Below are 72089 nucleotides of genomic sequence, written 5' to 3'. Positions count from 1 at the left end.
GATACCAGTGTCCCTTGCTATGACCTGGATCTCAGAAATGCCCAGGTTGCCTTTCCATAGAACCTTCCTGCTAGACATCTTTTGTTTTCCTCTATATAGTCAAGAACATCTAAAATTTTGGGGAAAGAAGCATAGCCCTTATTAATTAATATAAATATATATACATATATCTGCTGAGATTACTGAAGATGGGGATATATGCACTGATACTTATTTCATTTATGATGTGGCTTCTTACTCCCTGAAAGCTGGACCGTGTGGCCCATTTATCATCTGTCACAAACAAACAATGTATATTTTTAGCTTCTCCTTTCAGGGAAGATAAAAAATAGTTTGAGTTAGCATGACATGGCTTAGGTGGGGACTCTTTTATGTTTTTTTGTTTGTTTAGACAAATGGGTCACAGGAAAGCACTCCTGTGAGAACCACTCATTCCCAGAGATCCAGGGAGGTGAAGGGGAGGGAGAGACTTGAGATTAATGCTAAAATAATACATCCTGTGCAAAAAAACATTGTCTATCTAACACTAACTTTGAGGTAATTTAGAAAGATGATGGAAAAGTTCAGCCTTAACTCTGCCCCTTTTCATAATGTTTCTCTGCTTTAAAATACACTATCTGTAGAGCCTGACTTTGTCTTTCTCAGATAATAGAGCACATATCACAAAGTGTGGTGAGTCCCACGCTTGTTGCTTCCAGAGTTCATATAACTATTTCCCACTCATCCCTTTTGCACAATCCAAATGGTCAACATTGTACAACTAACTGCTCATTAGATTTTTTTTCTTGCATTAATTTTAACTTTTTCCAAATTTCAACTCATTTGGTTATCATAAACTTTTTGATAAAAGCCCTTTCAATCTGTAATCTAACTACATGTAATATGTTTTCATATACAGTTCAGTTTTTGAGATAGCAGTTTTCAATCCATGCAGCTCAGAATTTCATTATGGAAAAGTCACCAGCTGTCTTGTAATTACCATCTTCCCTAATTATACCTGATTTAATTAGGAATCAATTCACATATTGAAAAAAAAATCTCTTTTCTCTTATCTTTTGAACCCGATGGTTGGATCTCTCTGTGTGTGGCAGCAATATCAAATGATGAGCCTGGTGCCTGCCCCACTTCACATACGACAGTGTTAACGGATCAGGGTCATGATCCAGTTAGCAACTCTGTTTGCAGCAACATATGAGAACTTTTATGGACTTGTATTGTTCTTCTGCTTTGGAAGAATGCCAGTCAAGAAATGCCTCTCCTCGCTTCCCCCTCTTTTCAGACATATAATGCAATAGGTTGGAGTCAAGTGTCCGCTCGGCTCCTGGACAGCCATCACATCTACCCCAGCAGCACATGGAGGCCCTTCCTGGTATCAGAGCTCAGCTTCGTACAGTTCTCGTCCTTCTGCCTCCCGTGTCATGGGCATGGGACAAACAGCTCCTCCAGCATTCCTCTCTCCCAGCTGTTCAAGGTTATCCGTCCCAGCGCCTTTTCTCTCCGCCTCCTCATCCATGTTCTGTTGCCACACATCTGGCTTTGAGCATGGAGCCACTTCTTGGATCTGATCCCTAGCAGCTGTCTGCTGCCAGCGCTTTCCCACAGAGGATAGGGATGGGATCCAAAAGGCAAGGGGAAATGGAGGACAAGCTGGGAAAGTCCACAGCAGGTGGAGGTTAAGACAGAACCAAATCTCCACGGGAGCAATGTCCCTTTGCTTCCTCTCCACTCAGCTCCATGGGTGTCTGCCTTTTCTGAGAGTCTCCCCCACCTACTTTTTTATTATTCCTAAAACTGTAGATTGCCTCCCCCACCTCCTTTACCTCTAACAGGCTCTTTCTGAATGCAGACTTCTACAGAAGGTTGTGTTACTAACACGGTTCACCTTGAGCACATCCCAATGGACACAACAGATAAGGAGTATATGACATAGTGGACAGAGACATTTCTTTGATTTGCCCAGTGGCAGATGTTGACTAGATGCAGCTGGAGAATCTAATCCATGCAGCTACTCCTCCTTGTCTGAGCAGGAATATTTCAAGTGTTATGAAGTGCCAACAGCAGTAAGTGAGGGCTGAAGAAGGGATGACATGGAGCCTAGAAATGTACTAGCTGTGTCACATGGTAATAACAGCAGGCCATATTCAGTTTCCAGGGCTGTCAGATGAAACATCAGTGTCATTAAGGAACTGGGATTGCCTTCAAAATCATCCTGTACCCAAGGTTTGTCTTTTTGCTGGCTAAGAGTGAAAGACAAGAGAAAACTAGGTTTGATCAAAACCCATCTGAAACATTGGAAGTTTGTCTGCTGCCTTCCACAGCTTTAGATCTGGTCTTCTCTCTGCCCTTTAGTGGGTTTGGCCTCATGATAAATTCCAGAGCCAGAGAACTCTGAGCAGAGACAGATTAGCATCTTGTTTTCAGAAGCCTAAGACTGGGATATATGGATCTGTTTATTTTGCAGATGCCAATAGTTAACACATCCATTGTGTTCAACATACACAGTGCTCTGGAGCTGCTGCTAAAAGAGGACAGACATTTTAGCTGGCTTATTATCAGCCTACATGCACTGGAGATGGATCCCTGGCTTTTAGTTCACCCTTGCTCTCAGTTTTATTTCAGCACATTGTCCTATTAATGATCAAGCACTCTTTGAGCTGCATTTTATTAAGTTGCCTGGAGGCCCTCTGGCATCAGCAATGTAAATATACTTGTGGTGATATTATTATTATTAGATTCATGCTAATAAAAGGATAACAACCCAGCAAAAGGCCTTTAATCAGACTGTGCTGTGTAGGCAAAACCAAGGTTTTTTATTGGGATTTTTTCCTCTAGCCACGTAGGGTCCTGTCCATGTGAGAGGAGAAAAAAGAAAGAAAAAAAAATGAAAAAGAAAGAAAGAAAATAAAGAAAAGAAAAGAAAAAGAAAGAGAGAAAGAGAGAGAGAGAGAAAGAAAGAAAGAAAAAGAAAAGAAAGAAAGAAAGAGAAAGAAAGAAAGAAAGAAAGAAAGAAAGAAAGAAAGAAAGAAAGAAAGAAAGAAAGAAAGAAAGAAAGAAAGAAAGAAAGAAAGATCATCATCTGAGTGATTAACTTGCAACGTTTTGTGTTTTTTAATGAATTTTGCTCCTTTTTCTCTGCTACATAATTGGTTTGGAATTTCCTCCCCCTTACTCAGAATTTCACAGAATGAACCACGAACATCCAGTAATAAAACCTTTTCTGCATCAGTAACTTGCAGACCTGTCCACTAAGGAAAGCTCCCAGCTCTTGGTTAGTGCAGTCTGAAGGAGATAGCCTGGTGGATCAAAGTAAACCCATGGCCAGCCAGAAACCAACATCACGTTGAAAACACGTGTGGGTATTGACAAAGGAAATTCCCCAGGGTAATTACTGAATCTACTCAGTGCTTTGTTTGTCTGGAAAAAACACAGCAAATGCTTCCCTACTTCATTAGGGCATCATGAGGATAACTTCCAGTAAAAACTAGGAAGCCAAACACTCCTAGGAGGGTGACGACACATGAACTCCTTAGTAGACTAGACTGACTTCTCTCCCTATTTCCCACTACCTTGTCTGTGTCTAGGTGGATTCAGATGTACCTGTTTCCTCCACAAAAGGACTTCAATTGTGTAGTTCTGAAACACAGCCATAAAGTAAAACTTTTGCACCCATAGAATACACAATTGTGTTCCTCCTTTCAATTAAAAATACAGGTCTACAGTTCCTCTTCTGGTACAATCACAGTATCCTCCAGGGCTTGTGCATATTTGCCTACCTTTGGTATCTATCACACCTCAATTTTGCTGTGGCTCTGCTCAGGACCACTCCATACTGATATAAGAGATGTCCACTTAACCTCTTTTTTTTTTGCTCTGGGAAACACATTTTTGGCTGATTCTGGGCTTCAGATACACCTTCAGATACACACACATTATAAATCCATTCTGCTGAGTAGTTTCTTTTTCTCTCATATCATCTTAATATTCTATCTTTCTTTTCCTTCTTTCCTTCTTTCTTTCTTTCTTTCTTTCTTTCTTTCTTTCTTTCTTTCTTTCTTTCTTTCTTTCTTTCTTTCTTTCTTTCTTTCTTATTTGCATGGCTGTTTTCAGGGAAAACTGATAGCTTCTACTAACCACATGAAGAGAATTTATTTCAGTGCCACATTGATTTTCAGTCTCACATCTTGATTTTGTAACTCATTAAATATATATATATATCTGTGCTTTTGAACAACTCAGTACTGCTTACAACTCTCCTGAACTTGAAACAAAGCTTGAATAGCTTGAATATATTTCTCTATAAATTGCTGTCTGTCATAGCTACTAATCTGTTTTAAACCTTCAGGGCGTGCTAACGTGGAGATAATTGGATGGAGTTTCTCTATGGATTGTCTTGTTGCATTGCACAGCTGTGGAAAGGCATCTCCCTTTGCTCACCATGGGCTTTCTGCACTGTCACGTTTATATCCTCCTGTGTCTGTTCTCAAATACCTTCCCAGTGGCTTCTTGGCAAGACTAAGGAGGGATTGGTGTGTTCTTGTGTTGCACCTCTCACTGGTTCCTGGGTTCAATGAATGCTTTACAAGGAGACCTGAAACTTTCCAGAGTGTGAAGGTGACCGATTCACGCCTTTGGCTCAGAAATTAAAGCACTTGTGTGGGGTTTTCCTATGGAACGCAGCTTAGCCTAGAGGATGGTGTGTTTGCAACGGCATGAATGCAGAACAACATATAACTGCAGGTGAAACATGTTTCAGATCATGTCTGTCTAAGAGCCCTTCTGAAGGACATCTTCAAGGGCATGGTGATTGTGTTTATACTAACGTGTAGGAGAGATTCTGAGGTCAAATATGCAGTCTGTCCACATTACTTGTCTGCGGGAAAGCCTTGGAGCTAATCGTGGTGCAATCTAGCTGATACTCCCAGTATAGCAGTGTGAACACCCTCAACTTATCCTCTGAAGAAATCTAGAGGTACAACCAAATTATCTGACAAGAAACTAGACAGTAATAAAAGTCACTCCTGAAGACACCCAGTCATTGCTACCCAGAACCTAGGGGGAATCAAATTCTTAGTGTGCGGCTAATCTAATCCTTACCCGGGATGTGATCAACACAAAGTCATTCCTCTCCTGAGGTCAGACTGTGCCAGCTCTCATGCACCCTGACAGGCTGGAAAAATGCATCAGAATCCACATGTACAAAACCACAAAATTAGAGCAGGCATGCAGGAGCTGGAATAGCTGAATGGGCCCTAAGTCTGGTCTCTTCGGAAAGAAGTTTTGTTGGGAAATCCAAAGCTTAGTTAGCAATATATCAAACCAAACTGCAGAAAGAATGGCTCCTGGGGAATGGCAAAAGGAACATAATCTGAGTGCTGAAGAGAACAGAATTTATTTTACTTTGGTCGTATATGATGCATACCACTGAACTGAGAGAGGAGAGAGGGAGTAGAATAGAAGCCCACCCGATTTTCTGAAATGGATGCTAGTGAAAAGTTGATTCTGGTTGAACAATATATATGCATACTGAAGAAAAAGAGAAGTTTCCTATCCATTCTCATCCCTGCAGGCTCCATTTTAACCTTTTTTCATCCAGGAGTTTTCTAAACTGCCCTTCGATACCCTCTCCTTCACTCTTTCAGAAAGACATAGATACTCTACAATTGCTGTTTTAAAATGAATATTTAAAAATCCATTGTCTTTTTTTTTGTGTGTGTATGTGTTTTATTCCTATTTCATAAGAAGATTCATGCATTCTACAGCCAGGAAAAAAAAAAAAAAAAAAAAAAGTGATCTAATTGTTCTGTTCCCTCTCATGGGCCAGAAAGCCTCACTCTGTAATTCCCACTTTTATGCTTGTAATTTTGTGGTTGAACCAGCATGCAAATTTTAAGACAACTCCCTGCCTTGATTTCACCAAGTGTTTAGTGAATCTCTTGCAGCAGTTAATTATCCTCACACTGAAAGTCAGTCTTGCAGCTCATTTTCTAGTTTACCTTCTGACTTCACCTTGCAACCACTGGATCTCCTGTCTTTGCTGACTAGCTCAGAAAGCTCTCCTCTACCAAATATATTCTCCCACTGTGTGTTTTAAGGTTGCTGGAGGATCTGGAGCTTATTAGGCATGTTTCAAAGACACAAGGCTGTGCCTTGCATAATGTTTTTGCAACCTGGAAGGAAAGGAGAAAGAAACTGAGCAGAGGAAGTGGATAAAAAAGAGTGATGCCTACGATTTTTTCTTTACTGTGGATCTTGACTTCTCTTAGTTTTGCTCTGCCTTGCACAGGAGGGCTTAACATGAGAGAGAGGACATCCCAGGATCAAAATCTGAGCCTAAACCTATTAGCATTTTGCTTCATTTGCAGTGAGTGAGGAGTTAAGCTCAGCCCCGTGCCTCCGCTACATGTTAAAGACTCAATCTGTCTACCTAATTTAGCAGCTGGGATAGTTCCCACCAGCTGAATTTATTCCCCAGAGCTGAGGTAACTTGGAAGACCAAGTCAGGTCTCAAGGTAAGCCTGGAGTGCCTAAGCACTTTGCAACATAGGATCAGCAATCTTGAAGTAAGCAGTTGGTAAAAAACTGCTTGCTGAGTATTGTTGCCTCCCTCTGCAGCTCTGGCTAGATGTGATGAAGAGAAGAAAGGGGAGTATTTAAACAGGGATAGATAGGTAGGGTTATGTGCCCCTTGTCTGCTTTTCTTGCACCACAATTTTTAATGTAGACTGAGAAGCATTTTTTTAAAAATACTATTTATTTTTTTTAGTTTTTATTCCCAATATATAAGCTCCTTGTTACACTTTGACTTGGCTGCCATTGCTCCCTTCTAGCTAAACATCAGCAAAGTGTCCCTCTTTGGAGACTGTTAAACAGAGCCTTCTTAGCAGGTTGGTATGAGTCTCTTGGAAAAACAAAACAAAACAAAACAAAACAAACAAACAAACAAACAAAAATGTGGGGGGATCTGAGAGGGACATATGAACACTATGGCTGGAAGGACTTGGGGCAAGTCAGTTCACTTAAAATGTATATGTACATATACATATACATATACATATATCTCATTTCATGCCAAACAATATATCTTTTAGGTGACATCAATAAATCAGCGGGCTGGCTGTCAGATCTGGAAGAAAATTCAGGGAATGATAGCTGTGTGGAGGCTGAGCTATACAGAAGTGGGTCCGGTTAGCTGAGAGCAAGTGGAGTAACTCAGGTCACAGGACAGAAGATGGGCAAAGACCAAGGGATATTACAGATGAGGCAAGATATGCATTGGCAAAGCTACTTGGTTCCCTGCAATGACCATGGACATGGCAGTCAGCTGCAGGCAGGGAGACAAGAAAGTGGTCATTGCAGAGCTGGAAGAGAGCCTGCTACAACTGCTCCTGAGTGCCAGGCCTTCGTCCTGCTGTAAGGAGGTCCAGCTCCACACCCACACATACAGGGGCAAGAGCAGCTCAGAGAAATGATTTCTTCCCTGCCCACCCAAGTCCCTCCTGCATCGGGGCCACCCCACCTTGTTGTGGTGGGTTTAGGTTTGTTTTGACTCTAGGCTGTTGTTGCTAGTGATACCTGAAGCCCTAATGACCTTTTCTTATTGAACTCTCAGCTTCCCAATGAAGCTGGACAGCAGGTAAACAGGAGGAAGAAAGCTTTAACAGAGAGCTTTGCCAAAGCTCTGCTGGATCATCCAGTGAGTACTGGGGAACTTGGCAGGAGAAGAATCACAGAGTTGGATCAGGGCTATTCATTTTTTTGCTAACTACTCTTGACATTTCTCTTCTCACACAGATGTACAGCTTTCAAAGGTTTTGCCAGAAGTTCCTCTACACAGGTTCACATCTCACTCTTTGACTCTTCATTGACATAAACCTTAGGGGGGTGGGGGGGGGAGAAAAAAAAAAGTCTAATTGTTCTTGGAGGGAATAGAGAAAATAAAATAGTTATATATATTCATATATATTTATATAATCTACAACCCAAATGATCTATGGGGTCTGTGGAATAGGAGAGGGTGTGTTTGAGCAAATGCTAGGCTGTAATTTGGACAGACACTTCTACCTCCAAGGTCACTCATATTTTGACTGAATAATAAAATGTTGTATGTCTTATCCCAAAACTTGGGAGGATTGGGAAACAGCAGGGGTGGAGGAGTAAGAGAGAGGGAGGAAAAAGGGGGGTTGTGAGAGAGTAACATAGTCCTTATTGCTCTAAACCCCATGGAGCCTGATCACACAAATATTTGCAGATCCTAATAGTAGCATGTGTAACACAGAGTATACGATCATCTTAAGACCGATCCCATGTTTATTTTTCTTTTTTAGTTGCTGGATGTTGCAGCCTGTTCTCCCAGCCACTGCAGGGGAGAGAAGCAAGAAGCCAGAACTATGAGTGTTGAACACTATGTCCCCAGAATTTTGCTGCTGGTGTCTCAGCTTGGAAGAGAAGACAGCCCGGGGAAGGGGAAGGGATTGTAAGGGGAAAACTTCCCACTGAGGACATTGTTCTTGCCCTGTGGGATTAGGAGAAACTATTCAGAAAGGCACAGGAATTCAGCTACCAGTATCTAAAAGGGAAAGAATGAAGTCCATTTTTCTTATAAAATATGTTTTCCCTTAAAAAAACAAGGCAACCTCCTTTCAAAAAATAGTAGAAAATAAACTTTCTAAGACCCTATGTGAGGAGAAGATGGTATGGGGGCACTCTTGTATGCCATCAGTTCTCTGCCTCATAAAGACAGGCAGCAGTTTATAAGTCATAAAACAGAGAAATTCATCATCTTGGCCAGGATAAATGTCCTGAATTCAGAAACGTCTTATTTTAACCCTTTTGTCCTACAGTACCTCCTGAAGGTGAAAATCTGAAGCACTGTGTATGCTTTACTTCTCTAACCAAGACGAGAAAAGCTGTTTCATTAAATTGGGACTGCTTAAACCAAATTGAAAACCCAATACAAAACATTCGTGAAGCCAAATACTACTGCATGCTAACTTCAGATAGCAAATGAAGGAAAGTGTATAGGGAGATCAGAGGTTAGACCCAGGCTACAAAGTGGAGTAATACTCCAACGTCTTCATCCTTTCTGCAGATCTGTCCTGTGTCAGCTGCCTCCTATAACTGTCTCCAGATCATACCTTATAAAAAAAAATAAAAAATAATAAAAAAAATGTTATCTACTTGTCAGTGTTCCTGTAGTACAAACCAAGAAACAAGGACGTGTTATCACAGAAAGTTTGCTGAAAAATTTGCTGGCACTGCTCTCTGTGCCTCCAATACTGCACAACAGTTTTTTAATACAGAAAAGGGGAGTAGTGTTTGTAAGTAAAAATAGAAGGAGATGGGTGAGAGACTCGAGAGGTCATCAAGGTCACCTTGTTGTAAATGAAAACCAGCCAGGACAACAGAGTTAAAGCAGTTTACTCTTGTGGAACAGGCTTTTTTTTTTTTTTTTTTTTTTCCTGTTTGTTTTTGTTTTTGCTTTTCTCTATAAATACAGCCTCAGCATTACAGTATTAGTTATATATATATGTATATTTAATATACAGTTCTTTCTGTGATCACGTGAATCATGCAATCAAGGGCAAGAACTACAGAGTAGTTCCCCAAAAGACAATACATTATTTTTTTGCCATGACTGTGTTATAAACAGCAAAGGGATTTATAGTGAGGTCTGTGTCAGTACATACTGATGATTAGCACAGGCCAGCTGCTGACTGTGAGATCTGTTGCTGTCCATGTGTGGGTCGCTGCCTGAGGTATTATATCTCATCTGAGACTGAAATCTGAACTGATGGACTTGCATCAAGCTCCAGTGGAAGGCTTTGTAGGTGTGATCCAAATATCTTCAAGTCTGTAGAAAGTTCCCAAAGGCAAATGGAATTAGATAGCAGAACAGTTTTTAGGTCCAGGGCATAATGAGAATTAAGAATTTTGCTCAAGTGAAAAACCTTACCATTGACTTTGAAAGTCAATAATTCTTGTAAGAAGAGCTAGTACAGGATTCCAGAGTAAGCCTTGTGACCTTGAACTAGACCCCATTACCTTCAGAGTTCTCTATTCTCCCTGGGAAATGCAGACAGAGCTGGGCAATATCTTCAGTTCTTTAGAAGATGGGGATAATCTCACCTTGACTCTAAAGAGAAGACTTCTGAACTGAAAAGAAATTGTAAATTACTCTGTAGTGGTGATTCCTTTGATTAGAGAACTAGGGGTACTGACCAACTTTCTCTCACTCTTTTGTAGGTTGTATGTGCTTGGCTACTATCTGGGTAAAAGTCACATTGCTACTCACTGCAGCATACATCAATTTTGTACAAAAGCTTGGGGTGCTGGAAGTCCAGAGCTTGGTGACCTTGCTGCAGCTGCAATCAACAGTTATAAGATAGCAAGTAGTGGAGGATTTGTATAAGAAAAAGGTTGAATATTCCATATTGCTCTTACTCAAAATGATCCTCAGAAGCAACAGAGGACCAAGGCAATTAAAAAGAACAGGCGTATCATCCTATAGATTTCAAATGAGCTTGAGATTTGATCCTCCTTACTAAAAGCACTAGCACTATCAGCTATGACAAATCTTGAAATCATAACAGTTTCAAAAGCAACTGTATTCCCCATGGTGTGTATAATCAGCTTTCCTCCAGGTCTTCCAGAGGGGAAAAAAAAGAAAAAAAAAAAAAAAAAAAAAAAAAAAAAAGGCATTCTCAAATCAGAAAGCAGTGGGATATTTTAAGAGGTGGCATGGTTCTTGGAAGGTTAGGAATTCCTTTCCTTCCTGCTCTTCCTTAGTCTGTAACCACCCCACTTCCACTGGCTCCTTGGCCAGTTGAGAAACTGAGGCTAATTCAGAACGACATCTAATCAAACATCAGAATAAGATGCTGCATTTGGAAGAGGAGCTGTCATTTCCTGCACTCACATAAAGACCAAGTGCAATTTGAGGGTACCCTTTAAGAGCTCCTGCAAAATAATATTAATAATATTTAACCTCCAGGCCACCACAGAGTGCTCCCCTATCTTTCTCTCTCTGCTTCTCTCTGGAGTCTGGTTCATCCACCACATGCATTTTTTGCACAGCCTGAACTTGCTTGCTAGAGGTCAAACACTGATGCTTTTATTTCTGCCTCAGCCCTCCTGACTGAAGAAAGAATAAATATTTGTTTAAAATTAAGCCCATTTTGGTCTGGAACTTCAGGCATAAAACGGTTTGGACGCTCTGCAAAAGAGGAAAGGATCCAGAATGCCTTGCCCCAGCAACCCCCCGCCCCCCCCCCAACATCACCCTGGGATTCCAAAAAGACTCAAAGTATTTTGCACAATATTTGAAAATAAATATTGCTCATCCTTGAGCCGATAGTTTGGATCCCAAACGGGCTCAGGATTTATAACGGAAAGAGTGATGCAAGCTTAGCGCTATGTGAGCCATGTGCTGTTACCATCCAGCAAGCAGCTCCCATCCGGTCTCCTTCTTGCATGAACGGTCATTTTCTTCCAAAATATTCCAATGACCCAAGACACCGTGCTGATTAACCCCTTCCTGAAGGGTTTGGATCCCAACAGTCTCCATTATTGTGCCTAGATGGACTGCTCAGTAACAGATAATGTTTTATTATTTTTATTTTTCAGATGCCTTCTTCTCAGAAAAGGACTTTTTTTTTTTTTTTTTTTTTCCTTTAACATTTCTTTGAGATCAACCAAAGTCTGGAAAAAAGATCTGGAGAAGGGAAATGATGGGATACCATTATTAATTTGGAGGGGGGGAAGACACATATAAAAGTCATTCATCACTCCTAGCACTCTCTAAAGAGAACTATCATGGCTTGCCCACAGGCCTAATAATCTCCATCATTTTGAAAGGGAAACATCCCGCAAGGAGAAGAGTCAGGGAAGCTGGAGGTATTGAACAAGCTGATCTATAAAGATAATTCGTTCCATGTTTCTGCACTTTTGACTTGCTCAATAGTTTGACTCATGAGAGCAGAATAATGCCAAGGTGTTATGGACTGGAAGTACAGCTCCCTGCAGATAGGGTCTTGGCTGGGGCTCGGGCAATTACCTAAGAGGAGCAGCCTGCACCTGAACACAAAGCTTCCCGTGGACTCGTGCTCCAACGATCAGCTCTATCTGAGGCGCTCCCTCCCCGTGGCCTCACCCCAGCGGGTAGCACACAAGACCGTGTGCATGCACACAAACTGCAGAGAGAAAGAAGGAACAGGGTGAGAAATGCCTCTTTGCAGTCCTCTCCTTCTGCTCCCCTCTCCACTCATGCACACAGCCAGTGGGTTTCTCATGAAGAAGTTGAATGTGAAGGCTGGGGGCAGGACAGGACAGGAAAGGAGGGGAAAGGCAACCCCAGTTTCAGGCAGCAATGTCACAAGTAGAGCCCTGTCTCATGCACAATCAGGCACATGACCATGCCGATGCACCGATTATCCTTTATAAATAGCTGCCAGCAGATGTTCAGCCGGCAAATGGCTGTGTCAGTTGAAGCCATTACAGCTCGCAGATGCTTGGCGAAGCCCTCCAGCCAAAGATTACCTCTCCTGCAGCTCTACTGGCAGTCAGCTCTGCTTCAGGCAAAAGTCATCTGGATTAGCTCATACCACCTGGATCAGCTGCTCGAGCAGTGCTGGCTAACTGTGTTGGAGCAGGTCAGGGAGTGCTCACACGATCCCCTTGGCTGGTAGAGACCAGGGGACAGACACCTTCCATGTAGCAGAGAGAGGTCTGGAGGAGAGTTCCTGGCCTTGCTCTGACCTACACATGGGTGTAGGAAGACCTGTATGGTTTATATGCTCCAGGTTGTGCTGGAAGAAGCTAGAACCTACAGCCAGGAGCTTTTGTTCAACCAACAACTTTCTGATGATTTAAAGGCTCCTATACCCTTCCATCTCCCCGTCCCCCCTCAAAAAAAAAAAAAAAAAAAAAAAAAAAAAAATTAATCTGCATTGTAATTCTTGCACAAAAGTTGCCCTTTTACTCCAGGTTGTGCAGCACCTAACACGGTGGCAGACTACTTGTAAATCTGTCATGACAAGCTTAAAAAAAAAAAAAAAAAGGGTGAGGTGAGTAGGCACATTTGCAGGGTGGCCATCTGGAGTTAACCTTTATGCTGTGTGTGCAGAACACATATCACAGGGGGTCCAAACCATTCTGAGCACTTCTAACTGCTTCCACAGCGTACCCAAAGAGAGTAGGTTTTGGTCATATTCTCCCACTTCTTTTCTGTGCCTCACACACCTAATATTACATTCATGGGCATGTAAAGAGACAGTAGACCAATGATGTGAACATATGGCTTTTCTCCTGTTATGCTGGCATGTAGATGGTAAGATACACACAGATGTGGGGAAACATAAGTTGATTTAAGAAAAACTTGCAAAGTGCCAGAGCACACAGAGATCCCCTCCTCCCCACCCCCAAAAGGAACATACAAGCCATGAAAACTGCAAGTTGATAGTGATCTTGCATTTTCTTTCCCTCTCCATTTGTCTTTCTCTTTCTTCATCTCTCTCCCTTTTTATTTGTCCTGTTGAAGCCTCTGGCAATGTTGGTATCACTTGCCCCCTGGCTGGACTCAGATAACAGCGATATAACTCCTGATTCCCAGCCTCAGCAATACCATTTTTGCTTTTGTTAAGCTTGGAATCCAAATTTAATTAACACAAAAATTATAATAAAAATAAACCTTGAGAGAACTGAACTCTGGGTCACAAAAGCAGAGAGGTGATTGACAGCTGAGGAGAAAAGGGAGGTAAATGCTGTGATTAGCTTCCCTCTGGTTCATCCATTCACCTAGGGGGGGTGGATTTGTGAAAAAATCAAATATGATATCAGTATGGATGCTGGGTCCAAAGCAAAACATAAACTTGCACACACAAAGAAGAGCGATCCTATCTCTTCTGATGAATTCCCTGGGAGAGAACTTGGGAGCCTTAGCCAAGCCTCACAAAGCAGTGAGCTCCTGACATGTATCCAAGAGGCGTGAGTATATTGACTTGCCCGGCTCTCTGTTTACAAGCTGGAGTTCTTCTGTGAGATATTAGCTGCTACCCCAGTGCCTTGGGGAAGCCTCAAGTGACTCAAGCTGCCCTTGTAGATGAATATATGTGTAGAATAATTGCTCCACTTTGACACATGCAACAGCATTTTTTCAAGGCACATGACAGAGAAAAAACTGGGGTGCTATGACAGGGGGGGAGGAAATTGCTTTTAATAGATCCCATGAGCCAGGGTCCTGCTGGCTAGCACACCCTCGGTTACATGGTTTCTCTCCCGGGCTGGGACTCTGTGTAACCAGTGTCCCAGTCACATGTTGCCTGATGGGCAGAATAAAGGCAAGAACAGACTATAGTGTCAAATACAGACTGGTGTTTTACATTTTGCCATGAGCACTATCCACCAGTTCATTCGTTTCCCTGCTGTCGCAGCTGCACTAATATAAAAATAATAATAATAATAAAGGTTAGTGCAATCTTTTTTATTTTTATTTATATAAAGGTTAGTGCAACCTATTTTTATTCCACGGGGAACCTTTCTATTCAGGCAATATCCAAGAGGGGGAAGAGCAAGAACTGCAGTCCACTGAAGCCTTCTGATTTTAGCCATTGGAAAAGAAACAAAGCAATCAGCAACAGAGCAACTCTTTCCTGATGCACTTCCCAGGGAACGATACCCATTGTATTATTTGAACATGAGCACCTTGGAGGAGAAAAGGTGTCCAAGCATGCACACATGCTCTCTGTCAGAGCTACCCAACAGCAGAGCTGCTTGTGTGCAAGTTCCCCAACTCGTTTCCAATTGTATTAGCCAAAGTTTGCAGAAATATTCTAATTCCGGTAATTAACTAATCCAGTTTGTTGTGGCTGAAATGGGTAAGGGAGCATGCAATGGGAGATGTTGTGTTGGCAGGAAAGGTGTGACAAGTATGAAGGGAAGTGATTTCTCCCATCAGCACAGCAGCTGGCAGAGGGCACATCTGTCTGCACCACTCATCTCTACTGAGATTGTCAGTGGGGTGCCGTGGGGAGGAAGCAGTTCACTCCTCTGAAAGCCAGCAGATATCTAGTCTGTCTTCCAGCCCCAAGCAAGTCATGTTTTTTTAGCCTGAAATGCTCCCAATGAACAGATTTACTTCTCCTCCCCTCACCCCCCTCATGCCCCCAGCCTTTGAAGGACAGAACAGAAAAGAATTTGGAGACTGAACTGGGGACAAGCTTTCAAGGTAGTCTTGGCTTCGTGGGGACTCAGATTTTGGCCCTGGATGGCCACCTGACCTCCAGGAACTGGATTTGAAGTAGTGTTCAGCAAATATAAAGCAGCCCTTCCCTATAAACCTGCCGGTGTCAACTGCAGGGAATATGATCCTGTTTGTGCCATGGCACGTAGCACTGACGTGACTGTCACAGCCCAGCCTGCCAGCTCAGAAGGAGAACTGGGTTTGTGGTGAGGATGGGCACCTGCTGACTCTCTGCAGGAGCACTGGAGCCCAGCCCTGGGGGATCAGCCAACGCCCGCCTCTGCAGTTGCTCTTCTGAAAATGAAACAAAGCTGTTGGAGCTATCAGCTTAGTCCCTCTCATGAGCAATGAAATCACAATGAAAGCAGCAGAAACAAAGCTTTTCTGAAGAGAAGAGAAGAGAAGAGAAGAGAAGAGAAGAGAAGAGAAGAGAAGAGAAGAGAAGAGAAGAGAAGAGAAGAGAAGAGAAGAGAAGAGAAGAGAAGAGAAGAGAAGAGAAGAGAAGAGAAGAGAAGAGAAGAGAAGAGAAGAGAAGAGAAGAGAAGAGAAGAGAAGAGAAGAGAAGAGAAGGAATGTTCTGAAAGCCTGTGTCGTAGAGATGCCACAGAAAATTCACAGACCCCAAATAATAGCCAATTATGCAGTGAAACAAGCCATTTGCATTACTTGTGGCTGGAAGATCATCACAGTATAAGATCTTCAGCAGTTTGCTTTAAGTCACCTTCTTTGTGCAGGAGAGAAGACTGACGTGCTGAATACATTTTTATTCATTTATTTATTTTCATACAGCTGATATTTTTGCATATAGCAAATAGGTTACCAGACCTGGAGCTGAACACAGGCTTCTTGGATTCCAGGTTACTGCATGACTCACAGCCTCTCCCTCTATCTGGTGTGAGTGCAGAAGAAACCCATCTGCAATCATACAGTGCTGTGCCCAAGGCACTTCCATTCTAAAGGAAAAACAGGGCTTTACACCTTCGGATGCATTGATTCAGCCATGCTGCTCTCAGACCAGGAAGCCTGACCCCTTGATACTGCCTGTTGCTGTGTGAACTTACTGCCTTAATTAGGGCTTGCTCAGAGATCTCTGGCCTGCCTTTCTGTTGCTGGGTGGAGACATGCTGTGAGCTGAGGCTTTTTTGGGGTCTGAATTTTTCCCTTTCCTTCCAGCAAATTGCAGCAATGCCTGTTTCATGTGGTTCCACAGGGCTTCCCTTTGTAAAGAAAACTCATCAGCATTGCTAATATAATCATTCAGCAGTGCCATGTCAAAATGAGAGTAAATGAATAACCACAGTCTTTTAAACACATCTTTCTGTGCAAACAGATGTTTAGAAAGAATGCAATATGCTGCAGGAAAAAGCGTCAGCAAGCGATAATGTCTAAGCAGTTGAGGTCTGGAGCCTTATGCTAAGGGTATGGCCACTGCAGCCAATGGGGGAGAAATGGAGAAAAACAAACTTCCTGAAAACTGAAGTTCTAAATTGTCAGCATCATTAATTTTTAGATCCTGCCCAGTTTCCATTTCACTGACACCTCATCACCCCTCCTACAGTAGTGAAGTGCCTTTCAGTTTGTGGATTCTTTTATGGGTTTTCCAATGAAGGCATTGACTTCGTTAGAAATGTCGCATGAGAAATTTTTGTTTTTGTTTCTGGTTTTGTTTTGTTTTGTGTTGTTTTATGGCAGACATGAACTATGTCATTGTACTCATCACTCATGTCCCTCTTAGGGGTAATCCACTGAACCAGACTGAAAATCACATACCTTTACTTGCAGCACTGTGCTTCAGAGCTTCTGCATAGCCTGAGTGTTTGTTGTGAAATAACCATCATGACCCATTCCAGAGGAAGGAATGTAGTGCTTCTATAAGTGGCATCATACCTTTTGGGTATGAATGACTTAAGTTAAAAGCACCATAGAGAGAAGGAGGAAATGAAACGTAGCGCTGTCAATCTAATGCAACTACTTCTGTGGCCTCAATGTCTGAAGTAAAGTTTGTAAGATATTTCTCCTCCTAGTAAGCAATGCCGTTCATTTCTCATTTTGTGGAGTACAATTAAAGTATAACTCTCATACTTCAGTCTTTCCTCCTACCCTAATTTTAGATGTCTGCAAGGAAGATACTGCAGGCTAAGCAAGTTTTCCAAACTTGTTTACAAGGAGCGGAGAGAAGTCACTTTCAGAAGGTGATTCCCCTCTCTAAACATACATGTCTAACCCGTTCCAAAACATTTCCTTGGAGATTCCCTTATTGGCCCTGTCATGATCTTTAACACCTTCTCGTTAATGTACCTTCCTGTTCAAAGAGCTGATATTTGCTAATGGGATGTGGGAGTCCTCTGATATAGCATTTGCTGCTCCTATTAAAACAAGCAAACAAATGAGCAAACACACACACACACATACACATACACATAAAAAAAAAAAAAAACAAAAAAACACAGATGGATTGTGTCTAGGACATAAGAATCTTTCGGGATGGTTGATTGACATTCTAGATATGTAAGGTAATTGTGAGGATGATTAGTAATGAACCCGATGAAGTGTTTTTTTTTTTTTTAAAAAAAAGGACAAAAGGGTGTTTGTTTATTCCCAGCTGGGCTTCCATAGGGTCAAAGTATTACACCCATGAATCCCTAGTGTGTTCATATGGCTCTACATTAGTGTAGAAAAAGATAAGGTGGTGCCAACATTTCCATTATGCTGCTTCATTTGCAAAGTTTTGAAAGTCAGCCATAAATAAAAGCACTCTGGAAGACACTTTGGCAGATGGCATCCTGACTTGTGAGTAAATCTGGTAGATTTTGCTTTCCATTTACGTTTTTTGACATTTTTTTTCTTAAAATGAAGATGAGAAAATGACTCTAGATAAACACAGGACCCAAAACATTATGACACAAAAGCATTACTATGGGCTAAAAGACCACTTAGCAGGAGAGAAAAATAATGATGTGCAAATATCTGAAGATCATCCAAGAAGAAAGATCAGTCATTCAGGGAGGTCCAGGGTGGAGGGGGGTTAACGCAAGATGTAGAGAATTAAGAGCAGTGGGTTGAGGCTGAGCAAAGGAAAAATTAGCTTGAGGAAAACTTTCCTAAGATTGGATTGGTCTCCCAGGGGAGGTGATGGAAACCTGATTGTTTGAGTCACACAGCCCTGGACTGGCCCTGTTTCTGAAGAACACGTTGCGGTGAGCTATCCCACACGGGCAGGGAGAAGGCCTGTGTACCTTGGAGATTTCCATTCCCCACTTGGATGACTCACTTCAAAGTGCAGGATGAATTTTAAGCTGGTGGGTTAACTGCCTGAGCAATGCTTGCCAGGACACGTGTCTCTCTTTGCTAGGAAGGGAAGACTTCATTGCGTAGAGAGTACTGTTGTTTCACCTGCTCCACAAGCATACAAGGAATCATCAGTTGTTAAGCCATCCCTACCCAGCAACACAAAAGATACATGGAAAACATTACCTTCCCTCCTTCTGGCCCTGAAAGTAGATGGATTCTTATAGGGTAAAAGAGGCCTTCTGTTTGAAGTCACAAAATAAGTAGGAATGGAGGGGAGGAAGCTGGTTCAGTGCTTAGGAAGACTGGGGATGTAACTTTTAGCAGTGTTAACAGCATTGGTAAGAACCCCAAGAACCATTTTCAAAAGCTGTTCCATTCAGCAGACTGAGTCACACCAATAGTCCATAGGTCTTCCTTTCTCTCTCTCTGCAGTTGCCTCATGTGTTGTTCAGGAGAGGAATCACCTCTGCTTACGCAACCCAGATGAACCCCATCTTTTGATTGACCCTTAGCTACTATCTCACATACTGTATTTGACAATTTAATCCAAATATGATTCTGTTCCTGGACTGTGATTTTTTCTAGGTGGAAGGCAGAATCTCTTTTCTTTGAAGACTCTACTGTTACTGAGGCAACATAAAAAATGATTCAACTGTAGGACCTTCACTTTTCCCTTCCCTTCTCTTTACAGCTTCTTGGAAGGCATTTATCCAATTGCTCACTTTTTCCTACTGGTGCTGGGAACCATTGGAAGCAATTGTTTGTGTTTGCAGTGGGTGGACATACTTATTAATTCCAGCACTAAACACAGAAAGGCCTAACTCTTCATGAAACGAAAACCAATTCTATGACACCTCTTGCCTATTCTTCCATACAGATATAACGCTTTGAGGTCTAAATGTGATTTGTGTCCCAATACACTGGAACATGTCCCAGTATCCTCAGGGCCTTAGGAGCCTGCTGGTATGGTATTAGCCATCTTATTAGGCTAGTGGACATCTCCAGAGAAACTGCTATAGGTGTAGAAGACAGGTGAGTTACACAGTGTGTCGTAATCATAGCTGTTAGTGTGGTCCAGGTTGGAAAGTTGGGTCTCAAACAACTTAACCTTCAAACCAAAGGGATAACCTGATTTTTTCCACACAGAGGACTTAGCACAGGGCTGACAAGGCTGAGTGAGATTTCTCCAGGCCTTCTCTGAAATCCAACTCAAATGACATATTTCTTTATATGAGGAGACTTTTTGCATGACTTTTCACAAATCTCCCAGCAACAATGATATAAATAAAACCCAATACAAGTGTAGACTACAGAACAGTCTTGACAACTTGTCCTGCCCTTTAGTACAGGGGGGGCTTGTTCCATGCAATGCTACTTATATCGACATGGAAACTTTGGAGGTGTGTGTTTTTTGTTGTTGGCTTTTTGTTTTTGTTTTTGTTTTTTTTTTTTCAATCTTGGCAAGGAAGCAGGAAAAGCTCTACCAAGTTAATGATTAATGCAAAGAATCACATCCTCACATATTGAACAAATAAATACAAGCTAATATAAATAGGAAAATACTCTTGGAATTTGTCAGTCAGTGGTCTTATTATCTTGAGCTCCAAAGCCAAAATTGCAGACTATGGTTTACAGATGCGTTTTCACCCTCCTCCTCCGATTTTTTTTTTTTTCATGGCAGCTCAAAGGGGCTTGTGGCTTCCTTGCTAGGAATTGCTCCTCTGACAGAAAATTTGGAATTTGGTCCCCTTTTCAAATGAGTTTGGCAAATCTTAGTGAAAAGGTTGCTAGTAAATATTCTTTGAAAACATTTATAGGTTTCTGAGGGTGCATTAAAACTGTTTGGGCTGCAGTTCACAAAACTTCCACCCCACCAGAGACTTGGGAAATTCTTCATGATGTATTTTGTCCCAACTACTCCTCTGTTCCCAGAATGCTTTCTCTTGAAAAATCCCACATGTGAAAAAAGAAAGGAAAGCAGCAATAAGGGGTAAAAGAATGTAAAAGGGATACAAGATTTTACTTTTTTTTTTTTTTTTTTAATCTGCTTATTTCAGTTTGGAGGAAATTACAACCAGTGTTCCTACACATTTAGGTTCTCAGATCTCAGAGGCAAGTTGTTGTGGGCTTTTGTCTGGGATCACTGATAAAGTAGATTAAGAAGGTTCTTCCCTATGTACTATAGTTTGCTAGTTTGGGCTGGCTTTTTCTGGATTTGTTTTGTTTCATTGTTGTTGTTGTTTGTAGCCCACTAAACAGACTCCTAATTTCCTTGAAGCATTTTTCCCTAATGCATCTTTTTCCTAGCTTTTAAATGATGACAGCCTGATTTAGGTGAGTTTGGAACTACTCTGGGTCTCCAAGTTAGAAAAGGTACTAGGTATGTAGGCATATTTGTCAGAATGACTATTCTCAGGATCATGTTTGAATCAGGGCTATAGAAGCAGAAGTTCCTATGGTAGCCATCAGTAGTCCTTCTGTACTCTGTGGCCATTAAGAAAGGAGAAGCTGGTGAACCTGTTCCTACTTTGGGGTTCATGAGGCTGAACTCGTGTGCCAAAATCTGTTTTTTGCACTATTAGACATTTTTCCTCTAGATAATAGCCATTCTCCCAGAATTACTCACTAAAGGAAAAAATAAAAAATAAAAAAATCCAACATACTACTAATTGTTCAGCAGAAAAATATTATCCAAGAGCTTCTATACATAAGATGTTTTTATTGAGTTCCTCTCCCTCCTTTGCTGCTTTGCATCTGTGAGTTGCACTTTGGTAAGACGAACCTTTGGTTGTAAGTCCCTCCAGGATCTCATATGAAATGAGCATGATGGGTCTCAGTGCCCTTCTTTCTGGGCCAATTGTCAGGGTCACAGAAAACTCTCAGTACAGTTGGCAATCTCCTGTTAGAAATCTCAGCTGGGAGGCCATGTAAGCCACTGGCCAAAGCTGCAAAAAGATTTGAGCCTGTTTCAAAGTTCAAAGGGGAAGAAAAACAAAAAAACGTTGCTAATTCCCAACATTTCTGCTGACTCAGCATCCAAACAACTGGAAATTTCTCCTTGACTGGGAGAGATGTGTCCAAACATAAAGCCTGGATCTGGCCACACTTCTGTGTTGTAAGAAAGTTTGTAACCAGACCTCCACTCTAAACTTGGCTCTCTGCCAATACTCACAAAGCAAAATGAAACCCCTGTTTGATTGTTTAATGCAGCCCAGGAGCTAGACACAGCCATGGTTTCAGCTGGGAGAGCGGGGCTGGGAATATCATGGGCCAAAGAGTACACACTGCATTAGGCAATAATGCCAAGGGGTAGCAAACAACAGTTCAGGGCCATAATAATTCACATTCAGGAAAAACCCAAGGGTCTGCTTCAGCCAGGGACGCACCTTTCTGTTCATCCAAAAGAATCAGTCTCCCCACAAGACCCAAGTCTTCCCAAATTTTGACGTGAATGTTGTGGATTCAGCAGAACTACACTGAAACTTTGAACTCTGGGAGATTTCCGTGTCAGTAGTTTTGCTAGCTCTGTCCTTTTTCTACACTTCCCTCAGAGCCCTCTCCAACATGTGCTCCAACTGTTTTAAGAGCCTGGGTTGCTGGGGTTTGCCACGTAATCAATTTACCATCCCCAAGCTTGGCTGACTTTGATAAAGAGGATTTAGGGGGTTAATTTGAGCCCTCATATTTTTGAGGGGACGCTATACTTAGGAAACTTTCTGCATTGCACTTCAGCATGGATTAGTTGTTCTGCTTCCCATAAAACCTTATGTCTGCCAGCTCGCCTAGGATTAGAACTAAAATGGAGTGTGTAGATCCCATTGCCACAAATAGAGCTTCTGCAATAGGGCTGCTTGGCTTGGGATATGAGCCAAAGTTATAAATATTGAGGGCCTGAATTTTCATCCCATCACAGTTGCAATATATATATGTATGTATATATGTGTATATATATATATACATACATAGATATGTGCTTATGTATGTGATACTTCATACCCATGGTCACCCTCAATGCACACAAGCAAACTTGTCAGGCTGTCCTTCAAACCCTCAAATGCCAGGATGGAGACTTTCTACTATTAGAAATGTTTGGGGACAAAAAATAAATTGGAATTTTTTTTGTCCTCAGTGAGACAGACTTGACGTTTTTACCTCTTTAAGGACACATGTCTCTGTGACATAGCTGTGTGTGGCATTCAGACGCAAAGACCACCTGGAGACCTGCTTGAAAACAGTGGCTTTTCCACTTTATGGTTTCAAGTAAAATCTCCAGCTCTGAGTAGCTCTGCCTGTCTGCTTTCCTGAGGGAAGGGTCTTCCTTGGGAATACAGAAGGAAAATGTCAGAGCCTAGTCAGCTTGTTACTCAAAGGCTGTTGTCTCTTCTTCTGGCTTGTTTGTAGACCTTGATTAAATCTTGAAAAGGGCACAGCTGTTCCTGGTACTAACTGCCAACCTCCTCTTTAAATGAGCAACATTAATTCTCTGTGTTGGTTATGTTACCACTCATGAAAGATGGTGAATGGGCTGCTTGCCAGTGGAGGTCCACAGACGTGAAGGCTGGTGGTGCAAACATTCTGCAGCGTGTCTCGAAGAACCAGTCTGCAAGGGAGAAGAGCTGTCAGGGCCTTGAGGTGCTGCTGGTCATGGACTGATTGTGATGTGGCTAACTCAGCTGGAAAATGTCCAGAAGGACTCAGCATTGAAGGCAGAAGTGGGAAGACCAGTGTAGTGAAGTTTAAAACCTCATTTCTGACAACCTACCAGCCTGGCAGCTGCTCTGAATCACTGTCGGGGCTGCACAGGCATGCAGGTACTGCTGATAAACATAATTAATCCCCGCTTCTCTGAATTCCCCCTGTCCCAAATAGGACTGAGAAGCAAGAACATCTCCCACTTTCCTGCTCCTGAAGCCTTGGAAGGAAGGAAGTGGAGGCAGTGCGTATGAAAAAGTACCCAAAGCACAAACCTCAACAGCTGCTGTAATCACAGGCAGAAGCAGGGAATCCTCTCCCTTCCCAGCCTAACCTCACCTTTTCTTGCAGACCATGGTAGTCCAAAAGCCCTGCTAGTGCAAAATCCCAGGTGTAGGTGAAAGGGCACAAAGACAGATAGTTTTCCCTTTATAAATCCAAGGCGGTAACACCTAAAAAACCCAGTCTGAGCTCAGAACCTTCCTGCGGAGGCTATTATGTAGATGGATCAACGTGAAAACAACTAAGCATGACACTAAAGGTTTATGAATTTGAAAGGATATTCCATGCATCTGTCTTAAATCTGCCCGTTTCTTGCTGTGTGGGTCACCCTCATGCCAAGTTTTCCTTGTAAATCAGGAGCAAAAAATATACTCCAGGCTTGGTGCCATGCAGTGAAAACACATGTCTTGTCTGTACATAATTGTACAGAAACTGAAGCCTTTTATTTTCCGTGAGAACAGACCCCTGACAATCAAATCCTGTCTTTCTGAGACATTTATCTGGCGTCTTGTCACATAGTTTCAGAGGATTTCATAGGTCTGCCTGCATTTACCTTCCCCAAACTCCTGCAAGGTTAGGAGGTGCTGTTGGATTTGCAGTGATAATTTATTATCAGTATATATAATTCTTTATTAATTTCCTCTTGTTCCATTTTGACATGTTGCCAATGTGGAATTTTGTAGGTTAAAAAATAACAAAAAAACAAAAAAAAAAACAAAAAAAAAACCTCACATCTAAAAATCATTTCTGCTTTTATTTTCTGCTTTTCCTATTTTTTATATTTACCTAAAATTAACTTTTCTTAAATAAAGATAAAACTTTTCTCCCCACCCCTTTGTAGACCCTGAAAATTAAACAAAAACTCTTATATTGGATTGCATTAAATATTTATATTTGACCTCCAAATAAAACAAACTGCTTTTTGTTGTTGTTGCTTTAATGGAAATATTTTAGATGAAATAAAAGTCTACCTGTTTTTAATGTTGATGTTTAAGCTTGGCTAATAAACCAAAACCCTTTTGTCATCCAGTTATCACCTATTGTATCAACAAAGGTTGTGGCATAGGTGATTTAAATTCCTTACTTAAGGTCACGCAGGACACTAGTGACAGAGAACAGTATGGAGATCTTCCAGTCCTAGGCCAGTGCACTAAAGTGCACAAACCAGGACAGACCCTTTTCTTCTTAGCCTCTACAATTATCTCCTCACTCCGCAAACAAAGTAAACTTCTTTTCAGAACTCACTCAACAGACTGGACTGCAAGAAGTGGTGCCAGGGATTTTTCATGTTCTGAAGTCCTTCCCTTCTGTATTATTTTTCATGGAGTTAGGACACCCTTTTTCCCTCCCCCCTGTATTTCCTCCCCCCCTCTCCCACTGCAAATCTGGAAGATTTCTGATTTGAAAAGCATGTTTTCTCTTCTGTTAGAAATCAATAGAATTCTGGCAAGCTTGGCCTTGCCATCTGCCCTGTTAGTGAAAGCTTTTGTGCTTCCAGCTTAACCCGTGAAGATGACCTTCTCCCACCCTCTCCTTCCTTAGCAGGAGATTTGGGGGCTGTTGCTGCACATAAAGCATACAGACTTGACTCCCTCTCTGCCTAGATGAGATCCACAAAGGTGAAACCCACAGAAGACAGGAACAAAAGTACATTTAGTGTGCCTAAATATCTTGGCATGGCTGCACCCAACTCATCTGCTACAGGTGGGAGACCCTGCTTCCACACCGTAGCTGCTTGGTTCAGTATCCTGAGCAACCCCCTGCTGAATTTTCCCACCCTGTGGAGGGAAATTAAATTATCTCTTGGAGCAGGGAAATCCCCAGAATGGCCTTAAACCATGCTCTTCAAAATGCAATCGACACTTTGCAATTTGCTCTGTTCATGCCCGCGCGTGCATGTGCACACAGCCGCTTGCTTTGCAGTCCTCCACTCAGTCTTCCCCAGGGACAGCTGTGAGAGTTTATTCTACAACAACTCTCATACAGTAATAAAAATAAATGAATAAATAAATGGATCTCCCAGCCCCTATTGTGTTTCATATCCCTCCTCTGGTCTGATGCCAGCACTCTTTGAAAGCAGCAAGAGGTGTACATGTCCTTGGTCAAAGCCATTGCCTTGGTGCCATCTTCTACCCTGTTTATTCACTGCAGCTCTGTATTGGACACACCAAGTAGGCTAGGACGACCAGGCAGATAACCCAGCTCTTCTCCTCTCCATTGTTTTTGCCAGAAAACTATGGTTCCCAAGTGTTCCTCCCTCCTGACACTACCAGCCACTTCCACCAGGTACTTCAGGGGTCTGGATGACAGAGGTTCCTGAAAAAAAAATCACAAGCTGACCATGGTTCCTCAGGAGTTTGGTGCTGAGTCCCAAAGTGACTTGGTACTGCTCCCCTCAGCTGGGCTGTGTGGCTTGCTTCCCACTCACAGGGAGAGCTGAGGGCTGCCCCACACCTCTACCCAACCTTGGGTATAACCATGGCGCGGGGCCAGCTTGTGAGCCTTCTTGCCTCTCTTCCCATCCTCCTTCTGCTGAGACAGTGTGGGTGTTGTGCCATCGTAGTGGGCATCATAGTGCCATGCACAGGTGAGGCCAGCATCACACCAACAACCATAATCCCTTCTCCTGTCCCCCTGTGAGTGCCAAGCACAAGAGCTGGGTGCTGACCACAGGTGGAGCTGTTTGCCTGCTTCCAGCTGATGCTGGGAGACATCTGTGGGGCACTAAATCACCTGGCTGGGCTAAGAAACAGATGGGATCCATGTGGCCTTTTGAGGAATGTGACGGTTCTTTGAGAGTTTCCACGCAAAGTCAGGAACCACTGGTTCTGGCTGGTAAAAATATTTCAGGTGCACTGACAGGTTCCATAGGAAGCACAGGCTCCACAAAATGCTGTTGACTGTAAATTCTGGCCTTCTCTAATTCAGCACAGGCTTTTACTGCACCAACCATTTTGCAGACCTCCTCTGGTTTAGCTCTAAGTGTGCATCCCAAAAAAAATTTTTTTTGGAGGGGGGCAGTTTTACAAAAAGGACTGATCTGAGGTGGTGCAGTAGCGTGGGGAGAGGGATGGTGTTTTAGCAGAGACAAGGGGCAAAGCTTCCCCCAGTGAAAGGCTGGCTGGGAAGCCATGCCGTATGCATCCTCAAGATGTATGAAAGTGCTTTCCCAGCTGTGCTCACCTGGATGTTGCCTAAAGATCCAGCTGAGGCGAGAGCCAAAGTTTAATGAGAAGAGCACACAGGCTGCCAGCTGGGTCAGCAACCGTTCCCATGGTCACACAGAGTTTACAGGACAAAGCAAGAGACATGCATTTGCCGCAAATGTCTGAGAACAGGAAACAAGCCCAACGAGGATGAGGGGGAGGAGAGAGAAATGGCAGCCAGTGGTGAGGTTTGGCTTTGGGTAGAGGTACCACAACCTCTGAGAGAAAGGTGGTGAACTGGGGCTTGCACTAGCACGAGCAGGTAGGACTGTGTTCATCTCTCCAGCCTGGAGTAGGGGTGAAAAGGCAAGCGATGGTACCTACAAGAATAACATTGAGGGCATTTAAGCTTCAAAACTCTTTGCAGGGGCAGGTGGAGGCACTCAACGCCTTGCACAAGCCTGAAGGAAGGCTCTTCAATGACGCACCGAGTGCTGGCACAAAATGCCCCTGTTCCCATGACTAGGGTAGAGGAGTTCAGAGCAGAGGGCAGTGCATTGTCCAAAGGCATGCAGCAAGTAGACCTCCTATGAGAAGTGCCTATTTAAAAAACAAACAAACAAACAAACAAACAAAAAAACATTTTAATGGAAAAATTGTGCTCTCCAACAATACCACCACCCCTTGCTAATTCACATCACTGAAGCTACTTGTCCCGGTTTGTCCTCTTCCCTCTGGAGACCTCTTCACAGGTGGTTGCAGAGATATTCTAGTCTTACACTCCATGGGGATTTCTCCTGAAACTAAAGTTTCAAGGATTCACTTGCCCTCTGGCCTGAAGGTTTGGACACCTGCCTGCAACATTAAGAAGCGCTGGCTGGGATTTCCCCATCGGCCTGCAGGAGTCAGGTGCCCGGGCTGCCCGCAACAGAAGAGTGCTTCAGTTCCTCGGGCTCCCTTCAATTCCTCCGGGAAGAAGCCAAAGGCTGCCGGGACCAGGTGTTGTGCTGGCTCCAGTGCCCCCAAATCCAGCCCCTATCTCCTGAGGGGATGGAGAAGCTGTCAGTCGGTGCTGCTGGCAGCTAGCTGAAAACCACCGATGTCCCCTGCCTGTCTGCATATGTGCCTTCCTCTCACTCCCGGACCTCTCCAGACTGGTTGAGTTTGTGGGGTTTTGGTGTGGTTTACACAGATTCTTTGGGAAAGTTTCTCACACCAACTTGCCCCTAAGTTCCCATACTAAAAAATAAATAAATAAATAAATAAAAAATCCTGGCATTACACTTGCCAGAAACTTTTAGCTAAAGTAAAAGCCAGTAGCTGTTGCCTTTTTTATTTATTTTTTTTTTTAAGTGGTTGTTTTAATTTTAAAAAGATAAATAAATTCAAAGGCACCAGTCCAGGCACTGGTTTTAATTTCTGGGAGGAGAAAAAAAGCATCTAAAATCACTAGCAGTTTTCTTTTTTCTTTCTTTTTTTTTTTTTTTTCCTGAGACTTGTAACTTAGAGTGACCAAGAACAAGTAAATTTTATTTTATTTTTTTGACAATGATCAGAAATATGTCCTCCAGGCATTCAGAACAGAAACCTTTATAGACCTTACTGCTTGCAAATGTGAATTTGGTGCTGAGCTATTGAGTCGATTGCACCTTCACCTGCACCTTCTCTCTCCCCTTTTTTTTTTCTACCAGATTTTACTGTGAAATAGACAGAATCCCCTCCTCCAATCATTCTTTGGGCTCTGAGGGAGAACAATCTTTTGGCCCATCTCTAAAATTAAATGGCAGAAACTGCTGACATGTCTGGAAGACTTTACATCCAAAAGTGTTTTTTTTTTTTCTTTTTTTTTTTTTTTCCCAGAATGTTGTATTTTTCTGTTTAATTGTTTTTATTATATTTCACTATTTTGAAGTGGCTTGCAGCTGATACATTTCTGCCAGTAACTGAGTTCAGCCTGAGTCACTGTTTTATATAGAACTGTCCATAAAGCCATGGAAATGACTTCTGACATTTCTTGCCAAAGAGGAGGAAAGTTCAAGGCAGGGTAGGAGGAGCTGTTGGAGAAAAAGGGCACAGGACTCTCCAGCCTTTCTGACCCATTTTCTGTGACGTTTACATCCCTGTTTTTAGAATATTGATTGGATGGGTGACCTCATGGAATTGTAACAAGTGGCTCTGGAGGGGCTATAACAAAGGAGAGGATTACAATGGTCATGGTGGGTGCAGCATCAGAATGAAAGCTTTAGTCATTTTTATGCTGTCTGATAAGATGTTGTCTGATATGATGTTTGCCCCATATTGCCTCATGGAGGAGGGGGGCTTGCTAAGGAACATGGTTTTTCACTCTTGTTTGTCCCCAAAGCAAGATTTCTTCAGCTTCCAGAGTCAGATTCAGGTCCATTTCTCAGAAAGACTTGTTCGATTACAAATACAAACACTTGGCTGGCCAGGTTGCACTCAACAGAGGTAAAAAGCAAAGCAGAAAGGCCAGTGGCTTGGCCAGCAATTTCCTGTGGCCCCAACAGTCTAAATCTGCACCTGATGAAGCAACATTGACAAGGGCACATATTTGCAGGAGTGATGATCTTGAGGTCTCTTCCAACCTAGAAATTCTGTGATTCTGTGATCAGCTTCCAGACTTGCCTTTTCCCTGAGCTTTACAATGCATATTAAACTCACCAGAAAGAGTTTCAGGATGCTGGTAGTGTGGTCAGGCAGGACTTTCTCCTGTCTTTTTTTTTTTTTTTTTTTTCTGAATTATTTTTTAGGGCTGAATGGAGATGTTTAAGGCAGGACTCACTCAACTCAGAACAAGGTCTCATCAGAGATGGGCGCATCTACCAGGAGACATGAGAAACATGATGTAGAAATGCTTCTTATGTCCTCTAGCAACAGAGTTTCTAATTTGCTGGAGGCTGAAGTGCCCTTTCAAGTCTTTCGTATTAAAGAATAAAAGAGTGCTGAAGAAAACCCTATTAAGATCAGGTCCCTGCTGATGTTCTAATTGGGGTAAAAGGGCCATCGCTGTTGACTGCCCATTGCTGAAAGGGTCTGGTCCTGGGGGAGGTGATACTCTCTAAAGTGGGCAGCATCTGGGGCTGTGTGATGTGTGTTCTCCGAGGACTGGGAAAGCTATAGGCTTCCATGCTGCCGGCCCCTGATGGACTTCAGGAGGAGGCAGGCAGAAGATGAGCTACACAAAAAGCCACAGCCTTTGGAGATGGGCTAGACACATGCTGTGTTCCCTTCAGTGGATTGCTTGCAAACTGCTTCATAAGACAGAGGACATGGAGGTAGATCTAAAACTAAATCCATTTCCCTGTCCTGAAAAGAGAGGGAAGCTTTTGCTTGTGTGTTACCAAAGTAACCAAGAAAGCAACCTCTTGACACTGCCGTGTGAGTCCTCAGCTGGTTTAATAGCCTTTTGGCAAGGTTCTTCCCACCAAATGATATTACCAGAGCCCGCAAGCAGAGCCGCTCTAATGAGGAAAACTCCTGCCTTCTGCAACTGCTAATGTCATAAGTGGCAATTTTATGGCTAAATCAGAAGACGAAAAAACAAGGGGAGGGAGGGAGAAGAAAACCTCTCCATTTTAAAATGCAGCCAAAGAAATCTGCAGGAATCTACTGCTGCCAATTATTTTAACAGCTCCAACCTGTTTCCCCAGCAGAAGGAAAAAAATAAAAATACCCCCCTCCCCAACCCCTCCTTCCCTGTCCTTTGGGAAGAGAGGGGTTTGGATTAGCTCTTCTGAATGAAAACAAACACATCGGGTCTTTTATAGAGCCAAGCTGTTCCTGCGCCTTGAGAGTGAAGCGAGAAAAGATCTAACAGGTGCTGTGTGATTTTATATGGCAGCGTCGCAAGAGGCGCTGGTTCTCGCTTGTGAAAGGAGGCTTTCTTTGCCCTTCAGCTGGTGCCCTCCTCTATCCCCGGAGCTGATGGCTTTAGTTTAATGACCTATGGTGGTTATTTAAGCTCGAAGCAGCGCCAGAATGCTAAGCTTGTGTCTGTCACGTTCCTTCCCCACTGCCAAAGCCAGCTCCTGGGGTGAGGGACCCCCTTGACGGCTGGTGGGACTCCTGGTCTGCTCCATGCCCCACCACGGATTCTCCAGGGGAACCTGGGCATAGTTAGTGTAAGGGCTAGAAAATCTGCTTTACCAAACTATCCAACTCTACCAACCCCCCAAGCTGAGGTCTGCATGAAGGTAATCCTACAAAAACTAAAAAAAAAACAGCCCTTAACAAAACCTCATTTTGTGTCATTACACAGCAATAGCCTCACATCATATAGGAACAAATGGCTCTGGAACACTTATGAGCCCTGAGCAACCTTGGGACATTAGATGGAGGAAGACCCTGGATGGAAAGGGCCAGCCAGCAGCAAAGTGGAAAAAATTTCAAAATCTGTTAGCATAGAGATGTAAGCAGTGGCATAACTTCTAGGGAGTCCCCAGATGAACCCTACAGACCCTGGCCACTCCTTGTAATTTGCTAAGCGAGGCGCTGCAGAGGTCTCAGCATCCTTTGGAGAGGCCTAGCGTGTGGTCACACACATCCCCATGACACACGGCTACCAGGCAGAGGTGACGCAGTTGGCATAGAGGAGGTCGGATCATGACTGTTTTAGAGGATCTGTTGGGACAAGCACTTGAACTGAGCCACATTTGGGGCTGGCCTTTTATTGTCTTGTAGCTCTTGCCATAAAAATAACCTCCAAATTAACCCCAGCTGTTAGCAGGTTTCATCATTAAAATTTTGTTTGGTATCTGAGAGGAAGGAAATGAGCCACTTGAAGAACAATATTGCACTTTTTTCTCTTTCCTCCCTCTCTTTCACAACCCCCCCCCCAACCCCCCGCATATGCCATGCCATGTAGACCTGGGTGTCTCCAATGGGGCTGATGAGCTACTGTAGATAAAACAGCAGACATCATTCCACAGACTGTTTGATTTCTTTTAGGATTCATTCCCTTCTCTCTTGACACGCATTCTCATGCACACAAGTGAAAGAACAAATGCACTGGGGGAAAATTCAAGCTATAAACAAACCTTCAAAGTTTTAGTTGCATTTTTATTTGTCTGGAAATGTGGCAATACCACGCAAGGCTGGCTATTGTTGTGCAGATCGGCTAAGCAGGCTAATGGAGTACAGATCAGCAGCAGGGAACATATGCAAGACACTCAGCTATGTGTCCATATAAATATGGAAGCCCTTCAGCGCCTGGCTTACTTGCAGCCTCAGGATCCTCTTCAGCTGCACCATACATGGGAGAGTAGAGAAGCCAAGCCCTCAGCACAGGCAGGAGCATGGCTGTTTGATTAAGCTGGTAATCCACAATGTTCTGCTTTTCCCTTGTGCCTCTTGGCACCAGGGGGGAGAGATGAGACTGTGTGTGTCTGGGTAACTTAACACAAAAGCAGGTTACATTGCTCTGCTGCAAGTTTGTCTCCTGCCAAAAAATAAATAAATAAATAAAATAAATAAAATTAAAAAAAAAAAATGAGGACCATCTGAAAGAGTACAAGAAGAAACAGAAGGTACTGAGAGGGACATCCAAGTCTCGGAACAGTACAGCTGAGGGTTTTCTGCATGTCCCCTGGAAGATTATTAGCTTTATAAATGGCTGTTGTGTTCTTAGGCTGAGTTGTATCTCAGTCCAGTTCTTTGCACTGGGGCCCAAGTGGCTTTGTAGCTAACTAATCGTCAGGGAGGGTATTTCCTAGCAGCATGAAAGCAATTTCCATGGAAGTGGTGGACACATCTTGCCATGATTGACAGTGGACTTTGTTTGGGATCTTGTGACAGTTTTGTTGTTGTTTTCTGTTATGAAAACAGAAAGCATGTGTGGAAATGTACTGATTCAAGGGGAAAAATAAGTGTCTTTCACACACAGTGTCAGCTGTGGTCAAGAAAGGAGGGATAGTAGGTGCTCATTTGAAGTGGGGAGGTTCAACCTCAGATTCTGGCTGTATTTCACTTGTTTTCTGTGTGCAAACCAGAGTCACTTACCTTGGTGCTCTCAGAAGAAGACCCTGTTCACGGATGGTTTCTGCTAGACAGCACTGCCACCTCAGCTGAACAAGACCACATAAAGCGTAAACATAGCTGAAGAGGCAGAAGGCTGTGGCAGAGTCACTGCAGGATGAGTTATAGGGGCCAGAGACAGCTAAAGCAGCTGGTAGCTTCCTTGGGGACAATCCTCTAGTGCCTCTGTCCCAGGGGTGTCTCACTCCTGTTACCAAAGGAAAGCTGTATCTTCACTGGAATGTGAGAAATAAGATATTTTATTGCCTCTACTCCACAATCCAGTGAATTCTGGGGCATGCAGACTTTATACATGAGCAGGAACCCACTCCGGAGGTGTGTTTTGCACAACTGCAGATTGGTGTTCTGCTCTCCAGGAGGAAGGTGGGGAATTCGGCAAGGGGCAGGACTCAGGAAGGGCACTTACTGCCTCTTGACAGTGTTTAAAACATCCCAGCTTCATTCCACATTGCAGTGAAACCTTGTTTCTGAAACCTCAGCACTTCTTTGTGAAATGACATTCTTGGTCCGGAGCCAGCCAGAAAAGACAGTCTCTGAGGTTATCAGTTCAGCTTCAGCCCAGGAATGATCAGGGAAAGGAAAAAAAAAAAATCTATCACTACTTGACAGCTGGTTTTGACTCTCTCTGGAATGGGTTGGTGGGCTAAGGCCAACTGGAGCAAAGTAAAACATTTTTTTGTGTTTGTGTGTGTGTGTTTTTTTTTTTCCTTAAATGATAGTAGTTGGCAGAGGCCAAGTGCTGAAAAAAGCACAGAACCTGCATCACCTCAGAAAAATGGGCCCTCCAGTTACAAAAGGTTTCAAAATATATGTCTATCCCCAGGGACAAGTCCCATGTCACTCCCCAGTAAACCCCATGCATGTTGAATGGATATATCTGACTACAAATATAATAGGTAAGGAAATTCCTTAGCTGGGTTTAAATAAAGAAGCGAAGACTAAAAGAGCCTGTCTGTCACTGAAGCCCTGTCTTCTGCTAATCCCAGCAACTACTGCATATCATCATTGCCACAGGTGGATCTATCGGCCAGAGCAGTAGTTTCTCAGATATCACAGTAGTGAGTCCATGAGAATACAAATTAAAAAAGATAAAGATAAAAAAGATAACAAAACCCTGTAGAAGGCCATTTTTGTTTTGTTTTGTTTTTCCCCTAACTCTAAATCCATAACTCTAAGCCATTTAGAGGAAACTAGTTTTCCCTTACTGGGAAGTTACTTTCCCAGTTTCCATTTTGAACTGGACTAGAATCAGAATCTTTGAGTATACCAAGTTGGAAGGGACCACAAGGATCATGAATTCAAACTCCTGAAAGTTGTACTCCAACTTCCAACTTGAATCAATTTTCTTCCAGGATGACATTTTGAAGGTAAAACACAAAAATCATTTTTCTTTTCCTCCCCACTTTTCTCCAAGATCCAGAGAAAGTAGGGCTGGGAAAACCTCACTAAATATTTACCCCATGCAATCAAAGTACCTGATTTGTAGTGCGGGTTCATCCCTGAAATGATATCCAGTCATTTATTAGACAAGAAGAGGAGCCGTCTCTCCCAGCACACTCCCTCTCATCAACCTGTCTCCAATGTGACCCATGGTATATGGGTAAAGGCAAAGCATAAAAACAGGTCAGATATCATGTCAACTTTCCCCACAATATCCTCTCAGCAATCACTTGTTTAGAAACCTCTTGAGTTGGAAGCTGGATCCAGACTGTTTTATTTTTTAGTTGCTGATGGACCTGTTCTCTGTGAACTTATCTAATTTGTTTTTTAATCCACTTCTACCTTTGATTTCCATAGTAACTGGTGGCAATGAGTCCCAGAGCAATCATTTTCGACATTTTTTTTTTTTTTTGTAGAAAGTGAGCAGATTGGAAAAAAACACTAAAAAAACAGTTGTTTTGGTGGTGCCCACTTCTCATAAACTATCAAATATCCATCTTTTCAGGGCTTCAGTTACAAAGAAGACACATCAGCCTTTTTCTCCACCATTTTTATTTTTATTTTTAAAGCATTAGTATGTAATGTTTTTACTTTCTGTGTACAGCAGCTCTAACTCTCTAAGGACCCTAATTTTGAAGGAGACAAACAGGCATTTTAGTTTTAGTGTTTTTCTATTCTGCTGTCATATTTTGCCAATTCTTTTTTTGGGGAAGAGAAGTGCTGACTTTTTGTTCATCTGAAATCAGGCTTTTTCAGGTTGAAATTGTCTCTTCTGTTTACAAGCAGAAAGATGGAAACATTTCTATCCCTCTATGAACAAGGAAGATTCCGTTTTTATATACACATCTGAACATTGTATAATCTGAGCATTTAATCTTTTTTTTTTTTTTTTTCCTGAAAGAAGTTTTTTTTTTAACCAAACCATCCCTGCCTCAGAGTTCTCCTCCTTGAGAAGATTTGAATATTTTCGGACTCTTCTATATTTATTCTTGTATACTGAACTGAGCCAATAACCAATAGTGATTAGGGTTAAATTTCAGCTGATTTTCACTCCAGGATGTGACACCAAATAACCCTAAGCTCTTTTAAAGAGCAGCCACCACCTCCATGCAGTACAAGTGGGATCTGAAGTTTGCAGGTCCTTTGTATTTTTTCTTTTTAGCTTGCAAAAAAAAAGAAATCTGAATCAATTATAGGAAAACAAATTATACTGAAACGTAGTCCTACCTGTCTAGTTTAACTGTGCAGTTAAATTTCTATTTCTTCCATGTGTTTATTCACCCCCCACCCTCCACCCCCCAATTAGATTTGTGCTAGTCTGAATTAACCCCACCTGTCTGCAGGGGATGAATGAATTTCCAGCACACTCACTCAGCACTCTACACTTGCCACTGAAAAAGCCCCTGAGATTTAGTGACAGAACAGTCAACACTACTGAAACATATAAAATATCTGTAAAACGTTCTCCTTCTAGGAGCTGACAAGGTGGGTTTGCCTCCTCATAGCCTCTTTGAGGTCATGTTGAGGTACAATATTAGCCCTGGAGAGTGGGTCTCTGAGTTACTTTAAACTTAATATCTAATCTATTTGGGCTCAGATATAACCTGGGATAGATACCCTCAGACAACCCGAGGTTGGGCTGACACTCAGTGCAACTGGGAAATGCATTCACTCTTTAGCTTCAGGATTTTGGTGGTTCTGGTTAACCAAGTTGTCAGTACTTTGCAACATGTAATGAATTTTCTTACACATTAACTCCATTTTATGGGTGGAAAAAATTGATAGGCAGCTCCTTATGCCTGCTGTTGGAAGCAAGACCCTTGCCTGAAGGGCCTTTGATCTTTCATTAGTCCTGCTGCTGAGAGTTCACAGTATGTGGTGGTGGATGGTGAGGTCAAAGCAGGCTGCAGATACTGGATAAGCAGTGGGATGTTTGCATGGGTTTGTCTTGTAGAATTGCAGCCTCCTCCTTCCTCCCCCATCCCACCAAAGCAGTGTTCCTTTCCTAGTGTCGCTTTTCCAGTGGCTCCAGTTGACACAGCTACAAGGATAGAGGGGAGGTAATTCTGAATGCTGAGGATTGGAAAGAGAAATAAGAACTGGACAGTGGTGTTTCTATCAAGAGGAGACTCATGGGCAGTAGGAAAACTGACTATAACAAGAAAGAGTAAGTGTACACTGGGGTATTTCCTTTGACTCCTCCATAACTTACATCAGGAGAGGACCAGGGGGAGAGGACTGTGGGGAAAGAGAAGGAAGGAGCAGGCATGACTGAGTCCTTATTCATGGCTGAGAGGCAGACATAGAACCCAGGGCTCCCGATCATGTCAGCCCCCCACTGCCTTCCCTTGAATTATTGCCTTGATTAGCATGATGTCTTGCCCCCGGCAACCATGTGCCATTGAGTCTATGGAAGAAAATATATGAGTGTTGAGAATAATTGGTTCTTTGATATCAGATTGCACAAAGGTCAAAGAGTACCAGGGAGAGCGAGACAGCTGAAAAGTCACATTCCCTGCAGGCGCTGTGGCACTGACCTCTTGTGCCTGCAAAAACTGGGAATCACAGATAATCTGTTGCAATGCCATGGCTTTCTGCACTGGGGGACTGCAAGATCTCAGTGCAAACACTGTGGTTTCTCAGCTGGCAACACTGGACCTCTTTGTAGCTCTAGGTCAGGTTGTGTGCAGGGGGAGTTAGATAAGATTTTCATGTTACATGATCTGTCTTGTTGCGTTATTCTAACAAATGGGACTCTGGAAGGCTGCTCGGCTATCTGAGCATATCTTTACATATCTCTATGTACTGCCTCAAGGACATCTTTCTCTTTACCTGAACTCTGGCAGCTCATATTTACTGGGGACAAATGTGGTATCTGTGAAGGATCTTGCTGACTATGTTTATGGCCTCTGTGGAAACCCTATGGGTAAATGTGGTTCATGTCAATCACGATAGAATTTCCTAAAAAGCTGAAGACCTTTTCAAACTGCTGTCCCCAGGTCCCTCAATGTGAAGCTTCCTGCCATCATCCAACATGAAAAAGTTTGCCTCTGCAATCTCCCTTATTTAGTAGCACCTCCCATCTTCAGAAGTGTTCAAGTCTTCAAAATAGGGCCTCTTTTCTGGAGGGACCAGAACAAGGTACAATAACAAAACAACAAGAATTCAGATGATTGATCCTGTGCCCAGAATACACTGAATTTCCATGAAGAGTGTGAAGAAGAGGTGTTCAGGATCCATCCAGGAGGATGTGGTGTTATATACAGCACCTGCTATGCTGTAGCTAGTTTCAGAGTCACAAGTAACTGATGTCCTTTCTAATAGGAGAACCTGTAAGTGAAAGTCTTATGGCTGGCCAGCAGACAGAATCTGCTTTGCTTTATAATGCTCAACAAACTTCTTTGGAGGCATTGGATAGTTCATTTTTGTTAGTGTATTTGCCCATTTTGTGCTGTGTTGATGGTGAAGTAGGAGGTGGCTGGAGAAGATTCATTGCTCCTCCATCAGAAAGACAAGGGAAATTGGTATTCAGGCATTCCAACCCTACAAATCAATGGCTGAAAAAATAGCCATGTTTTCTAGTGAGATTCAGAGCTTCTTATTTAACCCTCTTCTTATGCAGACCTGCTATGTCCCAAAGCCTTCTTACAATTCCTGTAACGCTTTCCTTCACACACAGGCTCAGAGATCATGGATTTACAGCACTGTTGCACAACTGTTGTTGGCCCTGGCTGCCTTGCTTCAGTTTTAAGATGAAAACCTTCAGTGAATGTTAGATGGGATCTCAAAGCAGGGAGGAGACTGGGGAATGTATTGTCATTTCCTCCTAACCTAGCTTAGCCTAATTCCTTTATTATGCTCTGTCCCTTGAATCAATGTCTAGACATATTGGGGAATGGATAAACTTCATGATGATTTGAGCTAAAGCCAGGCTCTACATTAAGAAGTGTCCTTATTTCTTTCCCCCCTTCCTTGACTCTCTTCTCACACTGCTGGAGTACTGACCTTATCCCACCTCTTCTTCAGGTTCTACAGGTCATTTTTGTAGTGTTTTGACTTAAGCTGAAATTTTACAAAGAATTGTTTATGGAAGAGATTGGGGTTTGGAAGGAAAATGTTTTTCACTAAAAAAGATATCATTGAGATTGGTTGCATCTAGCAGTGGAGCTCAGGCTGATTTCATAACCAACCCCCATATTCTAGTCATCACAAGTGTTATGTGGAGGCATCAAGGGTATGAGTTTCCTGGAAGTAGTTGTTTCTTCGCAAAAAGAAACCTGTAGAGGAAACTAAAAGCATGCTGGTTGTTCTTCCTGATGCTTTCCATGACAATGCCACACAACACGCCAGGGAACACCTTCTTGCAAGTCTTGCTTTCCAAGGCCATCAGTTGGTTGATGGCTCGCTGAGGGCTGAATGGGAAAACCTGGACATGAAGAGTCATTTCCTCCTGCTGCACTGATCTCTGTTCAGGTCCGCTGGCCACCGACGCATTAAAGTCAAGACCGTGCAAAACTTCTCCCGGTGTAGTGCGAAATTTGCTCCAGAAGAGCAGAAACATCTGGCTAGAGCCAGGAAGTGGTTGCTGGCTGGGTTTGGCAACAAGGGAACGTGTAGTTAATACACTCTTACCTCATCAGTAGGTGTCACTGCAGCAAAAGACAGGGTCCAGTGGAAAGTTTCAGAGGGGAATAGAGAGGGGTACTTCGGCCAACCAACCAGATGCAGAGTCGGTTCAGTGCTTCCTGACTACAGCCAGGGAACAGCTATGGATCTGGGTTTATGAATTGCTTGTAATAAGGCTATAGGAAATGAGAGATTAAGGAAATGAGTCATTAAGTGATTACAAAGACATGTGGAGTGCACACAGTTGTGGCCGCCAGTAACAGAGCATTGAGCAACCGTAAATTTCTTCTACGGGGGTTTTGGGAATGTTCCTGCTGAACTTGTATGCAGTAGTGAGTTATGGTTCGGTGGATATGGTTGAAATGAACCAGTAGCAAGTTTCAGTCACTGTTAGCACAGAACCCACAAAAGAGTTTTCTTCAGCTCAAAATCACCCTTTTGATGCCAGGCCTGGTGACCAGTCACAGGAGGAATGCTGCGAACAATTAACAGGCAGCCACCATCTGACACTGTGGGGTTGAGGTCCATGCTTCAGAATGGATGCAGAGGCTCAGGTAAAACCTCTTCATCAGGGCAAATATCCGGAAGATGTATCCCTGTGCTAGAGCAGCTTCTCACCCCATTGTCACATCTTTAACAACAGAGTCTCTGCAGCTGCTTTGCCTCCTGCCAGGTGCTCTGCTGGTACTGGCGTTCAGCAGGGTTAGCACAAGGAAGGCTGGGGAGGGAGCCTGGCCTTGGGTCGGCAGTGAGCAGGGCAGGGGAGGGGAGCAGCACGGCTGCACTTGTTCAGCAGGTGCACTACCATCAGCTGGCGAGCAGATGCTCTCTGGTGTGCCTGCAGGCCTTTGTTCACACCACAGTGAACCTGCTTCCGTTCCCAGCCTCTTGGACAGCAACCTTTCTGGAGAGGCAGCCCCCTCCCTCTTCCCCCGCAAAGCCAGCGCTGAAGATCCATAAACGAGCTCTGTTCATTTTAAGAGTCCAGCGCTTCCGAGGCAATATGGGAAGCAGGATTCAGAAGCCGCTGCTCCAGGCAGCTGGGATAAGTCACAGAACCCACTGAAGTGGACCCTCCATGCAGTTTGGCACCAAAAATATATATTTTTAAGCTTGTTTTCTGAGAAGCACAGTCAGGAAAAAAATGTCTGAGACCCAGGGCAGGTCAACCCTGCTACCTGCTATCAAACAGACTCTCCTGCTCCGCAAAAACTTCTTGCAGCTTCTTGCCAAGGCATCATGATTTAGAGTGTGTTATGCAGCAGGTCCAAGCCCCTTCTGCAAACACATTGACAAGTCATACAGTACAGAGGGGAGAGATGAGGCAGTCAGGCATCTTTTGAATCTATCCTAAAGCTAAGCATTGTTTAATGTTGGTTCCCTCTCCCACATATATCTCACTCCCCAACCTCCACTATAGCTGGACAGATATGGAGAAAGACTCAAGTCAAAAAAGTGCAGGTAGTCCCTCTCTCCACTCGGAGATATGTTATTATGCAGTAAGGCCTCTCTAAACCAGCATCCTGCAGAAAAAAAAAAAAAAAAAAAAAAAAGCCCATTTTTATTCCCCTTCTCTCAGATTTATTTCCCATATTTACACACATGTCCCCTCAGATCCTTGCTGGTCTTGCTTGCAACCAGCATTTTGGATGTATATTATATAGTTTCAGGTCTTCTGTTCCATGAATAAATTAATCACATGTGAGCAAAAATTGGCTGCAGTGCTTATGGTCACAGTTTGATTTCACACACACTCTCCAGACAAACAATGTAATCTCTGCATGCAGAGTGCAAACAAAAAACTTTATTATTTGATTTTTCTTCCTTTCTACCATGTAGCTAGCTCTCTTAAGAGGCAGAGACACTTCCAAGTTCCCTACAGTAGGCTGGTAGATGGGAGAATATGGAGCAAAAAAACACTGCTTGAAGAGACTCAGTATATGAGAGCTCCTGACTCTACTACTTTAAATCTAACTAGATAAGAGAGCCAAAGAGTGGGAGGTGAAACAGAAGCCCAGAGAGTTGAAAAGATTTGTCATAGCAGATCTGGGACTGGTGCCCAGGCCTTCTAAGCACAGCTGGGTGATGATATTATTGTTATTATTATTAATAATAATAGTGAATATGCCAAAAAATGGTGTTAGGGTAGAACTAAAAGAGATCACCAAAATGGGCAGAGTGTGGTGAATACTTCTGACCAAGGAACATATCAGTATTGACATCTTTCAAGATTTCTCAGACATTTTCAGAATATAACTTTTAGAGACGTTTTAAAATGTGACTCCACAATTAATAATAGACATTGCATTTAAAAAGCAACAAAGGAAAAAAAATGAAAGATCTAAGCTACGAAGAAGTGTAAAAAGCCTTTCATTTTCAGTGCAATGAAACATTTAGTCAGATCCAAAATCAGCCTTTTCTTCTCAACCAAAACCTCAGAAGATTATTGTTTTGGTTGAGACTGTTTTTTCCCTTCTGATTTTCCATTTTGGTGACCAGACCAAAATATGTATCACTCACCAAGCTCCACTCATAAATCCTAAGAAAAAAAAAAAGTGTCCCATGGACTACATTAAACTTTATTATGGAGAGTTTTTGACAATGAAAATCTCTCTCCCAGGCATTTTAACTACATCACCACAGTAACTATCCTACCATGCTACAACTCCTACTACAATATTTCTTTGTTGCATAGATAACTGTGACCAAGCCCTTGCAAACGTAATTCATGAGAGGGAGCAGCATGATTGAAACAATACTCACGCTTCAGGGTTGACCTCTAAACCTATCATAAGTCACAAGTGTCAAAATCAAGCAAGGTTATACAGGGGAGGTTATGAAATTTCATCACTTGTACAGATGTCGGATTTTCTATGCCGTAATGACAGTCAGGCAACTTACTTGATTGTGTATATCCTGATGAAAAAGAACAGAATGACTTTATTTTCTTTATATTCTTTATTTTTAATTTTTAGATGATGCTCACGATTTCTGTAATAGTTTGTTGTTGTTGTTGTTGTTGTGATTTTCTTTCCCTATGCTGCTTTTTACATTTAATTTTTGTTTTCTTTGTTAGTATTGCTTGGTATGAGACAATGCATCAACACCTTTGACTTTGAGAAAATGCAGCCAAGAGCCATATCAGGGAGATATTTGCTCCCTGATGAAATTTAGGGAGGAGTAGAAGTAGCTGTTTCACAGCACAATGTTTACAAAAGATCAGGAAAGGAAGGAGAAAAGTCATGTGCCTGCAGCTGACAGGAAAGCAGAAAATTAAAGCAGAATCAAAGTAACTGATCTAACAAGAATCTTACCCAGACACTGGGCATTACTTCTCTTACAGAAAATTCCAACTGATCCTAAATGATCAGGAGCAACTGGAGCTGCAGTTGCATCTCATCGGAAAAGCTCCCTCAGTGCTCTCTGCTGAACCTCCCTTTCTGTTTTGGGAATACTTTCTGTTCTCACAAACAGATTGACAAGTGGGATGGTTTAAAGCCCTGTTGTGTCTGATGTTGACTGAGAGAAGGGTACACCTTGCTAATGGCTAAACCTCTTCTGTTGGCCCTTCCTTGCCCTGCAAACAGTGTACTCAAACTGCCAGGCCTGCAAAACAGAAGGGTAGGTACGAATTTTTGGATGTATGCAAGCCCAGGTTAGAAGAACACAACTGGAAAGCCCCAGAAGATTTCTCTACCTCCTTGGATTTTCTTGGAGTCATCTAATTACTTCCAGGGGTCTTGAGAAATATCCAGAGTTTCCAAACAGAGTGGCCATTGAGAAGCTGAATTGCGTGGGACTCAAACCAGGAGCCCATTAATTCTGTCCCGTATGAAGTCAAGTTGTCCACAGAGTGATAACACACTGAAGGGATAAATCACTTTGGCAGAGTCTTGCCTTAAGCTTGCACACACTACAGTACAATCCCAAGAGTTCTCAGAAAAAAAAAAATATATAAAAAATAATAAATATATATATATATGGTAGTTTTTTTTTCTTTTCTTTTTATTTTTTTTTCCCAAGGAGAATTAAAGTGAATATCAATAAGTTTGGGTGTGAGAACACAGAGGGAAAGAGAAAGCAATAAAGGTGAAAACAAAGTTTCAGTGGAAGATCTCCTTATGGCTCCAGAGCTCTACCAGAGGAAAAAAGAGCAAAATCTGTCTGCCATAGATGCACTAACATACAGGCAGCAGCTACTTTTCTCCATTGATTCCAGAGGGAGCCAGGCTCTGACAGTCCATCACTCCAGTTCCCTAAACATGATCCCAAGCTGACTGATGACAAAGCTGCCTGCAATGTTTGCCATCTGCGAGCGGCAGCATGGCATGTATGAGATAAGATGGATGGTCACTCTTACAGTACTTTGATCTTGAGATGCCAAGACCCATGAAGGTTGACTTTCCCCTGCAGCACACACAGTTCTTATCAGGACAGTGTGGAACCACACCAGAGCAGCAGGGAAAGGGAATCAGCAGCTTAAGTGAAATAAAGAATCATACAAAGCACTTGATTTCTCACTTCCTGGCTACATTTCTGGAACAAAATATTCGGGCTCAGTAATAAGCTGAAGTTTGATGGCCTACATTTGTACAGGAGGTGAAATCCTATATTCAGGTGTCTTCTTCTGGCTTTACAAATCTGGGTGATCTGCAGAAGATTTCCATGCACAAGGCTGCCATTCTAACAAATGGCAGAAGTATTCTCTCCTCTACACAAAGAAATGTCATGCAAGGGTCAGTAGATGGTGTGCTACTAACTCATTCTTCACCCCTGGTGCTGCATACAGTGCCAGACTTCTTGTCTCTTCTCTGGCCACACCATTCTAGTCCACCCCTCTCTAGCTAAGCATTTGAATGTTTCCAAATCTTGCAGAATAAAAGATATGAACGACATTTCAAAGTAATTCTGGAACTGTAAATAAAATGAACAAACATGGTTGGGATTTGCAGCCTTTGAAGGCTTCAGTTCAAATCCTTCTTTTTCACTTAATTTTTCATATCCTTTCCAAGGCTGTAGATGGGCATTTGGGTGGTATTTAACACTAGCTGTACTGACCAGCGGCTCTTGCTGCTGCGGATTCAACAGGCACCAGATGAAATCAGGGGTCAATCATATGTATGCGGAATGTCCCTTAGCTCAGAAAAACACCAGGATGGTGTCACAAGGCCCTAGAGGGACAGCTAAACACACCACTCTAGGTGCAACAGATAAGCCTGGGGAATGCCTATGCTTCTCAGATGGAAGCAGCCTTAACTACACACAATGAAGAGGTTGTGAGGGGACAGAAGGGGATGAGAAGTATCTTACCATAAATTCCACCTCACTCTCACAATGGTTGCATTAAAAAAAAAGGGGGGAGAGGGGGGAGAAGGGAAGGAACCTTACAGGGCATGTGGCATGTTCCTTCCCAAAGACAAGATCAGATTTACTGTACAGACATTCTTAAAATTATCCAGTGATGAAGACTCCATAGCCACCCTAAGAAAATCTGTCTCAGAGTTGCAGTGCTCTTACTGTTTAGATCTTCTTTCTTTTTTTCTGATCATGGGATAATCCATCATGAGCGTGGACAAGAGGTGGTCCTCCACCACACCGCAGCTGTCTTCTTAATATTGGAAAATCCCATTCTGTCGCGATGCAATCCAATGTGAGTCCACAGTAGTAAGAAATTTGCTTTGAAAGTTACTAACTTTGGTGCATCAAAAATAAAGATAAACAAGTAATCCCATCACGAAACAAGTGCCTGTGTTTAGAAGCATTTGTGAAAGAGGAGACAAAAAAAAAGTGGCCAGTGGTACAGAGGAACAAAGAAGCTCCTCTGGCCATTGCCAGGATTAATGAAAGACCAGTCCTAGGAGTTTGCTCCAGCAGTTTTAGAAAAAATAACAACAGTCCTCCCCCTCCCAACATGCTAAATCTGATCCTTGCTAATGTGAATTAATACCAGGTTTCAGTGCAGCCACTGGGGTAACGTGATGCTCTGGAGTGCTGTAATCCTAAACAGAGCATTAGGAGAGCAGCTCCCACTGCAGCTGTGGCTCCTTGCAGGTGTTTCTTCCCCAGGCAGCCCCTTCAGCAGCACGTCAGTGACTGCTTGAGAGGCAGGCAGGGGTAAACTCTGTCGTGTTCAGACAATAGGCTCCCCTGGAAGTCTTGGGCTGATCCAGTGCTGACAGTACCAGGAGGGGTGGGGAGGGAGAAGTCTGAATTGATATGGGTCTCCATTTGCTACACACAAAAGGAGAGAGGGAAAAAAAAAAAAAAAAAAAAAAAAAAAGGCAGGTGAATTAAGGATATGTGTCTCTGCTTTATCGCCTTCCCGCGTGGGCTGAGCACAGAATGTCTGTGCACTCTTTGTTCAAGTAGTGTTACCATTGCCCCTGTCCCTGCCTCACTGCTTTCCCTTATCCTCCCCCCTTAAACAAGCCCTGGCTCATGCATTTCATCAACAATCCCCACTATTCATTTTTCAGGGGCACCAAAGGGAACCAGAATTCTCCTAAGCTAAGTTCTGCATCCCTTGGGACTGCACCGCTTTCCCTCCACCCATCCTTCACCACCCTCCTCCCCCAAGCCTTTCACAGTGCCTGTCTGCAGTCACAACTCAATATTGGGTTACAGCAGGCCTCCAGCTGACCCGGTGGGTTCATCCTGTAAAAATACCGCTTGTGCTGTTCGTCTCTCTGATTACTCCTGGCTCATAACAGGTGGGGCTGCCAGCTCGAAGGGGGAGGGCAGGACGGAAGGGCTGCTCTTAAGCTGCATGCCCTCTTCAGAGGAGGGGACAAAAAAAGACCCATTTGCTCACTCTCTTAGCATTGTCACTGAGGTCTTGGGTTTTTGAGAAAAGAGTTTTGTGTTGGTCTGTTTTTTAAAGCTCAATGCCAATGAAGTCAACAGAGGGACACTAACAGCAGTTGCCTAGCTTCATTTCTGGCACAGCCTCTTTCTGTTTAAATGCAGGTCCCTGTCAAAGTCCCAGCTGACTTCTGAGATCCTCTCCTCTCACCGTAGAACAGGTTGGAAATTTAATTAGACTCGTGACAAATTTGGCTCTTCCTGATTGTCACTTGGGCCAAGAACTGCCCTTTCGGGCTGTTGGCTCTTGGGCTTTCAGTCTTGGTTGCACTCGGAGAGGACAGAAACAGATGGAGAAAGAGGACAGAAACAACTACAAACTAGCAAAATACTTTGAGTTCCAGAAACAGGTATTGGACTTCTGTTTATCTCAGAGTTGTAGGTCAGATTTGAACAATTTGCATGGTGGGCATGGTTTAGATTTAGATCTTAACTCAATGGCTTTTTCCAGTTCTGTGGTGATGTAACACAGGGAGTATTGTTCAAAAGTGTGAAAGGGTTTCCTCTCACTTTTGATAGCAACTTTTCATTTCTTCTGAATTCAGATAGTCATGAACTGCTTGGTGGCCCAGGTTTGCCTAGGTAAGTAAGAAACTGCATTAAAGCTTTCTACATGAAACTGGAGGGATTTCACAGCACAAAGCTCAGAGAAGTTCTTGAAGAAACAAGAATGGAGAAGCTCCAGTAATGGAAAATGGTCACAATCTTTCTGAAAAGCAGTCAGTAACGTAAATATTAATTTTAGAGTTACATTGAAGGACAGCTCAATGGAATGCTGGATCTGAAACTATCAAATTGATTACCAGGTCCCCTTCCCATCTACCAAAAGCAAAAGCTTTGAAAGGAAGCATGCATACAAGAAAAGTGAGTGGTTCTGGAGGGTTTCCACCTTTATCAGCTCTAATCAATATCCAGTAGAGGAATAGGCAGTCTATACAGAAGATTATGCCAAATGAAAATAGCCTGAGCTTTGTTTCCTTCCTTCTACATACTTCTTACTTCCTTATTCATTCTTCCAGGCAAGACTTACCCACTGTAGGAACACTGGGTTCATTAAAATGATCAGAGATTAACAGACACTTGGCTGGTAATTTTCTAACCCCCTAATCGCCTGCATCATATCTGATCTACAAGATCCAAAAGACATTGGATGGAGATTTTCAGAGCCAGATTTTCTTCTTTCTTCCTTGCAACACTGTAAGGAATAATTATTTAAGGATGCCGCCACCAAGCTGGATGTATCCTCCTCAACACAGGGAAAATGATGATAAGCATTGGCCGTCTCCCAGAAGATGAACAGCAATCCTCAAACCAACCAGACCAAAGTGACATGGGAAGGGAGAGAGGTCACTACACCAGCCAGATTGAAGGAGGACTTCTGAGTCATTTGTTCAAAAGGGGACAATTTTATGTGTCTGCATAAAACAACTTGAGTACTGATATTTTCACTTTTCAACTAACAGTGATCTCTGCCTTCCCTTCTGCATTTTGCTGTATTTCACAATGAAAACCAAGAAGCTAATTTAATTTCCCAGTTCTCATTTTTCTGTTCAAGCAGTTCTACTTGGGAACTGTGGGCAATAGGAATTCGTGTATTTTTCAAGAAATGCAGATTGCTGATGATGTCTGAAATATAATTCTATGTCATTTCTACAGATGGATAGCTGCAGAATCTTTGGAAGACAAAACTCCTTTCTTGTCTTTCTTGTCTTATACTTTTTCCTGTTTCTACCAGTGTCCTTTAAGTTGCACTGTACCTTAAAAAAAAAAAAAAGCCTGTAAATTAAAAAAGGACAATGGTTTGTCTGTCTTTAATTCTATAGTGGCAAAATGAAGCACAAAGGACTTTATATAATGTATTGTATGATATTTGTTTCACTTTACAGACTCAGGAACACTATGTTTCTTTATTCTTTTATGTCTCTCTTCCCTGTATTTCTTGGAAAAGGGTTTTGGAGTTATTGCTGAGAATTTAATAAGTTTTGTGTTTAAAATGGACGCATTTTCACCAAATTTAATCTGTCCAAAGATATCTAAGCAGCTGAAAGTAAATATATTTTCCCTTCTTCAGTAGGTGTCACTTTCTTGATACCTTCATTTTCATAATCTTGCCATAATCTTGCTTTCTTGAGAGGAAAATAGACCAGAAAGAGCATGTGTTTGGGAAGTATAAACATGCCAATAAACTTATTCAAAAAGAAACAACTAAGTCTGTTTCTCCATGTATGAACAAAATCAGTTTTGTTTTTTTTTTCTTTTTTCTTTGCAAGTCATTTTTAAAGGGTAAATTAGTGTACTTCAGTTAGAAGGATCATCATCATGACTACCTTAAAATCATACAGCAGGTGACATGATTACTGTGTTTGTCCTTGCTGTGCTACAGTGCCTGATTGGCATGAGGTTCCTAAAAGCCTCAGGAGCTGCTCTAGGGATGAATTTGGCCTGCAGGGGTCTTCCATTTACTTTGATTTATTGTGATCATTCAAAGTGTATTCTCATTTGGATGGTCAGGGATTTACACACATAGCTTCCATTAACACTAAAGGGTGATACCATTAAGACAAATGCACAGTTAATCTCTGGCACTGTAGAGCTAAAAATATACCTTGGAAAGTGCTCTGGCTGGGCTGGAAAGGTTCATTATCTGAGCTTCATTTCACAGCAGAGAGCAACTTTAAAATGAAGCTTTGTTCATGGGAGAACTGAAGATGAGATCCCTTCCTTCAAGCTACTGCACGTAAACAGTGCTTGACATGAATAGCAAGGAGGATCAGATGTTTTATGATCTCCTCCTTGGATCACCATCACTGCAAGATTGCTGTTGAAACCGGAGTACTTTTTGTTGTTATTTTGGCAACATCACATGAACCCTTTGGAGAGGGACCTTCCTAAACTTTCCCCAAATTCATGCAAACCAATAGACCTATGAGAACCAAGAGAAGATCCATGTCCAGAAGAGCTAACCATAGACAAGTAGGGGCAGATGGGAATCCAAATCTTAACAGTTAGGAAACACCTTTTCAGTGCTGGGATAAACATTTCTGATGTTGTGGCATGGTTTTTTTTTCCAATAAAATGTCTAAACAAAGAAAGAGCAGGGGGGTGGAATTGCCCCAGAAAAGTTTTGCAGAAAAATCCTGAATATTCAGATAAATATCACATTAAGCAAAATAAGAGAGGAAGGAAAACTGTTAGGGGTATTAAGCCTGATATCTTGTTTCTTACTTGCTAAGGCCTGAGCACAAGACTTGACTGCAAGCCCCTTCTGAAAGGAAATCTGACGGTGACAAAGTCTATGCCAGCCTTTGTCCCATGATGACAAGCCTCTCCAGAAGAAACACACTGACTGGCTTGGGGAGAGAAAACTCTGACTCATGTGCTAAGACATCTTTGTCTCAGACATCTCTGTCACCAGCTGAAGTGGCTCACCAAGCCTCTAGCATGGTGTAAATGGAATTTGAAAAGCACACCCTTAATCCAGCTCCAATCACCCAGTGCTCCCACGGTGTTCAAATTGACCAGCACCTTGTACTGTGATCACTGAGTAGTGACTTCACCACTAGCAGGCAAAAATACACTCAGCCCCATCCAGCAAATTGTGGACAGGGAAGTATACAGAAGCGAAGAGTCTGTCTAACACTTCTTTTCTTCAAGTCCTATCAGGAGTCCCTACGTGATGCAGTCCCTTTCCACACTCTTCTAGCTGAGGACAAGCTATCTCTGATCTGTGGACTACATCCTGCTTCAGAGAACTTACAGCATGTCAATATACCCGAAGTAATTTTTCAGGTGTACATCATCCTGTTAGATCATTACAAGCAACGAGAAACTGATGCTCTGAGGTAGTGCAAACCAGTGGACATAGCACTGAATGGTGCCTTAATCCCAGATCTTGAGCAAGGTACTTCATCTTTCTATACCTTCCTCTTTCTCCTCTCACACTTTCTCTGCATCTCTTTTATAGCTTCATTGAAGCAAACCACGGGAAGATAACTTGTACATGTCTACATCAGAGATTGGCACTAATTGTTATATCAGTTGCTTTAATGAAACAACTGAGAAAGCATTATATATTGCCAAGATAGACTCAGAGATACTTTGTTTTGGGCAGGGACTGTACCTTTGGGTTTATTCTGTCTGCAGCTTTATTATTGTATTGGATATCATGACACATTTTAAGTAGTTCCCTGTCTTCAACTGTAAATTAATATTGTTTTTTGATAGCTCATTAGGCTCTCTTGCTATGATAATATGGATTCTATATTTTAAACACCACTAAACTATTTTCCACTCCTGTAGGTGAATCCAAGTTTGCAAATTTTGCTTTGCTGTACAGTGCCATTCAATAGCCTGACCCAGCAAAACTCCTACAGATCTCACAAGACCCCTGGCAAAATGCAAAAGAGAAAATGTTCTGTGTAAACAGCAAATGCAAGCAGTGAGGAGGAGGAAGGGAAAGAATGCACTTCTCATTTATTTGCTTTTAAAGATTTTTGTCTTCTTTTCCTCATCTTCCCTGTCCACCTCCCAGCCCCCTGCACCCAAGACCAGAATATCATGCATGTAACAGAATCCGTTCCGATTAGAAGGTTTTGTTACAGCTGTAATAAGCTTTCACACAGGGAGAGTCCCCTGAGACCTATATTTCATCTCAACTTTCCCCACCGCATTAAACAGAGGGTTTGATTCTGGAAAACAGAGATTGAAATTCTCTCCTCCCGCACTCAACACTGGCAAGTAATGAGAATTGACAATTCCAAGGCTTGATGTGAAACTAGCATGGTCTGGGCTGAAACTGCTTGTGTGATAACAGGTTTTGGGAATGTTTCCACTTTGATCTGTTTATTTATTATTCTTATTAATTATTCTTAAGCGTGCGATTTGGTGCAGAGAGGTGGGAGGAGGAAAAAGGGAAGAAAAAAGGGAGTCAGTAGCTTGGCAGCACACAGCCTAAATCTAAACACCACACATGCTCGCTATACCCTGGAAAAACCTGGATCTTATACAACAATTTCTGTAACAGCATCACTTGGATAAACCAGCAACTTACTTGGAAGGAATCTTTGCTTTCCTAGAATTCATGTAACTAAGAGATAAAATGACCTTGAGGGATGGCAGCTTTCCTTGTAAAATATATTAACTCTTTCAGAGCAAGCCTTGCTGAAGATCCTCCTTTATCCATACTGTGGAAAATCAGACAGGACAGCAGGGTCTCCAAAAGCCTTAGAATGAGTCTTTTTACACTAACATCATCAGGCTGCTTATGTACCTTAAATTCTGATGATTTAAAAGGGAGATTTTAAAACTATCCAGTCAGCATCACCTGTATGTGCTGACAAATTGAATGCAAATAAATGACTTGACCCATCTTTACTCCTTTGCGTTCAAATGACCTCAGAGCCGATGACTTGACCCACTTCATTGTCCCCTTAAATTAGCTGCCAGCTAGGTTAACACAACGTCTCTCCCAAAGTGGTAGCCCCTTGGATTGCTCTCTTGAACTATTTCTGTTCTCCCTGGTCCTACAAAAGTGATTTTTAGAAGGAAGATGACGAATGAGACAGGCAGCAACCAGTCAAATCTGCTGCGCATCTGATTCAGAAACAATCAGTCCTGTGAAGAGCAGAACAGACTGTGTGGACTCTGGGGCATAATGTTATTTGGCTGGATTTTGTGTTGTTTAAAAATAGTGTTTTCCCTGCTGTAACTTTCCCCTTCAGAGGGTTTCTCTTCCCTCTGCCCTAGTTGCCTATTTTCACAATACCAGTAGGAATGCAATACTGCTTTTCACCCTCTGTCAAACTTGATCAGCAGACAGATTCGAGGTTATTAGTGGGTAACTGACAGCGAGGGTGGATGGTTTTTGCTTGAAAAATGGGAAAGAAGAAAATTCAAACTGATCGTGGAAGCAGCTTGCTCAGATCATTTAGAGGGGATAGATAAAAGGGGCCACTCAGGAGAAAGAAGCAAAAAGAGCTATGGGCTGGATACTTTTTACTGGTTACTCTACACCAAGATGTTGTGTCTGTAAGGAAGCCTGTTTCATACTTCAGAATATTTCCACAAGAGAGATTCTGACAGCTTCCACTTTTCTCACATTTTAGATGATGCCCTCAGACCAGGTGCTGCACACTTTTTGGAATTAAAGACCTCCACAGAGGCCTCTTTCTGAGAGGAGAATGAGCCCAGCTGTGCTCAGACAACACTGACATTCACCTTCCTTTAAATTTGCTACTAGTTTTTCTTCACAATGAGGACTCTCCTCCCTCTCTGGTCCACAGCGCTGTGTTTTCACCACAGAGGTGGCTGTATTTCACTGCCAATTGAGCTTATCATAAGGGATGAATACTCCTTTCTGCTTCAGCAAGAAAAAGGGACTTAAGCCTTTAGAAGCTGGCTGTGGAAGAACTCTGTCTTTTCTGTGTGTTCCTCAGCTGTCATCACTCTGCAAAAGACCATTTAACCAAGCTCCAGCAAGACGTTTGAAATTACAGGAAAGAAGGATATACCTGCTCTGACATTATCCCCTGCTGAGCCCATGGCCATTGGTGCACAGTTCCCCAAGATGCTGCAACTTCATGTATTTCTCTGCAAGGACAGAGCAATGTTAAAAACAGAGCTGCTGATGGAAAAGCATAAAAGAGCTAGATGTGCAGGGAACAGGAGACATATGTGGCTGTCCCATCACTTCATCCATGTTAGGGGTTTGCATGGCTGGGAAATGGAGAAAGAGACAGATGGACAGTATGCCGCTTTCCCCATGACCCTGGGTCCTAGCAGAAAGGTGAAGGAAAGAGATCTACAAAACGATGAAGTGGTGATTTATCCAGGCCAGAAGCTTGTGCAGCAGTTCTGCAAGGACTCATACAAACACATACACCTCTGGCTACTTGGACCTGTTTGTCTGCCAGGGGGGACACAAGCCAGAAGACCAGGTCACCCAGAAAAAAAAGAAAAAAGAAAAAAAAAAAAAGAAGAAAAAAAAAGAACCCCAAACCAACAACAACAAAATGAAAGAAATAGCACTCAGCCTTTCTCCAAAATACCAACACAATCATTTCCAACACAGCTCCATTGAAGCTAAGGGAGCCTCCACCAGAGATGAATTTGTCCTGGTCTAATTAATTCCCCTTTGGAATAGTTGCCAGCAGGGATATCTGATTAAAATCTCTCTCTCCTCCAATGAGAAGCACCTCCAGAATTGCAGCACCTCCCTTCCCCTCCCCACAGCAGGAAGCACTAGTCCAAGTCCCAGTGTGAGACTTGAACCTACAGTGACCTCCTGAGCCCTGCAGTGAAGGATGTATTAGCCAATGAGTCATGTTGACACTGGCTTGAATCTTAATGGGCCTCTTCTTTCATACCAGAGAAACCACGTTCACACAGCTACGGACCTTTCTCGTATCGGATGACCCTTCACGCATGAGCTGAGTGGTGCTTGCTGCTGTCTTCCTTGCCTGAAGGAAAGGGGTGAACAATGGGGTGGGGATGTCAAAATCCAGTTCCTCCAGAAGTTACATCCTCTCTGTAATTTAGGATGCAGAAGAAATTGTCATCCAATTTGAACATTAGAAACTAAACTAGCACTCTGGTTAATGGAAATGATACCTTCTGTTTCTCTGTGGGTGGTCTTTTTTTGTAGGGATTCTTGCTCATGTGAAAAACCCTATATCATTTTGAGGGTTGCCTTTTAACTTCCCTGCATGCCTATCCCGTACAGAACCAACTCATCATCTGTTTTTTGACATTTCAGTATGAAAGTACCATTTGGCCTTCCAAATCACCTGCTGTGGATGAGCTAGTAGAGCTGGTGGCCACTCTTGGCTCACTTTCTCCGTGATCCTTACAGAGACACCAGCCACTCGGGATCTTGTCAAATTCCCTCTCCTAGGACAGGCTGAGTGAAACCGGGGCAAGGTGTGAGCAGACAACCAGACAACCCTTCATGGAAAACCTTGACAGTGAGAATAGGAGCTTATGGCATCCCTAGACCAGCAGTGGCTGACAGTAGTTTTCAGAGGAGAAGCAAGACCCAGCAAGCCTCCCAGCCATAAATGCTGAGAGAGGGTCTGTGACCCGCTCAGTAAGAGGAGGGATGGTTATCTTCAGCTTCCTGGCAGGATGCCTACCTGACATTATGCAGAAGAGATTGTACCCGCTACTGAAAAGCAGCTTACTCTCAGCTGGACGGAGCAGCTGGTCAGCAGGACACTTAATCACACTTCACTTGAGGTACTCAGGTGGTTGAGAGTTTAATGCAAGACAACGCTCTGTGTCTGGGCAGGGCTTTCTGCATCTGCTTCTAAATGCAGGCTGATGAACTCGAGTTACTTCTGTTGATATTTGCCAGGACACTGACCATTTCAGACAGAGGTTATCCTCTGCCTGATTCTCTCTATCAGCCTGATAACCAGCAGGATATTTGTGCTAGAATATTTTGCTTCTGCTTGCTTGTCTTTCTTTTGCAGCTGAACAAAGAGAGCATTGTTTCCAGGATATCAAAACTGAGTTCACTTTGATGGGCTTAAATTACCAGCTATATATCAAGGGAAAGATATCAGCCAGACCAACACCTCCTTTCCCAGCTCCTGCCCCCCAGAAATATGTCAGCATCTATTCACAAACCCTCACGCAATTCTGAACCCTCACTGATGCTGTCTGTTACTTACTGACATAACTAACGGTCTGCAAAGAAATGCAAATTGGCATTGATAGGACGGCTGAGAAAGCAACAGAGAGATTTACTGGTCAGGAAAACACTAGTTTTTCCTTTCTTTATTCATATTGCGGTTCACTGGGCTGTCATGCAAATAACATTCATGGCATTAGCCTGTACTTAAAATAAATGCTTCCTGTGGTTCTTAGATATCTTCATTTCATCGTATAGCACCTGAAAGGGAAGAAAAGAAAAAAAAAAAAAAAAAAAGGAAGGAAGGAAAAAAGTTATTCATTGCCTTCTGTACTTTACTGATGCACATGTTTGTCCTGCAGACATGACTGCGTGGGCTGCACAGCTCTAATTCGGGTTTCTGAGTGCTGTGCCTTTAAATATGAGTAGGCAGCCTGCCTGCAGGGGTGGGAGGGTGCAAATCTGGAAAGGCATTTAAGAAAAAGAGGTACCGTTTGCAGTGCCATTCATGTAAGAAAGCACAAGACAGAACAAATTTAATGGGAAACACATCATCCAACCTGAAATCCGGGTTCAGTGATTATCCAGAGCAAGCAGTATCAGATAGACTTCGCTAGCCAGGGTTGCTCTCCGAGGAAACCTCTGCTCCAAGAGCTGGCTGTGCTGAACAGCCAGTTGGATGACCCTGCCTTAAGGCCAGCTGTTTCTGCAGCCAGCAGCTCCGCAGTGCAACAAACCCCATGAACAAACCCTTCAGATCCTTCTGTTCCTTCCAACCGGTCACTGACAGCCTGGCTGGTGGGCTTCCAACACGTTGCAGCCACAGTCCCCACGCTGACCCAAAGGAAGCACCAGTTTGGCCAGGCTTGCTCTGCTGCTCCCCCGCCATACACACACCTCGTGTCTCAAAAATTCTTCATCGGTGCCCAGGTCTCCTACAGATGCTCTGAGACAACTGCCTGTAAACAGGTTAGGGCCACACTGCAGGGGGAAAACAGTTTGAGAAGAGAATTAAGCAGTCTATAGCTTGTAGCTTCACCACGCTCTTGGCTGCAGGTCAAGATTGAAATGCCCATGCTTGGGTTTAGGAAGGGCTAAACCTGGAATAGTGGAATATACCCCCACAATGTTTCCCATGCACATAACAACATTTTGTGTCATGTCCTCTTCAGACAAATTCGTCAAAGTATTGAGAGAGAAAGAGGTGGGGTGTCTCTGCCACGGTCCTCAGCAAGCTCCTTGGCTGCCCAGAAGCAGGTGAATTCATGTTAACACCACTAGGGAGCGTTTAGCCATTAGCCATTGGGGACACAAATGCAGGTGTGATGTAGGCTCTGTCAACAGTGGTGACTTTGCAGAAGCTGCAGTAGCTTTGGGGAAAGGCAGTTAAAGACTTAGAGGTCTTCTCTCTACCTCTCAGCTACCAGTTCACACATGAGCAGGGACTGAGTCTCTTTATGTTTTCATGGTTTTATGACTCCGTTTGCTGTTTGTTAACATACATAAACAGAGAACCACACTTGTACTTGTCTCTTGGCAGTGCTGAATACCACATATCCACCTCATGACTTACAGACAGGTGGGGTTTTTTACACTTATCCTCCAGGGCTGGCAGTCCTCTATAGGTGCTCCAGTGTATCTCCCTAGAGAAGTATGCTTTAGGTGTCTCCCTTTGTTTCCCTGCTGAGAGGGCTCAAAGGCCAGCACGTTTCACATGTAAGTGATAAGAGCTCCATGTAATTGTTTTGCTTGTGAATTCACTCTCTTCAATCAAGTTGCCCAACTGGCTCATTTATTTACTCTCAGCCACGCTGGAGCCCCCTCTGGTTCAGCACTAGGCTTTGATTTCAGTCTTGTAACCACTGAATTTAAATTTTGTGAAAGATTTTTGTTTAACCACTGTAAAGAAAGCACATCACCACCTCTGTAGGTGCCTGGAGTCTAATTTTCCTTGTGACAAGGGCAAGAAGAAATCACATTGAAAAATCTACACTGTATGGCACCTGCCCTAGAAAGGAATACTGCTTATAAAAGCATGCCCAAGTAAGTGCACCAATGGTTGTTTTTTTCAAATTCATAAAAAGACATTTGCCAGACTACAGTGAGGAGACTGGGGAGAGAGAGAAGAGAGAAATGACACATTTGTTTCACATGTTTTCATAGACAGGGTTCTTGTGGATGAAAAAAATTGCCCCCAGGATAAATCTGGGAGAGAGGGAAAGCACTTAGACATCCTTCTTGCTAGTCCCTTGTCATATTAATGGAGTCAGTCCAAAAACATGGCACTATCAGACTTGTCATGAAGCAACAGCCCCTTCTTGCATGTCACAGGCTTGGTCCCTCATGCTGGGCTGCACCTCCAGTTACTATTTATTGATGAGATTGTGGAGAGAGGAGGTAATGGGTTTTGGAGTGCTTTACTTCAGAAATTGCCAGCTTAAATCCAGCTCATGCCTAGAGGTGTTGAAAGTGGTTAGCATCTGAGGGCTTCTTGGCAAATCACTGGTCTCTGGTCCCCTTCCTTTGAGATGAATGTCCAAAAAAACACCATTGTTGCTGGCACTAATTCAGATCTTTTCTGCCAGTGTCAGGCCTCGTCTGCACTACCTGTTGTGCCAGTAAAAGCTGCCTTCTGTCAGCACAGCCTGTGTCCACACCCAATGCTGAGGCCTGAGAAAGGGGTAAAACTTTGTCTTTCCCTTAGGTGCCACCCCACAAAACCTTTCTTGGCACCATGCCACCAGTGCAGATGGCAGGTGCTGCGTTTCCCTTGCCAGAGCAAACAGTACAGGGGCAAGTCTCCCAGAATCCCACTGGGCCCCAAACATTTGCAAGTTCTGATCACATTTTTAAACATCACTGGTTGGAGAAAATGGGAGCCTAGCTGCCAGGCTCTCATCCATGCACAGCCTGATCCCAGGTTCTGCAGTGCATCAACACATGCCTGTGCTTCCTCAGCAGGCGAGGCATTTAGTATAACCCAGAGGGGTCTCGACTAAAATGTTTGCATCATGGACAGAGTCCTACCTACTTGGCATGCCCCAGTATGAGTACAGAAATAAATGCCTTCAAAGAAACAGGCTGATCGGGTGAAGGAGACAGAACTCCAGAGCAGGTCTGTGTAGGTGGAGAGCAGGCACTGCTAACGACCATACTCTGTCAGCCTGGTGAGGAAAGACAAGCCTTCTCTCTTTAACACTCTTGTTAACCTATTGCCAGAGGCACTCACTGACACTGAAATTCAGGAACTATTTGCAAGCCTTCAGAAACACCTTGTGCAAAATTAATCCCCAGTTGAGTTCACAGAAGGCAATTGTTCTAGCTGCTTGTGGAACTGTGAAGTCCTGCGTGTGCTAGAAGCTGAGGAAAAAGTACAGCCTTGGGGTAGTCTGTTATTCCTTCATTCCTCCTGTACCCTCCAATGAAAAAAAATAAAATACATATATTTATATATGTAGGTGAATAGGGGGAAAAACAGTCTGCCAAAGCTTCTGGTGTCAGGGCCTGGATCAGTGGGAAATGCTATAAAGGGGAGAATAGAAATCCACTTCCTGAGATACTGAAAAAAAAAGACCAGGCAATGTACAACAGTACTTATTTAGGAACAAGCTTTCTTTGAGGTAATATGGCTTAACATGAGCTTTGGGTTTCATCAGATCTTTTTCACCTTTAAAGAATGATGTCTAAATGAATGGGGCTGAAACTCACTTAGAAGCAGATGTCCAAGGCCAGATCTAAAACAAAAGGCCAGCCAATTTATCAAATTAGAACTGAACTCTGAGGTAAATGTCCCAAAGGCTCCAGAATATAGGTATTGACCCATCTTGAGAGCATCAGCCTTTCCTCTTAAACATTTTCCACATCCTGGTGTAATCCCAAAAGCCCAGCTCATGAAAGGAATATCTTAAAAAAAAAATACAGCCATACTGCCCATCACACTGGAAGACATTTCCTTTTCTTGAATAGTCCCCACATCAGAGAACAGGAACATGTATACTCACAGGTAGGCTAGCAAATCCTCTTAACAGTCTTCCATATTTCCAAGGGGGCTGAAGGTATTAGCATATCATTTACTTTTTTCACTTCCCTCTAACTTTGGGTGCTTGCTCATTTTTTCCCTTCATTACTCTTGCCCCATTTTATGTCTGCAGATTGTGCATGGGAAGGCAGGCAAAATGTGGTAGCAAAAAGGTGGGTGAAATGTTTAGATTTCTGTGTAAAGAGCCAATTTTTCTCACCAGTGTCATGTTTTCTTCTCTGACAGGGTCTGTCAAGAACTTCCTCTGAGGTCTCACCATGGTACCAAGCTTGTTTAAACACACATGTATGAGGCGATTCCTTCAGTATGAGTGTGTGTGCATGTGCATAACCAAATGTTTAGAAGAGAGGCCATGAAGTGAGCACCATTTCAAAGGCCCCTGTTTGTCTTGGCGTATTTCTCCTCTCAATTTTTGTTAATTATTTGACAAACTCTTGCTTTGCCTGATGTCCTTCCAAACTAGAGGAGCCTTCAGCCAACTGTGCACCATTATTCAAACCTTCAGTTATTGCTCTGCAAAAGCCTCTTCAAAGCCCAGCCTGCTGCCCCTGTTTCTGTTTATCAAACAGCTGTGTTGAGGTTGGCTGCGTTTGGTCAAGTTCAAGGAGCAGAGCTGCCAAAATTATGAGAGAGGGAGCAGGGGAGAGTGAAAATGCCTCTCACCTCACAGGGAGTGAGAAAAGGGAAAATGGCAGCCTCTGGTCCAGGATGCTATAAATAACTGCTTTGGCACTGCTGCACAAGAAACAGCTTGGCTAGCCTTCTCTTCTCTTCTCCTTCCCCACTGGGTTGCATTTAACCCTTTACAGCATTTGCTGAGGGAGGAGTTTGCATCAGCCAAAGACCTTTCTCTAGGTAGCCCTTTGCACACCATGTTGGTCTTCACCATGAGCAAAAAGGGCAAAGGACCAAGCCTGGGTCAAGGCTCCTTGCCTATCCTTTATTCACACAACAAGCTCTCAAACAGCAAGGGCAAAATTAAGTAAAACCTGAAAAGACGTGTAAAAAAACAGTTCTCCTCTCCAAACAGGTTTCTTGTATTTCTTAAAGTAACCTGGAAATCATTTGTATTCCTTGTTGTGGAGTCCAAGGCAAGACTCCTGCAGTGTCTCCCTGAATTATTGATCTCTCTCCCTTCTTGTCAGTGCTTTGGAGGGTTCTCCCTTGGACCCTTGGACCCTTTGTTCCAGGTCTCTCTGACCTTGGCAACCTTTTGACAAAGTCCTTGGATCATCAGTAGCACACTCTCTCTGTTACTTGATTTGGCTGTCTCTCTTGTTTTCCATTCCCTCTGGTATCCTTGTCAGTCTCCCAGATAGTGCTTTTCCCCACTCCATTTGTCTTCATTTGGAGCCTTTAGTGATACCTCTTTCCTAATCTCTCCAAAATTCCTTTCACTCTGTTATTCTGTTTTGTACAAGATCTAAGACACCATTGGAAATAATCATCTGCTCAGCTTTCACTTGCATTGCTCCTAGAAAATCCTTCAGACAAGGGATCATATTTATTCTGGATGTGAATACTTTCCAGCAGAGGAAATTGGTCTGAAATTTTAGGCACTACCTTAGGTTCAGGGTGGAGGATAGACATTTCAGGGAATCTTTCAAATAATACCTATGCAAAAACATCTTGATTACAGTCAAACATTTCAGAAATCCCAGCAGAAGAGATGTCTTTCTCTGTCATCCTCAACAGAAACATCATTCATAAAAACATAGAAATGACCAGGTTCAAGGTCCAGGACTCCAAAATCCAATCTCTGAATTTGGCCATAATCTGAGTTTATGAAAGGAGTTAAAACACAGAGATGCTACATGGAGTGTTTCTGTCTTTGGTTGTGCCCTTTCAGCCACTGACACCAATGGGACTGATGAAATAGTGATCTCGACAAGCCAGCTTCACTGGACTAATTGTTCATCAATTCTAAATAGTAAGAAGCAACCAACCACCAAAAATGCTCTCAGAATAAACACTGCTCCCCTAAATTAAGGAAAGAACCTTCTCTTTTTGCATCTTTTGATAGTAATTCTTGAAGATAAATGTATCTGGAAAAGTGCCTGGCAGAAAAGTGGTCATTTATCTCTACTTGGGAGACTCAAAGCATATATATTAATCTGGTGCAGGACAAGATATTCATGCTAGTTCAGGTGCCTGAGAAAAAGAGAGTGAATTATCACAAGGAATTTCTTATAACCCCCACAATAATTCCCAGTATCTGATTGGGTTCACTCAGAAACAACTCTGGAAGCAGAGATGGTGACAGTTGATCATTTAGGGAAATAAACTTATAAAACCAGGAAAAAAAATCTGAAGAACACTCTTTTTTGGCTAAGCCATTTGATTGTTATAAGTCTTTTTCATGTCCTTAGTTTGGCCTAACTGGCTAAACTCAGTAATTCAGAACTGAAATTTGCCCTAGAGCAGAAAATCAGAAGAAGGCCATGCAAGAGGCAGATTTTGTGCTGTCCTCAAGCTGAAGACAGCTTTTCACACCAGAGCATCCAGTCTTTTCCTTGTAGGATATTCCCTCAGTTTCAGGTTTCATTGGGAGTTTTCAGTAGCAAGCAGACTGTCTTATTTCAGATGTTTGTGGAATTGAACAGCAGAGAGAAAAATGCCAGGGCTCAGACCTTTCGCTTGAGAAACGTGAAACTTCCTTTTGATATATTTCCCCTCAAAACATGGTATTTATTTAACAGGCTCCCTGACTGACTCTGGAAACCTGCTATTTTGACTCAAGAATTTTTCTCAGTGAATTATATTAGATAAATATAACCAAAGTGTGTGATTATGCTGGGTCGATTAACTCCTGATGTTGAAACAGAACCATTCCTTTGGCTCTGTTCTCACTAGCAATTTGTCACTGGTTTATGTTAGAAAAACCTCCCTATGACTGAGTGATGGAAACTTTAAAAAGCCATTAAATCTTGCCCCTGCTGCTAATTGTTCGTGATTTTGTGTATTACACCTATTCACAATTATGTTTTTTCCTCTACAGTCAAGATGCTGGCACTCCCTGCAAGACCTGGAATTAACATAGCATGGCAGTGTCCTCTGCACTTTTCCTGCAGTGGTAAGACACGTATTACAAATTTCATATTCAATCCCCTTTACTTTTCTGGAAAACAGAGTCTGAGCTAAATCCTGCAATATGCTGACTATCTTCAACTCCTGCTGTTGGCTGGAGATCCCAGAGGAAGAGTACATGTGTGGATCATGCCTTTTCCTATATTTCATGAGTTCTAACTGTGATTTCTAAGCCCCATTTCAGACATCTTATATCACATTCCTGTCTTGTTTGCTTTTCTGTGAGATGAAAATAACGTTTTTGTCTCTATTCTCCCCCCAGTGCCTCCCCCAGCATGTGTAGGAAGACAACATCTCCTGCACAGTGAGAAGTTACTTATTCTAATTACTTACTAATACCACAGTGGGATAGCCTTCATACAGAGTCTTCCTTATACCAAGCTGCTTGCAAGCACTGCTAAGTACCACTACTGCCAAAACCATGTAAAATTGCTGAATACCACCACACCCAAACTGATACATTCCATATTTGGAGAAGAAGTAAAATGCAATTTTGTGCTTTTAAGTATTATTATTATTATTATTATTATTATTATTATTATTATTATTATTATTATTATTATTATTATTATTATTATTGGAAAAACTATAGGGCTAAAGAAGTACTTGCAACAAGAAAAAAATATGAAGGGCTAGGAAGGGTAGGAAATCCCTGACTCCATATTGTGGCAACCAGGAAGTACCAAACAACGGTGGAATGAACTTAATATTATCACTGTGGCTCTGTTTACTTCTGATCATTAATTGGCTCTGATCCCTATAGTTTTGGCTTGATGACAAAAGTACACCTAAGCAACAATTAATTTTATTTGAGGAAGGTTCCTGGAAAAAGAGCAGGACATGGGTTAGCTGTTGGAGACTTGCCAGGCATGAATAAAACAACCTGCAGTGTCTGTAGGCATTTTATTAGACAAAGAAACTGTCTCAAAATGTTTATATCAGGTAACAGAGGAATGACAGCAGTGATACAAGATTGTACCAAAGCCAAAAGAATTAAATGCACTTGGGCAAACAAATTTTGAAGAAACCATTTGCTTACTCAAATTCCAAAAGCTTCCCATGGGCTGTGAGGTCCCAGCAGTAGACAGACACAACCTCCTGGGGGAAAGGTAAGGGTCTATGAAAGACCCTTAACAGTGTCACTTTTTGACGCTGGCTAATGGAGACAGAGAAAGAAGATTGTAACACAAGGGAGTGAGAAACTATTAATATTTTGCCTCAGTCCTTTGACCTCAGAGATTTCCATGTACTTAAACCAGGAACATGGTTCCCAGAGATTTTGGGAAATGAATGGTTGTCAAAACAAATACCACCCCCATGACACCCTCCCTCCTTCTTTGTAACAGTCTTTAATCGCTTCATAATAGTCTGCACCGATGGGAAATTGTGATTAATGCTGTTTACCACTAAGAAACTCCCATTGCTTTTTTACCAAGGAGTCATTAGAGCTGGGTTGTACTATGAATGTAGGGCTACCTTCCTTTGAAATACCAACACAGGGAGCATGCTGCCCACAGTATGTTCTATGATGGGATCCAGATGAATGAAACGAGGAAGAAGAGCTCTGCTCACTGTGGCCCTTCCCAGTGCAGCTCCACAAGCTCCTTAGATGTTAGTAAGCATGCATGGCCTCATTTGCAGAAACAGAAGCACAGCACAGACAGAGAGTGATCAGTGCTTACCAGTGAAGGGTCCATCTCCTCTGTTGTCTATTGAAAACAATGACCTAAAGTATTTCTTGAAATGACATAACAAGTTGGGTGGATGGTTCTAAAAATCACTTCTTTGAACTCTTTTTCCTTCTTTTGAGTTCAAAATGTGAAATATTTGAATTCTAAAATTTAATGGATTTATTTTTGTTTGTTTGTTTGTTTGTTTTTCTGGTGGGATTATGTCTAGGTTAACTGGCCAATTTAGAGGTCTTGTCAGGAGCCCCATGAAATATAATCACAGTGCCCTGAAGAGATAGAAGGCAAATTTGCTGGAAGATCTCTTATGGTGCTAATGCTTCTCCAGGCATGTAAACTCCTGTTCCTGTGTGTCATATCAGTACTTATAAAACACTCCCAAGCTGGGCCATTTGTTCTGGCTCATTTTTCCAAATCACCAGTATGTGGGCTGAACTCATTGAGAGAACCAAAAAAATATGTTGTTGGAAACAACGCCACAGACTCAAGCTGGTTCTAGTCTGAACTGGGAATCAGAAGCCCAAATCTTCATTTTCACTCAAGCAAATGTGAGGCCAATGGAAATTATCCAGCTGCCAGAACGTAGGTTGGAGTGGCCTGCTCAGTAAAACTATGCGTGTATCTTGCAAGCATGCTGAAATGTCTTTAAAGTTTTCAGTGACCATTAAAACTCATAGGGTCTTACTTCCTGCATAACACAAGCCACAGAATTTCATTGGGAAATCCCCTCTTTGGGCCCATAACTTCTGGCTGAGAATGAACAGATTTTAAGAAGGCAGCATTTTTTCACCCTTGCAGCAACACGGCTTGGTTGAAAATGGTTCACATGATATCACATGCTGCCTCCTCCCTCCCCCTTTCCCTCTTTCTTTTCTTCTTTTCTTTACCCTTATTTTTTTTTTTTTTTTTGGGGGGGGGGGGTTGGATGTTTGTAGAGAGTGTGGACTGAAAATGTTTGTTTTCCCCACACCTTCTGTAACACTTTCCTTAAATGACGCAATTGACCTGAGCCACAATTGGGAACCAGTGGTGTGCAACTTGATGAAATATATACAAGATCAAAGCTGAGATGGTTCCGAGCTAGGGAGTGGGAATGTGGGTCTGAACTTTCCCAGAGTCTGAAGGAGCTGGTTCAGCCCATTGTGAAAGCCCTGGGTAGATTCCAGGTGCACATTTTCCTAAAATGTAGAGGTATTTAGATCATTATCTCTCATTTGAGCTTATTACAATGAATTGGCTTCTCTGTTCACTACCTTTATAACTGGTCTGATGATTATTTTTTTAAGAAACTTTTAAAGCAGTATGGTATTTGCTTGACTACGAACAGGAACATCATGTTTAAAGATTGATGATGCATAACACAAGGTGAAAAGGGGTTCATAACCTTACATGGGATCTTACTCCTTTCTTACAATTCCAAACAACACAGCAGTGTCTGCCCAGCAGATAGCATTTCTTCCAGCAGCTGCTGTAAGAAAGTGAATTCCTAAGGGGCATTAAGTGCAGTACTGGCCAAACACACCTATGTGAATAACAACCTCTACCCATTTATTAATGCATTATGTAATTAACTCTGAGAATTACAATACGGGTGTTAAACTTTTCTTAACACTCTCCAGTGTAAGGTCTTCTTTTCATGGATTTATTACTTTGTCAAATTTTAATCATTTGGACTGAAACTTTCCATGTTTATGCTGTGACTCAGGCTGGTTTTCCTTTGGTTTTCCTTTTTTTTTTTTTTTTTAATTAATGTTTTAACATTATGTCTGGTCATTTCTGAAAATGAAATGAAGGAAAATAAATTACTCTTCTAAACCAGACATTTTTTCCCTAACTGTTTTTCTTGAAACAGTCTGAAATCTTAATGCTTTCAGGAAGAAACTTGAGAGGGAATGAGCTGGGGAAGAGGAAGGCGCTGTTATGTTGGGGTTAAACCCCTGGATATGGCAATGTCCTTATGGTCCTTAAAGTTTATAAAAATTGAATGTCACCCAGACATTAAAATCTCTGAACATTGTGTCCAAAACGTTTCTGTAAATTTCTTATGTGGCAGGCGGATAAGTTGAAACCCTAAACAGAAAGACATAACTGCAAACAACAGCAATATAGGTGGTCACAGCAGTGTTTGTTCTCTGAGATAAAAAAAGTGCAATGAGCTGCCAGCCTAAGTGAAGGTCATGGTTATTAGTCTCAACTCTTCATTTTTGCAGTTTTCTATTTAAGGGAGCCCCATATCACCGCCTGAGGAGGCAGATAAGAACCCATTTATACATTTTAAAAATAAGTTTATGGAAAGGTTTTATAAGAGATGTATACAGAGCTAAGATCTCTTTTACGACAATCTGCCTTTTAGAAAGATTACATACTAAATCTAAGTGATTGATCATGTTGAGTGTACTGGCTTAGGCCACGTTTCCTCCCATAACCAGGAAGAAGAGCCAGGATTTTGAATATCCGTATATTTTTGCTGGCAAGCAAAGAGATGTAAATGTATCACATCTCTCTTTAACCATCTGTTCTTGTACAGTAACAGCATGTTACCTCTGCCAGTTGCACCTCCAATTCACGCGGTGGATATGCAATGTACATTCAAAGGTAGTGAGCTCTCTAACTGATGCAGGAGACTCATGCACACCCTTCCCACCCCCAACAGCATGTACTTACCCAGAGGAATTAAAGACCTAAGTCTACTGCAGCCTGTTGAGTCTGCCAGCCAGTATAGGAGAGGAGGATCTGAATGTGTTCTCACATCCATTCTGGATTAGTTCCTCAGCATGTTAACCAGAGACTCTTCTATTTCAAGCTACTGCTTCCCCACAGCCACCGTCTGAATACCATGAGGAAGCCACTCCCAATATAGGCTTGTTCCCTCTGGTGTAGTTTCTCATAGGGAGGCATGAAAGAGGAGAGGGTAGAAGGTAATCCAGACTACTTCAAGAGAACTTTTGTTAGGAAGATGTTTATTTTAGAAATGTCTCTTCCCTCAAACATCCTGAATTCATAAAATCCCACCCTCCACTGAAGCAAATGTTTGGAGTAGCTGAAGTTCTTAGCACTACACAGAGTTTGAAGATCAAAGCTAGAAAGAATGACACCTGATTCTTCTCTCTCTCTCTTTTTTTTTTTTTTTTTTTTTTTTTTCCTGTCTCACTACCCAGTTGATGGAGCTGGAAACCTCATCTTGTCCTTCAGCAGATCTCCAGTGACAAATGACTGAGGGCAGCTCTGGAGACATGGCTGAACATTCAAGATGTTTCCTTTCCCCGTGAACTTCAAGACCTCTCTTTATTTTCAACTAAATCATGGCCTCTTACTGACCAGGATGTTGTAGTCCAACTGGTGGGTTCCGGTCTCCAAATTGTGCTGTGAGCAAAACAGGTGCAGCTTTTTTTTTTTTTTTTCTCCTCAAAATTGATTACCCCAATTATTTCACTTTATTATATGAAGCCTGAGGAAAAGATGAAATGCACTAATTCCTGGCCACCTGCCAGTTGCAGCTCAATCATTAGAAATTACAAATTGATGCTGGTTGTTTTGTACTGTTCCATAAGAAGATTTATGTCTTTATGTAGCCAGTGCTGATGGAATAAATTAAGCTGGGCATGAAAAAGGAATAAAAATTTACTCAGCATTTGGAAGCCTGGCTTCAATGCCTCATAAAAGAGGATGGCAAATATTCCGTAGACACACAAATATATCAGATATCCCTAACAAGGAAAACCTGGGTAACTTACCATGAAATCTGTGACATTTCAACCCAACACCCTCTCATTCCCAGAAAAATCCTCAATCTATTGGGAAAAAACACGTTGCATTTTCCCAGTGCAAAATAAATAAATAAATGTATACTGGGCTCCCAAGTGACCATGAGATTTTAGAAATGGACCTGAAATGACATCCAGCCTCAACCCTAACCTTCCTTCAAGATGAACAAGGTAGAGAGATAAATTGCTTTATACAAGTGGACTAAAAAGGATAAACTGGTTTTGAATGGCTCCTTCCTTTGCTTTCTTGGGAGAAATGTATTTGGTTGAAATCTAAACTGGAGGTTTTTGGGTCATTAGGGCCATTCCTACTGCATCACAAAAGACTGTGGAAGTACAGAAACTCTAGAAGAGGAGTGTGCAGGGAGAGCAAGATTTTGGAATAGCCTGCCACGGCTCTAAGTGCAGACTCTGGCTCATAGTCACCTGGACCGCACAGTGCTTGCGCCATGCAGGGTTCTTCAGTAAACATATTGGCACTGTGACATTATTTTAATTTTTTTATTTTGAACAAGGGACTGCCCAAGGAAAGAGACTAGACTTAAACAGATCATCTTTCCTCCAAGCTTGCTGCCAGCAGGAACTGAAGTTGGTTTTCATTTGTGTCCTTTTGGCAAGCCAGCTCAGTGACTTAGAGTCTAGATTATGTGTTCAGAGCTATGTACAGGATTTTAGTCATTCTGCTTGCACTTCTTGGACTGCACCAGCCACTGCTGCCCAGGCCTTTCCTAAGGAGAAAAAAGGACACTGGTTTTGCAAAAGTGCCATTTCAAAAAAATTGTCAGAGAGATCACATAAAGGAAAGAGTTAATACCTGAGTTTTTCCCAAAATACAATGCAGCTAAAAGGTATGGGAGTTGCTTTTTTTCTATGTTTTAGATTCATGGTCCATTCAGAAGCATTGGTCTCACGTAAGATTTGAATCTACAACGCACTGCCTAGTGCAAAAATTTTGCTATTTGAGACTCTTTGTTGCAAATGCATTTCTTTGTCAATGATTCATAGCAGGTTGTTTCTTGGATGACTTGTATTTCATTTTTGCCTTCAAATATACATATTGTGTGAGTCCAGCTGTGAAGTCATTCAAATAAATGGCCCTTTTCCCTAGCCTGTTCATGGGCTATTTGTTGCTGGGACTTATCCATTCTGATTGGGCAGCTTTTCCACATGGTTCATTTTAAATTTGGTCTTCATAAGCATTCTCTCTAAATTAACTTGTTTGCAGCCTGAAATGGGTTTCATCTTTTCACCATTTAAGAGAATGCCAAAATTTGTGGGATTGGACAAGCACAGGATTGAACCCAAAGTCATTTGCCGGAATGTTTAATGAGGAGAGAACAGAAAGGGAGTGAGTCAAAGTGAAATTGCTGATTAATCCAAAACTGTATGCACAAAAATCCATGTGTATGACTCATCCAAGAGAGAGAGGCCCTGGATAAATCCAACTTGCTCACTGTAAACTGAAAATAAGGAGGAATCTCTTGGAAAATAAAATGACAATCATCTTTTTCTTGTTGCATCGAGAGCAACCTGACTCCTGCCATCTGCTGAGGCTTTGTGGGAAATGTTGGGAACTCTACTTTATGCTATTTAATTTTACAACCTTTCTGTTCACACAGATACTCTAGTTTAGGTATGTTGAAAGAATATAACCTGCAGAGTGCTCAAAAAATAGGACATGCCAATACCCAGATCACCCATTCTGTGTCCTTGCTGAAACAATAACAAGGACAAGCTAACATGAGACAGACTTTAGATAACAAGGTTTTCATACATTGATGAATATGCCTCATTTGGACCTGTCTTTTCATAAGCACAGTCCTGAGTGGACTCATAGAACTACAATTGTTAGGGGTATGTATTTAAATGAAAGATTTACATGGAGGCTTGATCTCCTGTTATGACAGAGTATAGAAAAATCTGATCTGGTCATGTACTTATCTCAGAACAACTTGAAATAACAGATAGCATAAATGACAAACAGCAGGTTTTGATGTTTGTCTCGAGGATAAGCCTCACATTGCTACTAAGTGTCACTTTTCCTGTAATTTGCTTAATTTTGACATTATTTTTCCCCATTAGCCATACTTGAGCTGACATTAAAGGGACACACTTCATTAACCTCAACAAAATGAGTCAAGGACTTCAGAGCTCCTAGTCTTACAGTATTATCCTTAACTCCAGGATACAAGTCAGCTTTATCATAGTAGGACTGCAGGCTCTATAATGTAAGCCTGGAAAGGTTAAAATGCATATAAAATCTATATGAAATAGAAGGGTAATTTTTTCCCCTGAAGGAAAGAAAATGCTTTATTGGTTAAACATTCTGATGTTCCTTCAGAAAGGCAGTGGTTTTTCTTTTCTTTCTTTTTTTTTTTTTTTTTTTTTTTAGAAGGGAAAAAAAAAGTATAAATTACTTCTGCTAGGAAATGGCAGCCAATAACTGGTAGATGTAATTCTGCAAAGTGTTAGTGGTGAAATCTTTCTGCAAGAAGCACAGGGCCAGTTTTGAGGCCAGTTCCTTCTGGGTAACCCCACCAAATCCTACAGCATAATGCTGCAAATGATCCATCCCATCTCCTGACTTCTGCCTCAGAGGCTGACTTTCATAGGAAAGTGTCTTATTTCTCACACCCACCCCAGAAACTCAGCTCCTGCTATTAAATAGCTGAAATGTTTTTGAGACATTCCGATAAGGCCCCAAGCCACCAACCTCAATGCTACCAAATTTCAGGCAAGATGTCTCTTCTTGCTTCATTTCTCTTGAGTGGCCTGAGGTCAGAGGCTGTAATTGTAGGTTACAAGCACAGAAACAGAGAGCAAGGCCAGGTCCTTGTGCAAGGGAGGCCTTGAATGTGATAGGAAGGGAAATATCTGGATGCAACTGACCTTTATTTTTTATAGTTGGCATCAAAAGATATTGGGATTCTTTCCTTCTCTTTTACAGACTCTTATTTGACCACTGAAGGAGAAAAAAAAGAGATAATGAGTGACCCTGGAATATCAGCACTAGAAGGTGGAGTGGTTTCCAGCCCTTTTAGAATGATATTTCTCTGCAGAAATGCTGGAGTGCAATGGCTTTGATATTTCAGACTGCAAGGGAGGAAACAAAATTTGCATTAGAAGGAAAGACATACAGGGTTGCCCCAAGTACCACTGATGGGTTTAATGTTAACATTATGAATCATGCCAAAGATTTTCACTTCCACAGAAACCCAGCAGTGGGGATAGGTAAGATGCCAGGAAGTGGCACTGAAAATATGAACTGGAGTCCAGATGGCTCTCCTGAAAGAGAAACTGAGAAATCTTGCTGGCAAAAAACAATCACTGTCTTTGCTGCCTCTTTACAAACAGGGCCACAGTTTAAAATTAATGCAATTAGCTGGATGACCTAGAAAAAGGCAGAGAGAGTCTCTCTTTTCAGAGAGTTTCTTGTGGTTGGACCAAAGTCCCATTCATGAGAAGAATCCAGCAAGAATTTCACAGCTTACTGAAAAGTGGTTCATTGCAATCTGGCTGAATTGAATGCAATGTTTCACATTAGTCCCATGCCCAGTGTAAGCCAATAGCATTTCCACCCAAGGACTCCAGGGAGCCCTCAGCATAACGAGGTAGTGAATCTTGATTGGGTTCCTAAGGGATGGGTAACCACATTGACACAAAGTGTCATTCAACAGCCTCCATTTCTTAAAATCTGGGTCATTAACATCACACTATGACAGAATAGCTTTCCAACACCTGCAGTCACAGAGAGCAAGATCTACACTTCAGTTAGGTGCTTCCAGTGATGACAGCATCCACAGGGTTAACACACAAGTCCTTCTTGAGTTATTTGTAACCCTAATTCATTTCCCTCTTTTAAGAACTATTCTTTCTCTCCCATAGTCTGGCATAAAATGCCTGTCTAGAGCCTACTGCCCAGAATAAAACCTAGTTTCTTGCCCTTGTTTTCCTTCATGGCCCAATCCACTCAAGCCATTCCCCATAGCCAGAAAGGCAGACAAATGAGTCATAAGGGAGCCTACTGTAACAAGACTCCATGAATCTCCTTGCCCTGAAGATCTTTACAGGCATTTTCCCCCTCAAGGGACTCAAGCGCAGCATCTCCAAATGCACTTACCCTCTGCCAGCCTAGGTCCTGGGAACTTTAGTTTATTTCCAAACTTAGATGTTCCAGTTGACAGCATTAAGCAGTGGCTGCCAAGCCAACAGGCCAGCAAGTGAATGGGTTTTATTAAAATAATTTTTAAGCAAAACTGGATCAACTTTATCTTCACCTTTGCAACAGAGCAAATATCAAGTCTCTGGCTTGGACATCACTCTTTACCTCTTGATACTTCCAGAATTGACATTAGTCACCACTCTGCTTTGATTTTTTTGATGTTTTTTGATTTTTTCTCTCCTAATTTGTGGGAGTTTTGTTGTTGTTTGTTTTGTTTGCTTGTTTTCTTTTACATGGGCTCTAGAGAATTCTTTTTAAGCATGAGTATATAGCTTTTGAGATGAGTGTTTCAAGTAGGCATTCATGTCCATATTTGAATGCCTACAGAAGGTGGCCTGACTTACAAAGATCCAACACCTACTGATGTGTGTACTGAATATGTTCAGTATGAATCTAGAAATCAAGCTGCAAGCATTTTGTTGTAAGCCTTTGGACAAAATGTGAAAACCTGATACTTAGGTGCTAATGAGGACAGTTTTTACTCTTTTTTTTTTTAATACTTCTGTTTATTAAGACATTAAGAATGCTCCTAATTTGACAATAAAAATTACTCATTGATCTGATCAGGTATTTGCAGTGGTACCTTAAGAGTCCAAATCAACTTCACTAGAAGATGAAGAAAAGTAATAGGTTTTACTTAAATGTAGGTTTTCTGATTACACTCAAAATTTGAAAAAAATTTGAATATTGTTCCTAAAAAAAAAAAATCTGTTATTATTTATTACTTTGAAAAATACTTGAATTATTTGAAAAATACTTTAAGAATAATTTCAGTTCATTCAAAATATCTTACTTTAAAGTTGTCTGAAATATTTTGTTTTTATTTTAAGCCAAGCAAGTACCAAATGAGAAGAAATGTCTGCCTGTCCCTACTAAGCACTTTATAATCCAAAGGACATGTTTTTTCCTTCCTGTAAATTTCTAGCCCAAGACTTCCAGAACCAGAGCTATTTAATATCTGAGAAAGAGGCATTCCTCATAGGGGCAGGGAGAAGAGGAAAATCTTTTAAAAAGTTTCTGCAATCTTGTCTTGTTG

General features: G+C 42.3%; 1 long non-coding RNA gene across 1 annotated transcript; it reads right to left on the bottom strand.

Annotated features, from left to right (window-relative positions):
- Nucleotides 1–40323: 40323 nt before the first annotated feature.
- LOC101803283 (uncharacterized) lies at nucleotides 40324–65907 on the bottom strand. Its single transcript, XR_005267291.2, has 4 exons — nucleotides 65732–65907; nucleotides 53019–53149; nucleotides 52134–52212; nucleotides 40324–44994 (listed from the first exon to the last, which is right to left on the bottom strand). It is a non-coding gene; the product is annotated as an uncharacterized lncRNA (long non-coding RNA).
- Between the last annotated feature and the right edge of the window lie 6182 nt (nucleotides 65908–72089).

This window comes from Anas platyrhynchos, chromosome 7 (genome assembly GCF_047663525.1).
Source record: "Anas platyrhynchos isolate ZD024472 breed Pekin duck chromosome 7, IASCAAS_PekinDuck_T2T, whole genome shotgun sequence".
NCBI lineage: Eukaryota > Metazoa > Chordata > Aves > Anseriformes > Anatidae > Anas > Anas platyrhynchos.
Note: the sequence above shows the minus strand (reverse complement) of the source record. Positions and strands in the feature narration are given on the sequence as shown.